Source organism: Manihot esculenta, chromosome 5, assembly GCF_001659605.2.
Source record: "Manihot esculenta cultivar AM560-2 chromosome 5, M.esculenta_v8, whole genome shotgun sequence".
NCBI lineage: Eukaryota > Viridiplantae > Streptophyta > Magnoliopsida > Malpighiales > Euphorbiaceae > Manihot > Manihot esculenta.
This window is the reverse complement of record NC_035165.2, coordinates 7,730,796-7,802,884: the sequence shown is the minus strand read 5'-3', so window position 1 is coordinate 7,802,884 and position 72,089 is coordinate 7,730,796. Positions and strand designations below refer to the sequence as shown.

The 72,089-nt window shown below is 30.3% G+C and overlaps 2 protein-coding genes and 1 long non-coding RNA gene across 4 annotated transcripts; 1 reads left to right on the top strand and 2 right to left on the bottom strand.

Annotated features, from left to right (window-relative positions):
- Positions 1-40,510: 40,510 nt before the first annotated feature.
- LOC110614438 (proteinase inhibitor-like) lies at positions 40,511-43,087 on the bottom strand. The gene is made up of 2 exons (XM_021755972.2): positions 43,026-43,087; positions 40,511-40,750 (listed from the first exon to the last, which is right to left on the bottom strand). Exons 1-2 carry the CDS (start codon positions 43,057-43,059, stop codon positions 40,560-40,562), a joined length of 225 nt encoding a protein of 74 aa, XP_021611664.1. The 5' UTR covers positions 43,060-43,087; the 3' UTR covers positions 40,511-40,559.
- A 3,535-nt stretch (positions 43,088-46,622) lies between these two features.
- LOC110615333 (zinc-finger homeodomain protein 5-like) lies at positions 46,623-47,869 on the top strand. Its single transcript, XM_021757178.1, has 2 exons — positions 46,623-46,662; positions 47,517-47,869. The coding sequence occupies exons 1-2, from the start codon at positions 46,623-46,625 to the stop codon at positions 47,867-47,869; spliced, it is 393 nt and encodes a 130-aa protein (XP_021612870.1).
- Positions 47,870-61,125: 13,256 nt separating this feature from the next.
- LOC110616195 lies at positions 61,126-62,013 on the bottom strand. 2 transcript variants are annotated; one of them, XR_002488161.2, is made up of 3 exons: positions 61,857-61,950; positions 61,690-61,783; positions 61,126-61,426 (listed from the first exon to the last, which is right to left on the bottom strand). It is a non-coding gene; the product is annotated as an uncharacterized LOC110616195 (long non-coding RNA). The 2 variants fall into 2 exon arrangements; XR_002488160.2 differs by having other exon boundaries at positions 61,690-62,013.
- Positions 62,014-72,089: the final 10,076 nt, after the last annotated feature.

The window sequence follows — 72,089 nt, the reverse complement described above, 5'->3', positions numbered from 1 at the left end:
TTTAAAAAATTTAAAAATTAACCCGTTAATTTTACCGTTAAGTATTATATTATTTAGTTTTTATGATTTTAAAAAATTTATTAATTAATTTATCAAATTTTTAAAAAATTTATTAATTAGTCACTTTATATTAGAACATTTTAATTTTTTTATAATATTTAACGGTTAAAATTAATTGAGAAACTAATTAGTAAATTTTTTTAAAATATTAAATATATTTTAATATTTTTTTAAATTCAAGAGATAACTAATAAATTTTTTTATATTGGTGGTACAAGATAATTATATTATATTACTGGGATATATATATATATATATATATATATATATATATATATTATAACGTAAATATTTGCATACTAGCTTTATTTAATTGGCGTTAACACGTTTTTTTTATATTCGTTAAAATATTTAATTTATTTTTAAAATTTTTTTATATATATTATAATATTATTATAAATTAATTAATTTTCAACAAAAAAATTTAAACTTTATTTTATTTTATTAAAAAAATTCAATTTTTAAAAAAACAATCTAACTTTATTTAAAATAAAAAATTAAATAATATATATATATATATATTAATAAAAAATTATTATAATTATATTATATATTATGATATAATAAATATATGAAAGATATAATAAATTCTATTCAAAGTAAAACTATAATATTTTTACATTATTTTTTATCAAATTAAAATAAAATAGAATATATTATTATGAAATTTAATATGTATAATATAGATAAATAAATATTGTAATATCACACACAAATTAATTAATAAATACTGTATTAATAAAAATTTATAATTTTTTAATATATATATATATATATATATATGTTTATCTAAAAAAAAGAATCTATATGTTTTAAACTCAAAAATTATAATTCTTTTCAATTATGATTTATCGTGAATATTATATAAAATATTTAAAAATTAAATATAAATATAAATATAAATATAAATAACCTGATAATAAAAAATTATACCATTAAAGAGAAAATGATTTAAATTTTAAATTTTATTTAAATAAGTGCCTCAAATGCATAACAACTAATATATAAATCAAAACAATAATTTTTCTAAAATATAAAGGGGCTAATGTTTTAAAATATATACATAATTTTAAATTAATTGAGGATATATTTTGATAAAAAGAAAACTGAAAATACACATAATTTTTAAATATTATAAATATTAATCAATTTAAGATAACATTTAGTTTTGTTTTTAAAAATAGGTTAAGTTTGCAATTATTTAAATATTTTAATTTGTGAAGTTTTTTTAAATATTTTAATTTAGAAAATTAAAAAAAACATAAAAAATTTATTTTTAATCGAACATATCTAAAAATACTAATAATAATTTATAATTTAAAAAAAAAATAAAAATATTTCTTTTATGTTTTATACACTGTAATTTATTAATAAAATTTTTTATATTAATTAAAAATAATAATATAAATTTATTTAATATTTTATTTTTTTATTAAAAAAATCAATTCACGCACCACCCATTAATTTAAAATCTAATATTATAAAATATATTTATAATATACTTTTCAATTTATAATGTAAAAAATTTTATAATTTTATTTTTAAATATAATATATCATAAAATTTTGATTTTCAAAATAAAATACTAATTTTTATATTTTTATATACAATTTTTTAATTTATTATTATTTAAAAAAAATAATTTACAATAAAATCTCAATAAATAGAACTTAAATGTAAAAATAATCTTCTGTAATAAAATTTAATCAAGAACATCTTCAATCAATTTAAATTTAAATAAATTAATAATATAATTAAATAATTAAATTAATATTTAAATAATAACAAACTATAAATATTTTTTAAAAAATTTATAGTTTAACTTATGATAAAATTTAAATATAAATAATTTAAATATTAAGAGAATCCTTCCTGAATAAAATTTAATCAACTATAATTTAAATATTAAGAGATTTTTTTAATTAATTTAAATTTAAATAAAATATTAATATAATTAAATAATTAAATTAAAAATTTTTAAATAATAATGATATAAGATTCACTAGATTCTAATAAAAATTTTAACTAATAATATTTAATTAAAACGAAATAATAAAAATAAAAAGATTAAAATCCAAAAACTCTTATTGAGATTTTTAAAAAATTCAAGAGGAAAAATTATTTATAGTAGAAAAATCTTAATATAAAAAATTATAAAAAAATTTTAAAAAATAATCAAAATATAAAATTAATTTCTAAACGGTGAAATGTTTACTTTAAATTTCGTGAGACTTATGCCTGATTACACTTTTAAAAATCATATGTCTTAAAATTTTTTTTTAAAAAAATTATTATGGGCCTCCATAGAATGTCGGTTCGGTTTAAATTTATTATAAAGTTTAAAACTAATTATTTTTTATTAAATAATAAATTTATAATTAACAAAATATAATAGAGGTAGTTTAAAAAGTTATAATATTTCTTTTTTTTTATTTATATATATATATATAGTATAAATATATAAAAAGTCTAATACGATGAAAAATAATAATGTGCATAGTGGCAAAACATTATTGTTTCAAAAAATAATTTATTTATAATTATTGAGTTAAATTTTTAACTTAATAATATTTATACATAAAAAAATTCAGTAATATTAAATAGATCCTCAAATTTTAGAAAATATATTTTAAATTTTCTTTTATTAATATTTTTTACCGTCCTAGACGTCATAAAATGTAAAATACGAATTCATTAAATAGAAATGTGGAGGAAAGCAGAAAGATAACATTTAGATCAATGGAAGAATAACCGCTTGATAAGATCAGAGTTTTACTAATTACTTTAAATATTGTTTTGATTAATTATATCTCTTCTAAATTTTATTTAATTATATAATTTTTATATTAATATTTGTATTTTAATTAATTAACGTCATGAATGGATAATATTAAAAGTGCACACATGCTTGAACTGATACCTGAAATTACATAGTTTATAGATATTTTAATATATTTTTTAAAATTAAATAATAATTTTTTTCTTAATTAAATAGAAAAAGTGAAAGAGACAACAATCAATAGTAAAAGAAGAAAGGAAACTATATTAAAATACAAAAGAAGAAGCTGAAGTGAGATTTCCATGCACAACCATGCAAGGTATCTAACGTGAGGATTTATAATCCTTATTTAAATACGTGTTTTATTTATTTGGAGGAGCTCATGTAAATGATCCCACTAATTCTTGGGGCAGTGACCAGGATCTGTTACTGGAAGATTAGAGCAAGGGTTAGGGCTTGATGTTTTTGGGTCACCATTTCTCTCTGGATTAGCCACCTCCGCCTTCTTACCTACAAAGATTTCCCTCGTAGGATACAGAGGTCTTGCTTCAGCTACAAGAGAATTAGCTGCAACGAGGCTAAGGATGAAGATGATTGCCACTTTAAGGGCTTGGAGAAGAGAGTTTCTGTTTGAGTTCATCGTTAAGCGGAGAAAGAAGGAAAAATTTAAGGAGGGAAAAAAAAAAGTAGAAGAGAGAAAGAGAGTTATGGGTACAGAAGCGAGAATGATAGTGCCCTATATATAGAAATGTTTCCACAATAGTACATTGAATTCAAGCCAAGACTCCATAATTTTTCTTTTTTCAGTAATTTTTATAGTAATTTGAATATTGAGACTAGTTCATGGTATTCTTTTTTTTTTCTTCGTAAATACATATAAATAAATTATTTTCACATTTACGAATTTAATATGATGATAGACATATTTAAATAAATTTAAAATATCTTAAATTCTACTCTTTCAATTTTTTATTTTTATTTAAAAAAATAAAAATTACACTCTTTCTTGAATGGATTTTTTATATTATTATTAATTAAAGTTTTTTTTAAATTAATATAATTATGGTGTTCATTTTTTTTTAACAAATATATATAAACAAACCGTGTTTGGGATGCGGGTAAAACAGGAGAAGTGGACTAGTGGCAAAAGCGTGGGAAACATGCATGCATAACAAGACCAATGACTCCAAAGTTTTCGTCAAAGGTTGAATTTACTTTGGAAAAAAATTAATTGTATTTGCTCGTCGGAATTTATGTTCGTTTAATAGAAAAATAAATGCCGAAATTAATGCATGGCCAGTCTTCATTTATTTAACCATTAGAATTTTAGCCTTCGTTTGGGATAAAAATGTTTTTAAAATAATTTAAAGAAATTTTATATTATTTTTATTTTTCTAAATAAAAATTTTTAAAATTTAAAAAATATTCTCTTTCGACCATAATTTTTATCTATTTTAAAATATAGCTTTTGATTAACTTTCCAGTTCTATTCATATTAAAAATATTAAATTTTATTTTTTAAAAATAAAATAAAATAAAATAAGTTTATAATAATTCATTTATAAATTATTATAATGTAAAAAAGAAAAATGAATAATAATTTTAAGATAATTAAATTAACTTTTGTGTTTCAATATTTAATTGATTAATTTAACATTAATCGAAATTATCAAATTTGCAGCATTACAGAAAATCTTGACTTCATCTCAACTTTATAATCTTATATTTCACAAAATAGAACTTATTTTCTTTAATCACTACTCATAGATTATTAATTGATAAACTTTCATTGAACATTGGAAAAAGTTAAAACAATTTTGAAATAAATAATTTAAATAATAATTATATTTATTTTGAAATAAATTATTTTAAATTAAAAATTTATAGTGCTTCAAATTTAAATATGAAAATTAGCAAAAAAAATAATAAATTAATGGAGGAAAAAAATAATAAATTAATGGAGGAAAAAAGGATAAGTGGTCAAATTCGTTGCTTATAATAGGGTAAAATTTACATCCGATCAATGTCACCTTGACACCTAATTAAAAATTAGGAAAAATCTCATTTAAAATAGGGTAAAGTTTACATATTAATCTAAACAAATACAACCCACTTTGTAAAATAATAGTATGTGATTAATACCCTACCCTCAGTTCTAGCTGAGCTCAGGCCTCAACCAATCCACTAAATTTTCATTTGTCTGCATCACCATTAATCGGACCTGCGCACTGGTCCAATTTGGATCAGAACAAAAAATTCGGAGTTGAAATTGAAATAAGACCAGACGGAGATAGTTTTTATCCATTGAAATCAGGCCAGACCCAAGTTGATTCTCCTTGGTGATCTGGGCCCAAATACACTCGGCGAAAATTCATTTAAGTTCAGTTTTTTACATGTCAAGTTTTTTTTTTTTTTTTTAAAGCAAGAGATGAACAAAAAATTAATTTAATCAGATTTAATGAGTCATTCAGCAATAAAATTTTTAGACTGGTATGTGGTTGCTACAAAATTTCGAGTGAAATTCTAATGGAAGATACAAATATAGCTATGATATGGATATAATAGTTAGTCTCATATAAAATGCGAAAAAAAATTGATCTGAGTAAATTTAAAATAATGTAATTTTTTTAATTTAAACTATTAAAGATATACATATTATTCTATGATCACATTTTATAATAAGTTGTCACATTCTACAATAAGTTTACTGTATCTCAAAAATTTAGCAATTTTAAAGCTAATTAAAATTATTTCCATCTCAGTATTATATACGAAATTTCTGCTAAGAAAAATAAAGAAATCTTTCTATTAATATTCTGTTAAATTTTTGAATATTCATTTTTCAAGCTTCTAAATATAAAAATATTTTTATTCAGTTTAACATAATTTGTAAGGAATTGTTATCAAGTGATAGTGACTAAAACTTTCTTGTACTGTATCATATCTTAGTACACTATTCTTCGATGTAAAATTTACGATCTTTAACTTTCGTGGTAGTTGGAATTCTAAAAATGTGAAAGCTGTGCCGATGCCATAGTTTTTAAGCAGATATTTTAAAAAGCAGAGGTCAATAGCTGTTCTGTTAGAACTTGAAAATTTATTTTAGATTTCACTGGCAGGCTTTGCACCGACTTTTTATGCTCTATTTAATTATTTATAACTTTTATAATAATAAATGAAGGAACGTCAGAAGGAAATTAAATATGGAAAAAAAAAAAAAGGAAAAGTCATAACTTACTGTACAACATACATGTGGTTTATACTTGTGAAAATCTAATCTAATCCGTGAAAATTAAATTGTATATACAATGAAAAATTATTATGAAAATATTTTTTTTTATTATTTAAATGTAACGTTCAAAATAAATTAATGATAATTTTTTAATTTTTATAATATAGAAAAATTTATTAATTTTAAAAAATACATTAAAAAAGTCTTTAAAAATTTAAAAATTTAATAATTAAATTTTTTTATTAATTTTATGAGTAAAATATTTTATTATATAATCTTTTTAATATAAAAAAATTTATTAGTTGTTTTTTTAATTATATAAAAAATATTTATTAATTAGTATTTTTATATTCAAGATATTTTTAATTTTTTTTATAATATTTAATAATTAAAATTAATAGAATGAATAAAAGTAAAGCCTTTTAAAATCTTAGAGTATTTTAATATATTTTTTAAAATTAGTGAACTCATTAATAAATTTTTTTATATTAATCAATAATAAATAATATTTTAAAAAATATTAGTAAAATCACTCACAATAAATCTGTGATAATTGATAAAGCATTTGAATAAATTTGAGAAATATTAAATTTTACTTTTCTAATATCCAATGCAACATTTCATAAAAAAAAATATTAATAAGAGTTTTAGAATGTAAACATAAAATAAATGTGGCTTTGGATATGGAGATAAACATAGCAAGCATACTTACAACTTTCTATATATATAAAAGCGTACAACTTATATTAGCTAATTTAAGAAAGCAAGAGCAAGAAACGAGAAGAATAAATGAAAAAGGGAAACTATATAAAAGACAAAAGAAGCTGAAAGTGAGAGATTTCCATTTACAACCATGCCAGATATCTAACGTGGAGACTTCTTTTTGGCACTCCAACCAAACATATACGCAGGAATGCATGTGAACTCCCACTAATTCTTGGGGCAATGCCCAGGATCTGTTACGGGGAGATTAGTGCAAGGGTTAGGGCTTGATGTTTTAGGGTCGCCATTTTTCTCTGGAATGGCCACCTCCACCTTCTTAACTGCAAAGGATTCCTTTGCATGATGCAGAGTTCTTGCTTCAGCTGTCAAAGAATTAGCAGCAGTGAGGGTGAGGATCAATATGATTGCCACTTTAAGGGCTTGAAGAAGAAGGGAGTTGGTGTTGGAGTTCATGGTTAAGTGGAGAAAGAAAGGAAAATGGAAGGAGAGAAAATTAAAGAAGAAGAGAGGTGAAGAAGCAGAGTATCGCAGTGTTAAGAATATAAAGGAGAAGAGATATGTACGATTACGTTACAAGGAAAATCCGAGGAAAGTGTTGAGAATTTGAAGGAAAAAATCTTTTAGCTTGTTTATCAAGAAATAAATATATTCAGCATGTGTGATCTTCCTAGCTTTTTTTTTTTATTTTTTTTATTTACTCATAATAAAGAGGAATGGCCAGAGATGAAATTTCCTCTCTGGACAATTTTGAGGGTGTATTTTCCTTTACATAATGCAGATGTAATAAACTGGGATGATCCTCGAGAAAAGACAAACTTTTATTAATAAAAAAATCTTATTAATAGTAAGTTTGAATTCAAATAATTATAATCAGCATTAAGACAAGGCACATGCATAGGCCAAGCGCTGTAAAATACCAATAGATTATTTATCGATCCATGTCGATTTGAGCTTTTAAGCTACTACGCTGGAAAATACCAATCGATTAATCCCATAGCTAGTCAAATTTCAAGAAAACTTCATCCTTTCAACCTCTCCTCTTTTTAGATATTGTTATTTATAAAATAATATTATTAAAAATGTAGGGTTGATAGTTACTCGATGTTATGGCCATTGGCCATGACGGCTCGAACACGGTTTCAGCCTATCAATAATAGAATAATTAAAAGAAAAGACAAAAAAAAAAAAAAAAAACACTCAGCCGCCCCTTGATTTCTTGGAAAAGTTTAAATAAGAAGGGAGTTAATCTATCCTTCCTTATGTTAAGATTGCTTTCTTTTTTAGAAAAAAAATTATTTATTTTAAACATAGCACAATAATATAGTATTTATCACACGGAATAAATATTTATTTAATATATTTTTTTTAAAATTTAAAATATTAAAATTTAGTATATTAATTAACATGAAATAAAAAATATATAATAAATAATTTTTAAAATTATAAAAATAAAATTTTATTAGATGAAAACTTATTTAACCTTAAATATAAAATTTAGAGGTTTATTAAGTTATAGAGATTTAAGTTAACTTATTTCTATTATAAAATTAATAATATTTATTTTAATTATATAAAATTATTTTTTAAAAATAATAATAATAAATAATAAATTATAATTATTTGGTTCTGATTTAAGTCGCATGTTGGTGTTAGTTTCGATCTCTTTGGTTATTATAGAAGTAAATTTCTGAACAATATCTCTCTCCAAATCAAAGAAAACGCATACGCCGGCTGAATGGGAATGGTGGGATTAGGTAATTTCTCAAATTTTCCTTTCACACTTAAAAAAATAAAATTATATATTAGTTTAAATTGGCATAGGAAATAAGCTTATTAATTAAAATTAAATTTAATCAGACCAATTTTAAATTATATAAATTGATTTTTGACACTATATTCATAAATGTATAAAATTTCTCAAATAGTAGATTGATCGATAGAATATCATAATTGTAAAATTCACCAATAAAACTATAAATATGAAAATAATTGTAAAATTGAAATAAAATAAAATAATAAAATTAAATTATTAAAAAGGTAAAATTCACCAAAATAATTCATGTTAAAAATTAAGATAACTTAGCAAATAATTATAAAATAATTGAGAGTGAGATCAAATTAATTAAATAAAAATTATCACATCTTATATAATATAATAATTCTCTAATTAATTTTTTAAATAATATAATAATTAATTTTTAAACAATATAATAATTAATTTTTCAAATATTATGATTATTTTTTTTAAAAATTTTACAAGTTAAATCTTTATTTCTAATTCAATTAATATTTATATAATATTTAATTTATTATTTGATTGCGAAAATATACTATTAATTTCGAATAAAATCATTCAACGTTCATAAGAAATACTCAAAAATATTAATTTAAAAATTAAATAATAATTAGATAAAAAACTTAAGTTAGATAAATTAAAAAGAATTTATAATCCAATCTATAGATTTCGGATAATAGAAAAGAAATCAAGTGTAAATTCAATTAAAAAATTATCTTAAATCATATAGAGTAATCCTGAAAATATATATCAAAATAATAAAAAAAAAAAGAAAAACTTTAGATGTGATGATTTCTCTTTCTAAATTTTTCAAATTTTCTTCTTAAATCTTTTAAATCTTTCAAATTTTCTTTTTCGACTCTTTTCGATTTTCGGCAGGTGCGAAAAAATATATAAAAAATATTTCAATTTATATTTTTATTTCATAACTTTATATGTAAATTTAAAAAATAAAGATTTTTTTTATAGAAATACAGTGTAAAACATATTTAAAATAGTAAATTTCGGAATAAACTATGAAAATATGGGTGCTTTTTACTGTTTGCTTGATATTTTTTCTCTTCATATGCAAACATATAGATAATAGAGGACTACCCCATATTTTTATTTATTGTTAGTAGAGTTGTTCAAAAAATTTTAATTTTTTTTAGGTATGCTTCTTTTGTTTATTAACTTATTTTAATCTATAAAAAAGTAAAATAAGTAAAAGAATATCAAATAATAATATAAATTAAAAATTTTAAAATTTAACATAAATATTTAATAAAATTAATTTAATATGATTTTAAAATTATGTAAAATATAACAACTATCAACTTTAACTAATTTAATATGATATTTGGAGTCAAAACATGATTTTCTTTTCTTGGTAAGCTCCTGAATTTAAGGCTTAGCGTATGAATTAAGCTTGTATATAAAATAGAAGAAAGTTTCCAGGTAAACTACTGCGCTCCGATGCATTTGATCAGCGCTTTCTACTTGGACTTATATAGCCTTATGTGAAGGCATGCGTCACATCTAAAAGAAGGAATAATAATAATAATAATAAATAAATAAATACATCAAATGAATTTTTTTAATAAAAGAATAATTTAAGTATAAAAAAATTAAAATTTTAGGTTTAGAGCTGAAATAATTAAAAAATATTTTGGATAATAATTAATTGGTTCATTTTATTTTGGAGAATAAAAAAGAAAATCTTTTTGTAATATTACTCTTTCAAAAACTTACTATATTTGTGGTTCACAAAAACATATGCAGAAATAGAATTAGGGACTATTTTTATTATTTTATTAGATGAAGAGAGATTTTATTTTTATTTAATAAATCAGAAAAAAAAAAAGAAAAAGGAAAATCAGTAGTGTTGACTAATTGTATTTTCCTAGCACATGGGAGAAGTGTTAGAGAATAAAGGCATGTCAAATCTTACGGCTCTCCAGAGTTTTTGTTTTCTCTGCTTTTTGTTTTTAATACATCATGCTTCTATTTATTTATTTGTTTGTTTGTTTTGTTGTCTCATATTTAATTATTGAAAATACTGGCATCTCCTCATCTCTCTCAATGGTTATGGTATATCCTTTACTTCCACCCCAATTCAATGCGAGTACCCTTCTTTTTTTTTTTTCTTCACCCCCGCTCATGAAGAATTTTAATTTTGCATTAGATATTGATGACCTTGCTCAAATCTCATAATGTGTAATTAAGAGTAAATATTTATAAAATAGAGAAAATAAAGTTAAAAGATCCGTCGAAAATACTTTTAATAAATTTTTTAATCTTTAAATTAAAATTTAAAAATTTAGAATAAAATTTAAATGATAAGATATGTAAAAAAAATAATGGAGAAAATAAGAGAAATAAGAAGTTTAAGAGAAAAGAGAGAGCCAACACGAGTGCGATGAAAACTCGCCTGCCAGGCTACCACGCATAGCTCCTTCGAAGCCTTTAGGTATTTGTCAATTTCATCTCTTGATGTATCTGTACACAAGGCTGCAATAATATAGTTTATGGACCCAGGTTCATTAAAACATTAATTTCAAGCCTAGCTGGGCTCAGGCCTCAAGTAATTAACAACTCTTGGAATTTTAATTTTCATTAGTCTTCTTCCCCATCTCTTGGATTCGCCCACTGGGTCAGGTTGGATCATAATCGAAAATTCAGATTTGAAAAAGTAAAAGTGAATTGAAATCTGGATAAGTCCAACGAGTTGGAAAATTTTGAAAGCTCTTTCATTTGTTGGGCCAAAAGTTCTTTAGTAGCAACTTTTAAAATCTAACTTATTTATTAATGAGACTTATTTTGGCACATAAAGCAAACATATACATAGCTAGGAGGATCAATGCATGCATGCATGCATGCATGTGAACTCCCACTAATTATTGGGGCAATGTCCAGGATCTGTAATTATAGGAAGATAAGTGCAAGGGTTAGGGCTTGATGTTTTCGGGTCACCATCTCTCTCTGGAACAGCCACCTCCTTCGTGTGATGCAGAGTTCTTGCTTCAGCCGCCAAAGAATTAGCTGCAGTGAGGGTGAGTATCAATATGATTGCCAGTTTAAGGGCTTGAAGAAGGGATTCTCTGTTTGAGTTCATCGTTAAGTGGAGAAAGAAAGGAAAGTGTTTGGAGAGAAAAAGGAGAAGAGAGAAAGAACGGAGTATTAATTATGGGTGATGAGAAGCGAGTGTGATAGTGCACTAATATATAGAGATGTTTTACTGATAAGCTTTCAGATGATTGGTTTAACCCTTATAAAATAATACCTATACTCATACCAATAAATATATAGAAATATTTTAATATAGCCATCGAAAATTAACCAAAACAAAAATTCAAGAAAAAATTTAAGAATTATATAAAAGAGTCTTCCATCTTACAGAATAAGATATTAAGAGGGCGTATGCTCTCATGTTAGTTGAAAGAAGTTGAGAAGAGCCTATGATAAAAAAAGAAAACCTCAGTGGAGATGATGGCTCTGCTACTATGTAACTGTAGCTATTCAAGTTATATTGATTGATAATATGAGTACAACAACCAATACAAGAAAATCTGAAATACAAACTAAAGGATATGAACTTATAAGATTAGACATTAGACGATAGACAAAATCAAATTAGGCTATAGAGTTAAACTTATTAAGTTTTATCTAGATTTTTCTATTATTATTATTATTAATATTTTTATTTAATCAAGTTTCAGGAGAACTTTCATCTGTACTCCTTTCTTATATAGACCATCCAGCAGTTTTACCATTGCCCTTTGATCTTTATTTTTAGATACTGTTATTTGTAATATATAAAGCATATACATTTTGCACATACTTCTATTTTTATGTGTATTTTTTTAAAAAAATAAAAAGTTAAATTTGCCTCTAAATTATATAAATGGGTCTAAAATACTAAATTTTATTTTTTAATATAAATTTATTTATAAATTATCACTAATTAAAAGATTAAATAAACTCAAATAAGGCTAAATATATTACGTACTAATGAGTAATGATTTTATTTAATTTTTCAATAATAATTTAAAATAAATTAAAAATAAAATATAAAATTTAACATTTTTAAGTAAATTTAATCTTTTAACTTTTTTTAATATTAATTCAATAATTAATACTCCATTTTTCTCATAATTTTTATATTCAAAATTATTATCCACTGTCTTTTTTACATATATTTAATATATAAATTGAATATTATATTCATATTTTATTTTATTTTATTTTTTAAAAAATATCTCATTAATTATCAGAATATTTTTTAGTTTTTAATAACCAAATTTAATATTTTAAAGATAGATATAATTAAAAAATTAATTAAAAAAATTATTTTTTTATATATGTAAAAAAAGGATTAAAATTATAAACAGGAGACAGTAGTTATTGACTATAACCATTGCTATTGCCTTTAATTTTATTTTGATAAATTTTCAATTATAATCCATATTTTACTAATTGATTAACTTATCTTTCCAAATCCAAATAATTATAAATTATTATTGTCAGATTAATTCATGTGATCCCCTTTTTTTCTTAATTAATTTAATTTTAATAATTCTCTTTTTTTTCTTTCACACATAAAAATTTAAGCACAAAAAATGTGTACTAAAATTAGAAAAACCATTATTTCTAAATTTGAAAAGAATAGAAAACTTGAAAAGCATAAAATTTACAACAGAAAAATGTTTGATATAAATGAATTTTATTATACATTAACGAAATTAGTTTTATATTGAATTTTTTAGATATAAGGATAATTTAATATTTAATGGTCAAAATGATTTTCTAATAATATCTGTTTTTGAGGAATTTGAATATATGTTTTTAAACTTTAGCAAATAATCTTAAAAAATAAGGTTTTAATTTTGTTGCTTAATCTGATATCATTAAAAAAAATAGCAGTTTTAATTATTAAATTTCAATAACTATATCATAAATTACCTTAAATTAAAGAAAAAGTCACCTAAAAGGAAATCGCCCATCAATCTTTTTCTCATTGAATCACCTGTAAGCAAGCTCTGATTCTCCTCTCTTTCTATCCCTCTCTCCGGTATATCGTATTCGATTCAAATTCAAAAGATTGATTTTTTTATTAATTTTAATTCGGTTTGATTTTTATTTTTAAAATTTTTAATTATTTTAGTTCGGTTCAATTTTGATTTTAAAAAAATTAAAAAAATCAAACCGAACTGATTAGTAATAATAATATATTATTTTTAATAATTTAGAAAGATTAAATGATGTTAAAGTTAAAATATTTCAATTAAATTTTAAAATGTTAAAAATAAAATATAAAAAATAAAAAAATTATTAAAAATTTATATCAATCAAATTAAACTGAATTGAATTGACTCAAATCGATTCGATTTGATTTGATTTCTAATAAAATCAATTCAATTCAATTTTTATAAATATTAAAATTTTAATTTTTAATTTATTCAATTCAGTTTGATTTTAAATCGAACCGATCAAATGTTCATCCTATCTTACTGTTTTTTTTTTTTTTTTTAAACGAGTCTTACTTTAATTGAGTTTTTGTCTTTATTAATCATTAATGAAGGTGATTGAATTTAATATGTTCAAATTCCAGGTCGTAATAGCAAATCTGAGCTTAATGTAAAGCAAGGAGAATCTCTTGGGTATTTTTCCTTTACAAAGTGATGGTCCACGTTCATATTATTTACTTTTAAAAAAAAACTATTGAATTCTATAGGTCACCATGCTCAAAAATTTCATCATCTTTTAAAGGAATCTCCTAAAAGATTGCTCCTTATGTCGTGATGATCTATTGATTTTCAATTTTTTAATTACTGGTAATAAAGCTAATCCATCTCTATCTTATTAAAGATTTTCATGGAATCTCCCAAAGACCATGTCAACAAATCACATCTTCCTAATTTAATTTAGATTTGTCTTGCATAGTTAATAAAAAGCTGACACCTCTCAACTTCTTCCTAATGTTTGTTGTTTTTTTCTTATTAAATATTTATAATTCTAGGAATCATTGAAAAATACTTAATATAATTTGTACTATATATATTTAATTATATTAAAAAATTTAAAAATATTAAAGGGTATATTGATATAAATAATGTATTAAAATATATATTATGTATAAATATATATATTAAAATATTAAAGGCTATTTTATGATTTTTTTTCCCCAAATATTGCTACCGACCCACTAAGTGTAGATGTTCCAGAAATTGATTGAATGTGATTCTTCAATTAGGGTTATGAATTTATGAGAATGAGATTCACGTTCCTCATTTTTGTTTCTGCTAAAATTTAAAATTACTCCTTCTATCTAAAGATAATTTACCATTCATATGAGATAAAATGCCAAAATTTTGAAAAATTAATAATTTTAATATAAATAAAACTGAAAGACTATTTTCAAAATACGTGAATTAATTAATTATTATTATTAATAATAAAATTTGGAAACTAAATAATAATTTTTTTTAAAAAAATTCTTATAAAATTTATTGATAAAGAACTCACCATATGCATATGGGGTGGTTTTATAATAAAGACAACAAATCAAAGAAAAAAAAAGCAACAAACTATAAGTGAAAATTACTTTTGAGCTGCAGCCACCATACTCGAGCATGCATCGACAATTAAGCTTTTGAAACTCAAGCACTCGTTCATGCCGTCCCCTCCATTCTCTCTCTCTCTCTCTCTCTATATATATTTATATATGGGCATGCTTTTTCGATTAGTGTTCATAAAAAGGAGGGGCTGCGAGAAAGAAGAAGGTAAACGAAGATACCCTAGCAGCTGAAAAGCCTATTTATTTATTTTTATAATTAAGCAATGGGGTTTTTTTTTTCTATTTATTAAAAGACCAGGAAAACCTCGATCAGTGCAAAAGCTATATATATGATACATTTAATTACAGTCCTCCTGCTTCTTGCTTCATTCCTTTCCATTATTTTTATTTCCATTTTTAATAAGTTATTTGTCTTTTCCGTCAAAACAAGAAAGGGATAAGATGATCGTCTGTCTTTCTATTTCTTTTTTCCCTCAAAGTTTCCACCCAATGGATAAAATTTAAATAAGAAACCATCATCGTATCATGGGGTAAGCTATAAGATGCTACTTAGCTACCCTAATTTTTTATAGGCTACAATATATTTATAGTCATCATGAACTTTTCGTCATACCCCGAATCTTCTCCCTATGTAGGAATTTTTTTATTAATTGGTAAATTTTTAAGAAAAGTATTTAACTTTTATGATATTTCCCAGGATGAAGATGGTTGGGCATGCGTAAATTAACAAAGATAAAAGTTTCTTTCTATAATGGCAATGGCAACTAAAGATAAAAGTTTCTTTCTATAATGGCAATGGCAACTGATTTGATTAAGATATTTCCCAAATCATATATCGGCGCATAGTACACCAATTTGAAAGATAATCCACCGAAGTTTTAGTAAGTAGCTGCTTTTTTTGATTCTCTTGAAAGTGTCACTACTGAAAGCAATTCTCACAGGGAAAGTTTGGAAGCTACTATATGTTTGTTTTTAATTCAATGGAGCATGCCCCTGAATTTGCTAGTGGTGTGCTTATGACAGAAAAGCAAAATAGTTGGCCGTGGATTGTTTGAATTTGCTAGTTGTTTTTTTTTTTCTCCCCATCTTTTCTAATAAGTTATATAAAGAAAAATAGTTGGTTAGTTGTTACGACTTGTGCTCTTGTAATCTTGGTGTTTAATTTATATATTAATCGTACGTACATTGAAAAACAAGAGCTTGACCAGCGGCGCACAACTGCAGCGATGAGCACGATATTGATTTAATTAAGAAATAATAATCCTGCAGAGTTGCCAATGAATTCCAACTGTCATAAGAAAAGATTTCTTTAATTATTCTTGCTTATATATGATTAGTTGCATGTGCAGAATTCAGGATCACCAGTACCAAAACGATCCCTATTTCATGTGCTAAAGCTGTTCGATTACTTGCTAATTTGTAATATAGGACGTTTGAGTCTTGAAATTTCAAACGTTGTCATGTTTTTTTCTTTAAAATTATTTTCTTTGATTATTACTTAACGTGAAAAAAGATCAGTTGTCCTTGATTTAGACTTATATGGTAGGGTTAAAATTTTTCCCAGTTATTATCTTTCAATAAAATTTGCTTGCTTAAAGAAAGCTATAATTATATATATATATTTTTAATTTATTTAATTGTGCAATGCATGGGCTTGATCAAACATGAGTGTTTCCAATCTTCTCCAAAGTAAATCATATGTGAAGGCGCAGCAAAAGCAGCCCAGAGAAAATAAAAGCTGCAGGAAGTTGGATTGTGGTGATGGCCACATACAAAATAAGAAAGCTAACAGGAAGGTGATGGAATCACCTTCCATATACTGTAGCTCCTCTGAAGCCTTTAGGTATACACACACATGCACATATAGATGTAAGGCTTCAATAGACCTGAAACTACTGAAGGTTTCATTTTTGAACTTGAACCAACAAAATCACTAGTATATATGATTATCTAAATCTGATTGTGGTATCATATCCAAATGATCTTTGATGAGTCTATTTCAAAATATTTTATGATTGTTTCTTTCTTGAAGCGAATTACGGCTTTTTTTTTTATCAAATTTGTTGTTTTTTTTTTTCATTTTTCATCCATTTTTTAAATTGAGAATTTTTAAAAGATTGAGTTTTTATATGTTCTGTTGAGAGGTTCTCTAGAAATTTATAATATAAAAAGTCATTAAACAGTAGAATTACATACTTGCATGCCTTTAAACTATAGAAATCTTTTTTCTTTGGTATCTTGTATGTTGTCCCTGGACCCTGGTGAGTTTTGTTGGGTTGTTATCCAAGCTTGCTTTTGTCGGGGTCCCTTAAGTTTCTAGGTTAGTTGTCTTGAATTTTGTCTTTTGGGTTTGGATTTTATTGCCCTTTCTCATGTTTTTCTTCTTATTAATAAATTGGTTCAACCTGTGCAAACGAAAATATAGATATTTTTTCGAAAAAACCAGCATGTCTTTGAGTCTTCAATCCTTGCTAGACATGAAAAAACAAACTTTGACTTTGAATCTCGTTTTCTTGGCTGCTACTTGAAGCTATATTTATTTTTTGTCATTTAGAATTTTCACAATATTCAGAGTATAATTAATTCTTTTTTTTTCTTAAAAAAAAAATCAAATCAAATAAAGAAGAGATTGACCGAAAAATAGAAGAATGTTACGTTTTAATCTTAATTTTATGAGGGTATTGATTAATCTGAGTTTAGCTTCCTCTGCATGCATGCATTTTATTATAATTTCTGCAGCCACCTTTTCTTAATTTCTAACTCTATCTGTTATTGACTTGGACGGTTTCTATGGTCTCATTTTCACTTCCTATGATACATCATTAATATAAATTCTCTTGTTATTTTATTAATTGAGTTCATTAAGAGAAGAACGTTCATGTATAAAGTTAGGATATTAATTAATTCAAAATTATTCTCATTATGCTAGAAATTAGTATAGTAATTGGGGTTTTACCTTTTAACGTAAATATTGAAATTTTAAATTTGAATAATCCATTTCTGGTTCGTAATCTATTTTTTTTAATACATTTTCATCCAATAATGTAAAAAAGTACTCTCATTTTTCAAATTTAATAGGAGTATAATTTCATCAACTGTATATGGCCATGACGAATCAGATGGACAACTTAATTAGTCAGTAAAATTACTCAATAAATTTATCACAATTGTCTTAATTTTGCATGTAAAATTCTGTATACTTATAATCCAGAACTTGAGATGAATTAAAGAATGAAAAAAAAAAAAAAATTGAAAGTTAGCTCGCAGAAGTATAGTAAAACAGCTCCAATGACGGTGCAGTTATTCCTAGTTTAAAAAATTGAATCTTGGTTTGTATCGTTATTAGCAACGGAAGCAGCCACTGCAACATCTATGATAAGATCAGGAAATGCAGAAGGTGCACGTCCAGCTATTTTCCTGGTGCAAATGCCTGAGCCTTGTCCAGGGACATTGCTGCATGGATTGGGACCTGAGGTTTTCTGTAGAGATTCAAACAGCAGCCCTTCATTCATTTTCAGCCATTGCTGGTCTCTCAACGGCCTCGTTTCAGCAGCCAAGAAAAAGGATAGAAACAAAAGAATAACAAAGATGTTCTTGTTCTGGGAGACGACAGAGAAACCCATTTCTTAATTTAGTTACTGATGATCAACAGAGAATGTCTTTTTCACAAAAAAAAAAAAAAAAAATCTGCAGAAACTAATAAAGGGAAATGATTTATCAGATGAGATATAGTTTGTTAAATAATGGGTTATGAAAGATGAACCGAAAAGGTATTATATACAGGCCATGAGTTTGACTGAATGGTGAAGTACACAGTAAAATAATATATTGTTCTAAAATTTGACTAAGTCATGGGTTTGAAGATTGAATCTTCATTGATAGCTAGGAATTAATCAACACACGGTACGTCGCTTGGATTCTCCTGATATAGGTGGAGAACGTGATCTCCGATTTTAGTTCATCTAATTATAAATCACGCTGTAAACCCAGAGTTAAAATTCAAACGAATAATAAATTTTATAATATTATGCAAAAATTACAGACATTACGTTAAATCGTGACTTAATTTATAATTTTTTTTTTTAGATGAATCAGTGGATTTTAATTTAATATTAGAAATTATAAATAATATAAATTAAAACAATTCTGGGAGTTAGAATGAGAACTGGGTAAAAAGCTTGAGGACAGTTTTAGCGTGGGAAAGAGGCATGACTCGTTAAGACGAGAGACTCCAAAGTTTTCCTCACCATTGAATTTCAATTTGAATAAATTAATAAGTATTTAGGGGTCAAAATGAAAAAAAAAAAAAAAGTCAAAATTAATGGGCAGTCTTCATTTTTTTCTTGTTGGGTTCCTTTATTGAACGTGTTTTAATAATAATGGAAGAAATGAAGTTCTGTCTCAATTTATATTTTTATTAAATTTTTTTAAATTGTAATATTATTATAATATATTAATTTTCAATAACTAAACTATATAAATAAGACAAACTAAAGATTATGGCTTAAAAAACATATTTTAATTTTATTATGATTAATAAATTAAATATATAAAAATTAAAAAATATTATTACTATTGAAAGATATCATCATTTCATTATCTTATAATTTTTTTAAAAAAATACAATTAATTGTCTTAATTTTAATATATTTGATTAAAAATTTAATTATCATCCATGTTAAAGATATTAGAAGAAAATAAAGGTTTGAATAAAACGAAGAAGAAGAAAATAAAGGTTTGAATAAAATGAATGCTTATATTATTTTCTTAATGTTTTTCCTTTGATACAGAAATGAGCTCTAGCCTAAGTTTAAATAAACTAGGCTTGCAACAACTATTCAAAACGTAAGGCAATAATCACGGACTGCAACTGACTATATTTACGTAAGCTAGCTAATTACTCAAAGAACCCTTATCACTAAATCATCCAAATATATTTACATCAAAAAAATACTCTAGCCTCAACTAACCAACCTTATTACTCCAGGGGAATAAAACTAAACAACCTTATCACTCCACCTTATCACATCACTCCACCTTATCACTCCACAACATATTCGTTATTATCCCCCCTCAAACTATGGCGAGGTTGAAGACATAGTTTGGTACGAAATTGAGCGAGGCGAGCTTTAGTCATGATCTTTGTAAATATATCAGCAAGTTGATGAAATGTCGAAACATGTTTAGTCACAAGAGCTCCTTGAGCAACACGCTCCCTTACATAATGATAGTCGAGTTCTATGTGTTTACTACGAGCATGAAACACTGGTTTTACAGTCAAATACAAAGCACTAAGATTATCGCCATAGAGAACTGGAGTTCGAGAAATAGGAATATGAAGGTCTGCCAGAATATAACTTAACCAAGTAAGCTCAGCAGCGGTATGCGCCATAGCCCGATATTCAGCCTCAGTACTGGACCGGGCCACAGTTGATTGTTTTTTGGCACACCAAGAGATTATATTAGAACCAAGAAATGTGCAGTAGCCAGTGGTAGAACGCCTAGTAGTTGGACAACCTGCCCAATCTGCATCTGAAAAAGCACATAAATCAAGTGAAGTATTTGCGGTAAGTGATAAACCAAAATGAATAGTCCCTTTCAAATATCGTAAAATGCGACGAACACATTTAAAATGTGCCATAGTTGGAGAATGCATAAATTGAGAAACGAAATTAACACTGTAAGAAAGATCTGGTCGAGTTAAAGTTAGATATTGCAAGGCACCAACAAGCCCGCGAAAAAAACTCGGATCAGCTACGGGAGTGTCATCTGACGTCAAATCCAACTTTTGAGCCATAGGCGTCGGCATGGGCTGACAATCTGTCATGAGAGCACGTTCTAAAATTGTATAGGCATAGTGTGTTTGAGATAGATGCATGCCGTCAGCCATAGTTTGAACCTCAATGCCCAAAAAATGATGAAGAGGTCCAAGATCTTTCATGGAAAACTCAGAACCGAGAACCTGTATAAATGATTGAACAAGAGCTAGAGAGGAACCAGTGAGCAGCATATCATCAACATAAACTAATAACACTAAAATCCCAGCAGATGAATGCAAAACAAAAAGTGACGGATCAGCAAGACTACAAAAAAAACCATAATTAATAAGAAAGGTACTAAGCCTATCAAACCAAGCGCGAGGCGCTTGTTTCAATCCATACAGAGCCCGTTGCAATTTACAAACATATGAAGGCTTGTTAGAATCTAACATACCTGGAGGTTGCTCCATAAAAATATCTTCAGCAATATAACCGTGCAAGAACGCATTTTTAACATCTAACTGACGAACCGGCCAATGTTTAATCAAAGCAATAGACAATATTAACCGAATAGTACCAGGCTTAATCACAGGAGAAAAAGTTTCAGTATAGTCAATTCCATCAAGTTGATGAAAACCCTTTGCTACAAGTCGGGCTTTAAGACGATCTAAAGAACCATCAGGTTTTAATTTTGCCTTAAAGACCCATTTACATCCTATGACATGCAAAGCAGCTGTTCTAGGAACTAAAACCCAAGTATTATTACGAAGCAAGGCATTATATTCTTCTAACATAGCATTTTTCCAACCAGAATGAGCTAACGCAGTTTTAACATTTTTTGGTTCCCTTGGAATTGTAGGAGAAATAGAAACAGCCAAGGCATATTTAGGATTTGGTTTCACAATACCTGACTTAGACCTTGTAGTCATTTGATGACCTAATGGATGAGCTGCAACTGGTTGCTCTATAGCCTGCACAGGTACTGCTGGCGCTTCCACTAAATGCACATCTACTGCTAATTGTTGTTCAGCGGAACCACTTGCTACTGATTGTTCAACAGCATGTTCATTTGTTTCTGGATGCTCATCAACATATAGAGGAGCCGTCTGAAGCGCATCTACCGTCAAACTTTCTGCTGGTTGCTCTACTGTATGTAACAGAGGTGCTGGGTGCTCATCAGAGTGTAAAAAATCATCTGGAAGGACATCAACAACCTGAGCTGCTGCTGGTTGTTCTGCTGTGTGTAACGAAGCTGCTGGCAGCTTATTTCTAGGCAAAAAAACAGCTGGTAATGATGTTTGTCCTTGCCCCAACACTGAATCTGCTGCCTCAGTGTCAACTACTACAGTTGGCTCAGTTAAATCTTCATGTGCAGGTCCTGCAGCTGTAAAAATAGAATCATGGACAGCCTCATCAATATCAACATTTCTGACGTGGCTTTGTGAAGAGTTTCCTGCAACAAAAGGACTAGACTGAGTAATGTGTGGCGCTACAACAATTGAATTTAGAGACTCCGAATTTTCAGCAGCTAATAAAGAAGATGAAGATATTAGTTCTTCACTCTCTACTGCTGCCGCTTGTAAAGGCAACACACCTCCTTGCTCAGGCTGTAACAGAGCAGAATCAGAAGATAAAACATTATTAATGGAAGTACTCATAACACCAGTAATAACATCCGCATTTAAACTATCTAACCATGGATTCATAACTTCAAAAGCATGTGCAACATTAGAAGACAATGATTTGAAGGGAAAAACAGCTTCATCAAAACTAACATGCCGGGAAATTATAAATTTTTTGGTTCGTGGATTAAAACATTTATAGCCCTTGTGTTTTTCACTATAGCCAACAAACACACAAAGACACGACTTAGGATCAAATTTATTACGTTTGCTATCCCAAATATATGGAAAACACTTAGAACCAAACACACGCAAAGAGGTATAATCAAAATTAATACCATTCAGCATAAAAAATGGAGTTTCATCATGTAAAACAGAAGTAGGTAACCTGTTAAGAAGAAAAACTGCAGTTTGAAAAGCCTCAACCCACATACACAGAGGCATATGACTATGGTACATCATGGTCATACCTAATTCGCGTATTACACGGTGACGTCGTTCAACAGCGCCCATCTGTTCTGGTGTGTGAGGACAAGAAACCTGATGTTTAATGCCAGTTGCAAGAAAATGAGATGACAATTTTGTATTAACAAATTCTCCACCTCCGTCAGAATGAAAGACTTTAATTTGTTTCCCAAACTGTCTAAGAACAAAATTCTCAAAAGCTACATAAGCAATAAAGAAATCAGATTTTTTCTTTAAAGGAATAAGCCATGAATATTTCGAAAAATCATCTACCAAACAAGCATAATATTTAAACCTTGCAAAAGACACAACTGGTGCAGGCCCCCACAAGTCACAATGAATTTTATCAAAAATGGCAGAACTAGTATGATCTGAAGTACAAAAAGGAAGCTTACTTAGTTTGCCTAACTGACAACTATCACAAAGAAACTTTGAACGCAAAGAACCAGTTACATCAATTAACTTTTTATTAAACAAAATAGAAACAGCAGAAGCTTGAGGATGCCCAAGACGTTGATGCCAAACAGCTGCTGTACCAGTCCTAAAACGATTTGAAAAATGTGCCATTGGCATCCCAGACAAGGTATACAAGTTATGCTTCCTTGGTCCGGACAGAAGAACCTGCCCCGTTTTCCGATCCTTTACATGAACAGAGACATTAGAAAATTCACAATTTATTGGATAATCATCTGTTAATTGACCAATAGACAATAAATTTTGTTTCAATTCTGGAACTAACAGAACATTAGAGACAGGTAATTGATTTTTTTGATTTATAAATGTTTCACCAACACCATCTATGGGTAAAAAAGTTCCATTACCAATTGCAATTGCATCAGAACCATAATATTTACTAACAGAATTTAATATTTGTTTGTTACCTGTCATATGATGTGAAGCACCTGAATCTGCCACCCAATCAGAATCCATGACGCCATTGTCAAGGGTAAGAGCAGCTGGAGCTTGAGGAACCTTTTCATCGGCAACTTTTGGAATCCACCAGCAGATTTTCGCAATATGCCCATCTTTTCCACAGTACTGACAAACCTCATTTTTGTAGAGTTCTCGTTCTGCAGGGGTCATGCGCCTCAGCTTACCAAAAGGGAATCGGTACTGAGAAGAGGACATCCCCTTGTCTTGATTCGGATTACGATTCTGTTGTGCCTGAAACCCTCGTCCTTGAGAATTGAACCCTGATTGACGATTTGAATTAGATCCCGACTGCCTTTGCTGGTTGCCATAAAAGGCAACGTGAGGCGCGATTTGATCGAAGGTGGAATCAGTTTGGCTTGAGAACCAACTGCGACGCTGATCATGATTTTTTAGTTGCGATACCAATTCGTTGTAGGTAGGGCGCGGTGGTTTCAACATCGTTGTTGTAAATGTTTCATACTGGGGCCCTAAACTAGTCAAAAGACAGAAAACCTTTTCTTCGTCTGGAACCGTTTTCCCAATTGCAGCAAGACTGTCGCAGACTTCCTTGAATAGCCGAAGATGCTCTGTAATTGTTTTACTCTCATCTTTCCGAAAGTAAGTCAATTGTTGGCGTAATGTGAATTCCCTCTCCTGTGAGTCCTGTGCATAGGCGTCTTTTAAAGCGCTCCATACCGCATGAACAGTATCCAGGCCGATGACAAGTCCAAGAGATTCCTCACTTAGTGTTCCACAAATCCACCCTCGAAGCAATCTGTCAGACTTTTGCCATGCCTTAAACTCATCAGAGAGCTGTGGTTGGTAATTTTCAGGAGTAGGTGTTGGAGGAGTAGCGAATTTCTGAGATGCAGGATACCCTGTCACAAGATGATCGGATAATTCCTGGCTCTCAGCTAAACTCAATACTTGTTCTCTCCATAATGGATAATTTGATTGTTTGAGTTTTAATGTAACGAAATTAGCTACATTTAATGAGATAGAAGCCATGATAACGGATTGAACCTGCTCTGATACCAAGAAGAAAATAAAGGTTTGAATAAAACGAAGAAGAAGAAAATAAAGGTTTGAATAAAATGAATGCTTATATTATTTTCTTAATGTTTTTCCTTTGATACAGAAATGAGCTCTAGCCTAAGTTTAAATAAACTAGGCTTGCAACAACTATTCAAAACGTAAGGCAATAATCACGGACTGCAACTGACTATATTTACGTAAGCTAGCTAATTACTCAAAGAACCCTTATCACTAAATCATCCAAATATATTTACATCAAAAAAATACTCTAGCCTCAACTAACCAACCTTATTACTCCAGGGGAATAAAACTAAACAACCTTATCACTCCACCTTATCACATCACTCCACCTTATCACTCCACAACATATTCGTTATTAATATTATCATAATTATTTTCAGAATTATCTAATATTAATTTAGATGTATTAATTTGTTAATTATTTATTCTCTCAAAAGTTTTAATATTTTTGTGTGTATATATATATATATATATTCACTATTTTAGTTAAATAGCCATTTTAATAATATTTATTAAAATGTATAATATTTCATTATCATCTATAATTAAATTTAAATTTAAAATTTATCATTTTATTTTATAGTAGATATTAATATATTAATAATTTCTACTAAAATACCTACTATTTTAATATAATCCATAATTAAATTTAAACTTTTTATTAGCTAATATATGTCATTATAATCATTTTTTTTAAAATTATGTAACGGTTGAATGTGTTATTTTAGCCTGTCCTATCTTGGTCTAGGGATGAAAATATATTACTCAGGAAATTTTTCATACCCTCAATTTCCTACTAAAAAAATATATTATTTAAAATATTAGATAAAATATTATAAATTAATTATTAAAATAAATTTGAACTAAGTTAATGATTAATAAAGGTAATATTTAATTAAATAATATATATTATTTTAAATTTGATAAATAACAAAAAATTGTAATTCTTACTATATTAAATAGTGTTAAATTTTTACTAGAATTATAATTTTTTTACTTTTTAATTATTTTTTTTCATAAAATGAATCACGGAAAAAGTATATATTTTTTATTTCTATATTTTAATTTTTTTTGCTAAAAATGATTGAATTTTTTTTTTAATCGTGAGACAATGTTTAATTTGAATTATAATAAAAAATGATCTAAAAGGTATTTAAGTAAAATAAAAATCAAAATTTTTTTTGGATATAAATATTTAGTTTGACTAATATGGATTCGCGCTGCTCATTAAGGGATAAAATACTCTCTCCCAAATTTTTAAAAGTGCTATGTATTTGGAGTTTAAATTCGAATTCAAAATCTCTATTTTGCTTCAGTTTAATACAAAAATTCTTTTGATTTTTAAAGTTTGCAGCCTAATTGTCTTGAGATAAAATCTGTTGATCCTTCTTTTCCCTACTCTGCTTTAGATCTTATGACATTTTCTATCACTATTCGTGTTTGGTCCGACCAGAAAAAATCACACCCTGCTATCCTTTCTGATCAATTAAATAGAATGTGGATGGCTGATCATTAGGCAAACCTAGTTCTAGTATAATTGGCGGTGTTCTACGCAATTTGCAAGGCAATTTCTTGCATATCTTCTCTTGCATTAATGCTGGTTGCAATGATTCAAACCTTACATAGCTGAAAGCTATACCTAAAGCTTTGTAAATTTCCAAAGATTTCCCTTTTGCCACTTCTTGCGATAGTATTTTTATCAAAGCGTATTCAAAGATTGCTTTATCATGGTCACTGATCTCAACTCTGCTCCTTAATTGGAGAACCTCTCCAATCACTAAAATCTTTTGGCATGGGTTAGGTTTTGGAGCTTCCCACCCTTCCTCTTTTATCTGCAATAAAATCTCTTGGTTTATATTCATACATAGAAATTTAAACAAAGTAGAATATACATATATTTTTACAGGTTAAGAGAATTTATTTAGTACTCTCATAGTATCAAGTGATATGAATGTTATTTTACTCTTAATTAATGAAATTAAAATATTTATTTATATAGAACAATTAAAAAAAAAACTACTAATCCATTAAATTATTTTTATTCACGTAAATAGTGAAAAATATCACCTCCTCGTGCCCCGCAATACTGCTATAACTTTCCAGTTTGAAATCTAAAATTACAATCGAAATCAAACAACAAAGCCAACAAAACTTCAATTGGAAAAAAGGCCAAAAGACAAGAACAGTCCCAAGACCAAAAGATTACAGTAAACCAATAAAATGCAAAGGACAGAACTGCATTCACATTTTTACTGAGAGAATTGAAAACCTGCAGGCTACCCGTTGTGAAACTTTGGTCGACATTTGGAGAGGGGAAACAATTGAATGTGAGCATTCAACAACATGATTGTAAATTCCAACTCCCAAAACATTAAAGGCGTTGTTTCCTTGTATCAATTTTCAGTCTCAAATAGATCACGCAGTTGAATCATTGTATATACAACAGTTGTATCGAATAATTTCTCCACCGAAGGCTCTTCTCCCGACAACCCAGATCTAACTCATGCCTCTGAGTTGGACCGTGGTGACTGAACAACTTTCTGGATTCCTCCCATAGTCTGCCGGAAAACTCTTTCCATGTTTTTTTTTTTTTTTTTTTTGATAAATAGAAAGATTTTATTAACCAGAGATTAAGGCAGTAGCTTCAGAGCCAACTGCAAAACATGAACCAAAGCTAAAGCAAAACAGGAACAAAATACACTGCAAACACATGGATTAAAAAAAAAAAAAAAACCATAACAAATTACACAGCTAAAGTATTGTAAAACAGCAACCAACAGCCCAACTACACCGAAAAACAAAACCAACTCCATGCCAAAGCATGAAACTACAGCAGAGAAACGACAAAGGGCCAAAAGCAGGAAAGATAAAAACCGAAACAAATATTCAAATATTTGTAGGAGCTTGGAGCCGCAACTGAACTTTCAATTGCATGACGTACATGAACCCAGATAATTCAAATATTTATTCTCCAAGTCTCAAAGTACAAAGACAGTTTATTTGAGATCATAGATGATATTTATTGTTTAGCCAATGGTCGGAGCTTGAGTGACCACGTTATTTTCATCCACCCAAACCCTAACCCTGTTGGTCCTAAAGTCCTTTGTCACAGGCGTTCCCTCTTTGAGCACAGTTGCTTTTACATTTTTATTCTCTTCCTCTATGGTAGCCGCTGCAGAATCTCCATTCGCTCCAACGAGCTCCGGCCATGTGGTCTTGCCTGCAAAAGTTTAAAATTTAGAATTAGGCCCATGACCAGTAATAGTGATTCATTAATGTAGAAAAAAAGATGATTAAAGGGGACTTGCATATAATTATAAACAAGGCTTATATACCTGACTCGCTTGCCATTCTCTCCTCGATCTTTAATTCTCAAAGGTTGAAGCCTTAAAGGTTATCAAGTTTCTTGGTGATTTTGGTTTTAAGTGCAGGTTTATATAAGACTGAAACAGAGTGCTCTATCAATCTGTAGTGGTTTAAATTAATTGCTGCAGCCGACTTCTTTGAATTCTGGCTTCATATCACCTTTCGCATTTTGGCTCTATTCTCTTTTTATTAATTGAATAGCTTTATTCCCTCATGGCTTCTTGCTTATGAAAAGCTTATCCCTTCGTATTTTTTTAGGGAATTAATTGCTTAACCCCACGTGATTTCTATATGATCTAATATATCTACGAGTTCCTAAATTTATTATTTTAAAATGTTTAATTTTCATGACAATATTTTAAATTTAATAATATTTACTATAAAAGAATCAAAATTTTTCTCTGAGCGAAATAATTTTTGAACGTGATCTTTATGTTCGAAATTGAATAAAATACTATGATTTAGATCATTATTTATTATCACTATTCATGAAAAGTATTGTTATTATTGTATTTATAAAAAAATAATAAAAAAATAAAACTATGGTTGCTTATATATGGATGCTAATTTATGTCCATATATAATATTTTAAAATCATCATCTATCTAATATAATCACATAATATTTAATATGAATTACATTCACATGATTTAGAGAATAATATAGCTAAACTTTTATTAAAAAATAAGAAAAAATCTTAGCCATGGATTTGTACCTTATAATTCTAGTGGAATCTATTTGCTAATTAGAATGAAAGATTTGTTTTGCTAATTAGAGTGAAAGATTTATTTCTAAACGAGAATTATAAAGTGTAGATCTCTTTATGTATTATTATTAAGTTAGAGGTATTTTTAATTAGATTAGATCTAAAAAATTTATGATTATAAATATGATTAATAGATAAATTTTATTATTAATTTTTATGGATTATTTTTTTTTCAAATTATGAATAATAAAATTTATCTATTAACCATATTTATAATAATAAATCTTTTAGATCTAATCTAATTATAAATACCTCTAATTTAATAATTTACATTTTATAATTTAGAAATAAATCTTCCACTCTAATTAGTAAAGTGCATTCCACTAAAATTATAAGTTAATAAGTTAATATATAAAGAAAAATAGTTGTTTAATTATGAATAAAATAAATTAATATATATTAATTTTATTATTGATTATAATAAGTTAATATATAAAGAAAAATAGTTGGTTAATTATGAATAAAATAAGTTAATATATATTAATTTTATTATTGATTATTTAATTTCTTTTTTTAAATTATGAATAAAAAAAATCATGCATAATCGAAATATATTTTTAAAAATATATTTTTAAATTCAGAATGTGACATATTTATTCGATATTCATACTATCGAATAAATTTTGAGTATCCAACAACCAGTTCGCTGACTAGAATTAATTTGTTCCATACTTTATAGTGTCAAACAAATCTGCTATATCAATAAACTAGCTATTTTAATAATGACGTCACATTTTTTAATATTAAATTTATATTATTTATTTTTATATTAAGCTTAATTATTAAAAAATAAATATTTAATATTAAATTTTGTTATTCTTCGAAATTACAAGGTTTCAATTCTTATTTGACACTTATACCGAAACGTTTTGTGCTTAACATAGCATATTTATCCGACATAAGTGTTAGAAAAAATTATTCAGTGATTTATATAATAAAAATATATTTTTTAATTTTTGAGAATAAAAAAATTAATTTTAAATATTTATTTTTTAAAAATTAAACTTAATATAATAAAAATATATTATAAATTTAATATTAAAAAAATATAAAGTCACTGTTAAAATTGCCCCTTGTTGACATAGTAAACTTGTTCGACATTTATTATGATGTTGAATACTTAAAGGATCAAATATGAATGATTTTTATTTTTATTTTTATTTTTCTATATGATTTAAAAAAAAAAAAAGGATCATGCTTATTTTCTGACCATGTTAGTTAGCTAAAATTTGAAAAAGAGAATTGGAAAATATAAAGGATATATAAATGTATATACTGGGAATAATTAAAATATATCCAGGAAAAATTTAGTATGGAAACATTCATTCTAAATCTCTGATCATCAGATCCACCCAAACACATCTATCCTAAGACATGATATTCTAGGTGAAAAAACCTGGAGAGAGGCATCAAAACACCAAAAACCAAAATAGCTATACAATAGCTCTCCTAAAGTCTTGCTATGCAAGAAAATCTTTTGAGCGGCTTATACCCTGTTTTGCTAAACAATCTGCTACGAAATTAGATTCTCTCAATGTATGCTTGGAACTTATTGAAGCATAGATGATGAAAGATTTATTATGGAATTCATAATCCCCGCAAATTTCCAAGGAGTATTTTTAGAATCTGATTCAATTTAATTGATGGGCAGAGATATTTAATTTAACTAGACAATTGTCCCATATCAGTTGGGAAAATTCCTATAAACTGGATCTGTGAAAGAGCTAAATGACAAACCTTCACCTAAATCTTTACGAACTTTGCAGATAATGCCAGATTTTTGGCTTCTGCTTGTGAGAGTAGTGAGTGAATGAGCAAAGAAAGAAGAAGAAGAAAGAGAATGATGATGAAATCCTCTAAAAGAAGTTGGTAAATGAAGCTTCTCTACAGGAGCAAATACTGCTCCAGCTCTAGCACTAGTGCACAAAGAATATTGGCCTTGCTCTCTTGGATATAAGAAGGGTCATCAAGATTTTAATATTTTTACTTTTGTTATTATTTTCTTCTTATCTCCTTAATTTTTCACCACATTTACTTCTTTTTTGGATTTTCTGATCTCCATAAATCCTAGAAGTGGCTTAAGTTTTTGTAGCCCTGTGTTTCTTGCGGATGATAATCTCTCAACTCACAAGCATCCAATTCAACCAATCCAAAAGATCCAAGAGGAATTACAAACGTGGGAGTGGAACCCATATAAATGTGAGAAATCTCTGAACACATATAGTTCTAGTCTGATGGTAAGTGCATCTGAATAAATGTGAGAAATCTAAGAAATCTATGTTCTATTTCTCCATCCTCAATTCCCATTTCAAAAAAAAAAAAAAGCCCTCTAAAACATGTATTTATTTTTATAATTCACACATGAATATATATTCTTTGCCTTAATACATTAAAAAAATCTGAAAAACCTTAGTATATCATGAGAAAATACAAACAAGTTAAGAACATAAAGACGCTAATGCCTTAGACACCATTTCAAAAAAGAAAACTCAAATATGGCCTCAAAATTCAAAACCTAACCATTATCTCTTATTTAAAATGTATTTCTTGCAAGAAAAAATTTAAATTTTATTAATAGAATTTAATTTATTTTAATTCATAAAAATAAAATTTTAAAGTAATAGAATTCAATTGAATTCATTTATTTTAAATAAATTAATTTACATCCTTCATTATTCTTTTTATTTTAAAACTAAATATTAATAATAACTTTTATCACATTGAATTTATTTCTTAAACACCATTATTAATATTTTCGCAATATTAATTTAAAATCTAAACTTTACATAAGTTTTTTACTATTTAAAAAGATATAAATTAGAATGGACCCTAATTTTTTAAAAATTAATAAAATAATATAAATTTTTTAATATTAATTATAAATACATTAAATATTAATATTTGATGACCGCTGGATTTCTCCACCCTGGTCTAGGACCAAGCCTATGATATCAGCCCATTACTTAGAGGCCCTCAAGTCTCCATTATGATCAAGAACCAGCCCGCCAGCCCGCTCAGCTTTGAGACCGGGCTCTATTCCGACTCCGCAATTAGGCCGGCCCAGCCTTTATGGCCCGGCGATCAGATCCTCTCTAGACCCATCTCTAATCCCATCTTTCAGCCTAGCCCAGAAGAAGGAAGGTGACCAGCCCACTTGCCTGGTGGGCCCATCCGTACGCGCGTCTGAGAGAATCGGAGGCCGTTACGCATGGAACAGGGATCTGACTTCCTTGTACGTCCATATTAGCGTGGCAGGGACATGTGACCTAATGATAGACAATTTGTTATACGTCACTAGCGGACAAAAGGAAACAGATAAAGAGGAAAAATACTCTCCTCTAGAAATAGGCTTTTTCCAGTTTTACAGAACCCTGGTAAAACCCTATTTATCTGAATCTCAGATCATCAATTGGCGTCGTCTGTGGGGACGAAGGAGATCTTTTCATCACCGGAGTTCCACTCTTATAATACCTACTGAGATCTACAATGGCTGACCACAATGAAAACAACGTCACTCCACTGAGATCTGATTTAAAATGTTAATAATAAATTAGAATACAGAATATAAAGTTTTATTTTATTAATAAAATTATCCTTAAAATACATATTTTATTTTAATAATGTTATTCTCATTATTTACTTCTCATTTCTACTTCTATATATATATATATATATATATATAATAAATTAATGAAAATAAAAAATATGAGAAAATATAACTTTATAGTCTATGGCATATAATATTTTATGTTATTTTGTGATGACCGCTGGATTTCTCCACCCTGATTTGGGGCCAGACCCTATAACGACAGCCCATCACTTGGAAGTCCTCGGCCTCTAGAATGAACTAGGACCAGTCCGCTCAGCCTTAAGACTAAGATCCATCCAGACCCCCAGTCAGACCGGCCCAGTCCAGTGGGCCCTAAGACTGGATCTCCACCTGAATCAGTCCACTTCTCTCCAACCCTGTCATGAGAAGAAAGGACAATAGGCCTGGTCACTTCTGTAACATCCTCAAACCCATAGGTAGAGTAGTGCCATCGTTAGGCTATTTCATTCCTAGAGTAAGTGGCATTAGGGGAGGTGCTAGCTTAACTCTAATCTGCTAATAACTGAATCATAGAAAACTTAAATAAAGAAACGGACATATCCAGAAATAAAGCAGACAGTGTGATTAGCGAGTCGGGAACGAGTCACTTTCGGGAGGTGCTTAGGATTTTCCGACGTGCTTGCTTGAGGTGCTTGTTTATATCCGTCATGCTTGCTTAAGTGAAAAGGGCTTCTAAAGGCTATATATATAGTTTAGTAGGTCAATCTATGAATATTGAAAGTTTAAAAACTAAATGGAAACATTGGAAAGAGTTTAGTAGGTTAAAGTAGAAATATGGAAAGTTAAAACATAAAATTCAGATTTACTTTCCATGTGTCACCTACCTAAGGAGAGAAGAAATGACAATGCAAAAGAAAGAAAAGGGATTGTCTTCTTCCTTTGTCCATGTTGCCGTAGGTCATCCAACTTCAAAGAAGAAAAAAATTTGCTTTTCTTTCTCCCACCAAAGCCAAGCCAAAACCTTACCAAAACAACTTCTTCCTTTAACCAAAATTCATCCTAAGATCAAGAGCTAAAGGAACAGCCATATAGTGAAAGAATTGAAGAAGAAAAGTTTAGGGTTCCATATGCACCAAGCTTGAAAATCAAAGGTGAGCTTAGAAATGAGTAGGAAATAGCATCATCTCATTTCTTCATGCATGAATTTGAATTATAAAGTTTTAATTTACAATTTATTCAATCCTTCCCTAAGATATAAATTGGCATAGGTGAAGGAACATCAAAGGGAAAGGAGATAGCTAGAGATTAGAAGAGGAAAAGAAAAGAAGAATTCAAGAAAGGTTTGGTGTTTTAATGATTTCCTGTTTTCCTTTGATTCTGCCATGAATAAGTGAAATTAGGGGTTGATTTTACTTGCTGGAAATGTTGCTTTGATTGTATAAATATGTTATATGAATGTTAAAATGATGTTTGAAAGGCTTAAGAGTAAAGAAATTTAACATGGGAGCTAAAAGTGTAAATCTGGCAGAATAGGTTGTAACAGGATAGCTTGTGTTACTAACTTCATAACTTATTGTGTATATATTAAAATTAGGCCTAAGATATATCAAATGAAAGCTAAGACAAATATCTAAAACTTTCATGAATTGACAAAATTCTGAATCTGTAGTTAAAATGATGAAAATTGCAAGTGAATCTAAACTGGACACAGTGGGAGTGCATCCGGAACAGAGTCTATTGATTATACCATAACTAATTACATACTCAGTGAAATTTGTTCAAACCAGTGCCAAATGAATCTTACGAAATATACCTAAAACTTTTTAGAAGACACTTAAGCTTGAATTTGTATGGAAATACATGAATCTGATAAGTTTTGTGATACTATAAACAAGTACCAATACTGGACTGATTAAGACCTTATTGAGCAGCTTGTAAAGAAAAATTCATAACTTAAGCTAGGATGATCAGATTTGCATGAACCATACCTTGTTGGAAAGATAAGACATAAATGTACATTTCTTATGAAGAAACTGAAGTCAAATTGTAACTCTAAACTGCTTGAAAAGTTTATGCAATATATGGCAGAATGTAGTTTTCTATATTAAAATGCTAAGTCAATAGAGTTTTGCACTATTTGCCATGAGTTTTCCATATTGTAAACCTTGGCATATGATATATGTACTTTGGAAAAAGAAATCAAATAGCTTCAAATGACATGCATTTACATTGATACATTGAGTTAATGATACTTGGCCCTGGTACACGTAATAGGAGTCGAGGTTAGCTTAAGGGTATGGCATGCCATATAAATATACAGAGTTCGCAGTACTGCTACCGATACATGATCTATATTAGAGGTTACATATCTGGTACCTCATAAGCATGGCCACAGAGCCCTGCTATCACAGTTTTGGCCTCTGAGCCTACTGTTCGGCACCCTGTGCCTACCGTTATAACTCCTTATCTACCTAGTCGATCCTAATATGTGGTTATAAGGGCTAAGATCTTAATTAAGATTGATACTTGATTTTGTGAACTTATTGGTGAATGTTAACATGTTTACATCTACTAGCTTGTAATTGATTACTTGATTATCTATGTATGCGAGCTTGTTTGTTTGATTATATTATTTGTTGTTATCACCCACTGAGCATTAGCTCAGCGTGTTGGTTTTTACCTCACGCAGGTTGTAGATAACATAGGCACGTGAAGTTCATCAGAGGTCTACATCAGATACCAAGGCCATTATCATAGCTGGTTGTTTTGAGTCTCTGAGTCGTCGTGTAGTTATATTTTGGCATGTACATATTTAGTAGTGTGAGTTGTAAAGGTTATGTAATCAAAGACTAGTAAGATGTCAAATATTAGTTGATAATTTTTCATGTGTTTTTCATGTGCTATAGTTTGAAATATTAATGAAGCAGATGAGACTCTGTTAACTTTTTGGTTTAAAATCTCACATTTATTTGATAAAATTTACATGCATTACCTTAAAACTTGGTATTTACAGATAAAGGTAATTGTTTAGTTGTGATATATCTAAAAAGGTATAGTTTGTGACATTCCTTGCACTGTCTACTCTTTGATAGGGTAAGGGGTGTTACAATTAGTGGTATCAGAGCATAGGTTTAGGCGGTTCTAGGTCATAGTATATATGTGTATATGCATAGTATATGTACATGCCAAAATGAGTTACAGCTATGATATGGTTCTGATGTAAATCTCTTCTTTTTGTGTTTAGGTCGTATATAAGATGTCATCTGACTCACAGAGAGCAATAGATGAGGAGGTAGAGAGTCATGCTCCCTCTGAGGCAGCTGCACCTGCTGCTACTCCTCCACCTGCTGCTGCTGGCGGACTAGGGCAGGATGCATTATTTCAGCAAATAGCTGAGTTGCTTAGGAGGGTTACACAACTAAAACTGAAAGTTCCCTGATATGCATAGCTGTGAGGTACATCCTGATATCAGCATGTAATCCATGCTCAAAGCGTTTACATCTTTCTTCCTCTGTAGGAACTATCTCTGTGGCATACTTACTAAGTCTGACAAATTCTCGCTCGTACTCAGTTACTGTAAGCCTGCCCTGTCTGAGGTATAAGAACTCCCTCCTTCTCTCCTCTATATATAAGGCCCCAACATACTTCTTCTTAAACTCTGACAAAAAGAATTCCCAAGTCTGGCGCTCTGGTCGAACCATCTGTGTTAAAGTTGTCCACCATCGATACGCTTCATCTTTTAGCAATGATACTGCACACATCAAGCTCTCTACTGGTGAACACTGTAGCTGCTGTAAAACCCTTTCTGTACTTTCTAACCAGAATTCTGCAGCTGAAGGATCATCTTCCTTTTTACCTCTAAAATCTGTTGCACCATACTTGTTATCACCCACTGAGCATTAGCTCAGCATGTTGGTTTTTACCTCACGCAGGTTGTAGATAACATAGGCACGTGAAGTTCATCAGAGGTCTACATCAGATACCAAGGCCATTATCATAGCTGATTGTTTTGAGTCTCTGAGTCGTCGTGTAGTTATATTTTGGCATGTACATATTTAGTAGTGTGAGTTGTAAAGGTTATGTAATCAAAGACTAGTAAGATGTCAAATATTAGTTGATAATTTTTCATGTGTTTTTCATGTGCTATAGTTTGAAATATTAATGAAGCAGATGAGACTCTGTTAACTTTTTGGTTTAAAATCTCACATTTATTTGATAAAATTTACATGCATTACCTTAAAACTTGGTATTTACAGATAAAGGTAATTGTTTAGTTGTGATATATCTAAAAAGGTATAGTTTGTGACATTCCTTGCACTGTCTACTCTTTGATAGGGTAAGGGGTGTTACAACTTCGCAACCCTGTCCACTCACGCGAGTCGCCACATTATCTGTACGTACGGACCCATACGACAGCAAGTGTGGTCCTGTGGCAGAAAGGTCGTAACACGCCAGGGGAAGGGGGATAAAAAAAGGGAGACACCCTCCTTACAGGGAGAGTTTTTTTTTAAGTTTAGAGAACGCTCTGTAAACCTTATCTTCAGGATCTCATACCATCATTTTGTATCATTGATATGAAATAAAAGTATTCATATATGAAAAATATGGACTGTATAAATATTCAACAAAATACTTAATATTTATATTTGATATTTTATGTACTATGGATTTATTTATAATAAATATTTATTCAAATATAATATGTTTGATAATATAATAAATATAAAATATACAACTCAATTATTTATTCTCCAAATCTCAAAGTACTGAGAATGTTTATTTAAGATAATATATGATATTTATGGGTTAACCAATATTAGGAATTACAATGACTTTTCCATTTTCATCCACAATAACCCTGACTCTGTAGCAGCTAAACGATGCATCTATAATCGGACCCTTGGTCACAATTGCATACACATTTTTGTTCTCCTTCTCTATGATAGCGGCTGCAACGTTTCCGTCTTTCCCAACAAGCTCTGGCCATGCCCACTTACCTAAGAAAGTCAAAAAATTTAATGATCGACAGTAATAATTCATGAATTAAAGAAAGTTTTAATTTAAAAGGACTTGCATATGCTTATATATATATAAAAGGGAAGGACTTGCATATAACTATAGTTTAATTACCTGGTGGACATTCCATTCTCCTCTCAATCTTTCTTCCCTACTGAAATCTATATGGATTGAATGTTAAGTATATTGATGGTTTTGCCAAAACTGCAAGTTTATATAGATACTAACACCTTTAGCCGTTAAATTCATTTGAGTCTCCTCTAATTTGGCTGTTAGCTCGGCTTAGGCTCCTGGCTTAGGCTCCAAAAATAGAATCTGAGCATCACCTATAACTAACCAACCTTAAGCAGCCGTTGTCCACCACAAGCCTCTCCTCTTAGCTCAGCTTGATTTTTTCAAAAAAATATAAATTCAAATATTCTTTGTAATTTTAATTTTATTTATGTCATGATTTAAATTTATAATTAAAATAAACGTTTAGCACACTAAAATAATAAATCATGATTATTTATGCTTATATAGATTTAAATTGTTTATTTCTACTTATACAATCTTAAAAAACTTAACATAGAATTAAAGAGAATTTTGCTTTTCACCACATATTTATAATGATTTTCTCTTTATCATTGTTCAGCTTCTTTTTATTTCATTCTATAATTAAATTAATAATTTCATTTAGATTGTTTTCATTAGATTACTAGAGGAAAAGTATGATAATTTTTTTTGTTAATTTTAAAGTTATTACATGCATGTGTATTTGTAAATTTATAAATCTTTACATGAAACTTGAAGTAATTTTTTTTATATAATATATGAACTTTAAATTTGTAGATTAATAAAATAAAGTTAATATTGTACGCAAAAGGTAAAAATAAAATTATTAGTGTGAACCATAAAAGAATTAAATAACAGGAAAAATTAATAAAATATTCGTTCCTAATAAAATGAGCATAGGCAAAGCTTAACGCCCCACACATAAATTAATAAAATTTAATCCTCTAATTTAATAAAGTTAACTATTTTAGTTGTTTTTTTTTTTAAAACACATTAAATATTTTTTTTGCTTTTAATAAGATATGATATATAAGACCCTCCGGTTAATATACATGTTCACAATTTAATAGATTTTTAGCAATCTAAGAACATCGATCCTGATAAAGGTTAGGTAAGTCGAGTACGACCTTATTCGATCATGAGATAAATATAAATTTGTAATGGTCGGCTTCACTAATTTTTATCGAAACTATAAATATACAAATTATAAGATAGACTGATATGATATGGACAAAAGAATGGAACATATGTTAATCGGTTCCGTATTTATTAACCGACTGTCCACTGTTGACACATCTATCAAAAGATGTCCCATCAAATTTGATAGGATATAAAATAGAGAAGGGCAGAACTATGAGATAATATATATCAAAATGATTAGAATATATATACCCTGTGCAAAAACTAATTCCATATTATTTAGACTTTGAGATAACTTTAATACAATTTTAATTAATGCTTTTTAAATCGTATTAAAATTATCTCAAATTAAACTCATAATTTAAAAAAAAAAAAAGAATCATAAAAAGTAGTTTTTCAAATAATATGAAAGGAGATTAACTTATATATAATTTTAAAGAATGTAATATCTAGTAAACCATCATTTTTTTTTTTACCGATTCTACTAAACCATCATTTTTTTTAATAATTTTTATTAAACTATTATTAATAATTTTAAAATTTTATCTTTATCGATTAAATTTATTTTTTAATATATATTTATTTAATTAATAATTTTAAAATCTTATCTTTTATTGCTTTAAACATTTGATTTTTGTGTTTTGCAGCTATATTAGCTACTACTAGAACCAAGTTTGACTTTAGAGCGAATAAATGTATCTTCTTGGGATACAAACTTGGAATTAAGGAATTTCTTATCTTTGACCTATCATCTAGAGAAATTTCTATTTCCAAAAGTGTCATTTTCTATGAGTTTGTTTTTTCTTACAAGCATCAATCTAATTCAAATCTTTCCCATCTATTTATAAAATCTATTGTTCTTCCTCAAGACTGTACTATTTTTAGTGATTTCTCTATTTATCTCATTATTCTTAGTTATAATGCAGACTCTCAGTCTTTTGAATTGCTTGCCCTTCCTCAAGAATCACATGTTCCTAAGACTTCTAGTAGAACCAAAAGAAAACCTTCTTATCTCCAAGACTAACATTGCAACTCACTTAGTTTTGTTCCTTTCAACTCACAATCTAGTGTTCTTTATCCCCTTTCACAAGTTCTCACATATAATCATGTATCTTCCTTCTATAAGCACTTCATTATATCTACTTCAACTGTAACTGAACAAAGAACATATACACAGGCAATCAAAATCGATTATTAGAGAGAATCTATGTGAACTGAAATTGTTGTTTTAGTTGATTTTTAATAGCAGCTTTTATCTGTTACGAAAAAATAAATAAATTATTATTCCATAGAATCAAGAAAATTCAATTAATACATTACTTCTTTTCAATTGATTTTTCTTTTCAATAGCCATCTCAATTTTACGGTTGTTTTTATTTCTTGATAATTGAATTTTATTATTTATAAGAATTAGTTGATTTGTTGAAGCGCATCTTAGAAGCTGCGGTGTAAATATATGAGTTACATACAAAAATAAATACTAGACGTGCATTTCTTTTAGTTAATGAAAATTGAAAATCAAGTCCTCTACTTTATAGAATAAAAAGGAAAATAATAAGAAAAGGTAATATGTCAAATTAATATTTTAATCAAATTTTTATAATTGAATTGCATAAATTAAGTACGTCAATCTATATAACTCAAATATTTATTTTGAAAGTCTCAAAGTACAAAGACTTTTTATTTCATATTATATGACGTTTATTGTTTAAGCCACCATAGGAGTTCGAATGACCACATTATTTTCATCCACCCAAACCCAGACCCTGTAGCACACGAAATCTTTTGGCACATATGTTCCAACCTTGACCACGATTGCTTTCACATTGTTCTCTTTTTCTATAATAGCTGCTGCATATTTCCCATCTTTTCCAACAAGCTCTGGCCAGGCATGCTTACCTTAAAAAATTAAAATTTAATGATCAATAACAGTGATGCGTGAAGGAAGAAAAAAAAATTATAGAGGACTTGCATATAATTGAAGGCATAATTACCTGGACAATAGAGTTCCATTCTTTTCTCGATCTTTAGTTCTCTAATGATTTTGCTCCAAATTCATGGTTATATAATTTGCAAACTTCTGTATATTTATTTATTAAAAGTTAAATTTATCAGCTCAATTATAATTTTATTAATAAAATAATTTATCTTTTATGGATTTTCACTTAATCCCCAATAATAAAATTAATCTCTATCTAATCAAACTTAATATTTTTATTAATATAAATTCAATTATTATTTGTAATTTTACTTTTTATTTATCTCAAGATTTGAACTTAAATAAATAAATGTTTTAGGTCATTAAATAATAAATCATGATTATTTATACTTATGAATAATCTTTTAAAGATTTAAATTATTTATACTTTAAAAAACTCGTATAACATAAAATTAAAGAGAATTTTGCCATTTTCACAAATTTATCGCAATTTTTCTCTTTATTATTTTTAAATTTCTTTAATTTTATATAACAAATTAAATACTTAATAATTAAGAAATAACTAAAAATACTTTAAAATTTTAATTATATATATATATAGTTAATAACTAAAAATACTCAAAGTTTTCTACTTTTAACAGTTTTATCCATATATTCTTTTAACAAATCTAATATATATTTTAGTAATTAATTTATTTATACTCAACCATTATTAATTTCAATGAATAACACCATTAACGGTGTGGAAAAATTTCAAATTGTATAGAAATATTTAAGTAGTTTTGTATCTAATAAAAAAGTTATTATTAAATTTCTATATATTTAAAAAATTTATTAATTAATTTTTATTTTAAAATTATTCAATTAAAATATTTTATATTTTATAAAATTAAATTTTTTAATCTTTTTAGTAAATAAATTTTTATCCTTCTTCAATACTATTTAATTCATTTAATTTTAATTATTTATTTTATTTTATCTCTATCATTCCCTATTTTTTACTATTCAAAAAATTTTATTTTATATTTTCAAAATTTCAATTTCAATACGTAAATATTTTTTAAATTATTCATTTACTGTATAATTTAATTTTATACACTATTTTTATTATTAAAAAGTAATTATCTTACTTAGTTTCTAATCTATTTATATAATTAAAATTATTTGTTAAACTATCTAAATTTAGAGAAATAAATTTTAAATGTTTATAAATAAAAATATTTTATGAGTAATGTTTTATTAATTAATGAGTTTCATGGACTATTTAAATTTAAAAAATAATTTAATTTTAAAAATATAAATTTAATGGATAATAAGCTAAATAATTTAAATTTAAAAATATTTAAATATAAATTATGTATTATTTATATAGATAATAGGTTAGATTATTTAAATTTTAAAAAAATAAATGAAATATTATTTTTATAGCTAATAAATAAAATATTTTGATTTGATAAAACTATTTTTTCATTCATTCTGTTTAAAAGATACTTTAGTTAGATTATTTTTTACTTTTAAATTTCTATGTTATTCAGTATTTTAATTTTAACTATTTTACATACTATTTTTTGAACAAAAACTTATTCAGGTTATGTCATACTAAATGAGATTTCCCTTTGTACAAATCACTCAATCTTTTTTCTAATTAAACACATTAATTTATAAGCAGAGACATTTAATTTAAAGAAAAATTGATTGTGCTGTTCAGACTCTATTTTACCAATAGACACTTTAAATAATTGATTGTATTGTTTATATACTGTTATGATTTGAATATTATTTATTATGGACATTGGTGCAAATGTTTTATGTATGAAGTATAATTTTTATTAAATATATTTTTTATTTGTGAATGATTTCAAATTATACAAAGAATATCCAATTAAACACAGTAAATTATTTCGATGATCTATTAATTATTTGGATAAAAATTTCAACAGATTTACAATCAATATCGTTGAAAATGGCCAAAATTTTCAAAGATTTGCGAAGGATATATGTCATTTCTAATATTTTTAACGGCGTTAGAAATCCGTCAGAAAAATTTGGCCTATCCAATATTATAATTTAACTTAAAAAATTAAATTAAAGCAAATGGCAAAGAATTAAAACAGCGCCAGGAAGATCATCCTAATAATTCATGAATTAAAAAAAAATTAATTTAAAAGGACTTTAATATGCTTATATATATAATAAAAAGAAGGACTTGCAGCTAAGTACTAAAGGTTTAATTACCTGCGGGACATATTCTCGCCATTCTCCTCTCCATCTTTCTTCCTTACTGAAATCTACAAATTGAATTTTAAGTATATTGATGGTTTTGCCCTGACTGCAAGTTTATATAGATACTAACACCTTTAGCAGTTAATTTTTTTGAAGTTAAATTCATTGAGTCACCTTTAATTTGGCTGTTAGCTGCATTCTATTGTGGCTCTGGCTTAGGCTCCAAAAATAGAATTTGAGTATCACCTATGACTATTGTGGACTCAGCCCCGAACCAACCTTAAGCAGCAGCCTTATTTTTTAAAAAAATATAATTCAATTACTCTTTGTAATTTTACTTTTTACTTATGTCATTATTTAAACTTATAATTAAAATAAACATTTAGCACACCAAAATAATAAATCATGATTATTTATGCTTATATATATGATTTTAAAGATTTATAATGATTTTCTCTTTATCATTGTTCAGCTTCTTCTTGGCAATCTAATTTTTTCTTTTCTTTTAATTTCATTCTATTATTAAATTAATAATTTTATTTATATTGTTTTCATTAGACTAATAGATGAAAAGAATGATTTTTTTGTTGATTTTAAAGTTATTATATGCTTGTGTATTTTTAAATTTATAAACCTTTACATGAAACTAATTATTTTTATAATATACGAATGTTGAAATGGTAATTAATAAAATAAATTTAATATTGTATGCAATAAGTAAAAATAAAAGAAGGAATGACAAATAAATTTCAGTGATTCTAATTTCAAAATAGTTAACAATTTTAAAAGACAAACAATTTATTGTGTTTTTTAAAATTTGAAATTAAATAGTTAATTTTATTAAAATCATAAGGACTGAATAGTAATTTTCTTAAATAACAATAGAATAAATAGTATTTTTGCTATAAAATTAAAAATAATAATTTTCTTTCATATCTAATGAATAGAATACATCTGTTCCTAAATTTATTATTTTAAAATATTTAAATTTCAATAATATCATATCAGACATTATAATAATATTGTATTAGAAATTAAAAGTAGAGAGATAAATAAAGTAAACTGCCATAAATTATTTAAATTTCAGATTAATAAAAATTCAGCCAAATTCAATTTATTTATTAAAAAAATCAAGTTTAACCTAAATATAAGACTTATTTAATAAATGAATTATATGCTTATAATTAATGAGTTGTCCGGTAAATATATTGATTAATTAAAATTATTTAATTTTAAATTTATTATTTTAAATTAAAACTCAATATAATCATAAATAAATAAATAGAGCAGTTCATAGGGTATTTTATATTAATTTTTTCCTAGAAAGAATGAAATTATAAAAAAAAATCTATATAATAAAATTACATAGTTATATTAACTGAATTCTAAATAAGAATAAAATATAAAAAAGAAATATTTTACAATTAAAAGAAAAAAAAACTCAGCCAATGAATCATAAAGATAAAATTAAGAAAATTAATTTTATTTTAGATTAATTGAACTGCTAATAAACATAAAATAACAAAAAAATTTATTTTACATAATTACATTGGTAATTTAATAACATAAAAATAATAATTTTATTTTACATCAATCGATTCCTAATAAATATTTATATACATAAAAGTCATAAGGACTAGAGAAAGTTTCTGCTGAGGAAATTGATTGATGCTTTGAGATTTAAATATTTTCTTATTTTTATTTACATTTATTTTTATTTTTTTTGAGCGTATTTTCACTATTTTACTCTTTAACTTGAGTGCCATTTTTATGCGGATAGAATGTACATGAGTATGAGATTTTGACTAGAGATATAATCGAATCGAGTCGAACCGAATTTTATAAAGTTGAAGTTTGTTTATTAAAAATTTTTATAAGTTCGAGTTCAAACTCGATTTGAATTGTAATATTTAGTTCGAACTCAACTCAAAAATTAAATACTATAATTAAGCTCGATTCGAGCTCGACTCGTAAAAAAATTCGTTTAAACTAATAACGAGTCTAATTGAAACTCGAACTTGAAAACTCGATTAAAAAACTTATTTAAACTAATAATGAGTTTTGATGATCGCTGGATTTCTTCACCCCGGTCTAAAAGGCCAGGCCCATGAAAACAGTCCATGATCCGAAGGCTTCAATGTTCCCTTCGAGAGTCAGGTCCAGCCCGCTCAGTCACAGGGCCGGACTCCGCCTAGACTCCTCAATCAAGCCGGCCCAAACCTCTCGGCCCAGTAATCAGGCCCTCACCAGGCTCAACTTCAGCCCTACCATTCAACCCAGCCCGGAAAGGGGAAAATGACCAAGATGCCCCGCTGGTAGGTCCTTCCGCATGCGTATCAGAGGAGAATTAATGGCCGTTACGCATGGAGCAAGCGCCTGACACATCCGTACATACGGAGCTAGGCGGCAGAAGACAGCTAGCATTGTGGCAGAGAGACAGATATATATATCACGGTAGAGGCCACGCAGAAGGGGGCTCTCTTCTTCTTCTTTCTCCTTCCTGGACACCATTTTTTATTCTTTCTGCAACTCTTGCCTAAATATACTACTCTGAGCCATAAAATCTGACTTGAGCGTCGGAGGGCCTCCACCGGGGCACCCCCGGTAGGCCCCTGACCATTCTTTCTTATTTTACAGATCCTTTCACCAGGTAGAACATGGAGAGACCCATCAGAAAGCCCAGCAAGAAGGGACCCAGAAGAAAACCAGATCTATTATGGACCAGGAAGAGGAAAAGATTTATCAAGTGGCGCCGTCTGTGGGAACGAAGGGGACCTTTTCGTCACCGGAGTTCCTAAATCCACCCATTGAGATCCACATGGAGGTATGAAAGCTTATACGAAAAAGAAAGCTGGAGATTTACAGTAACCCAGCTGAAAAAGAAAGACCCAGCTGGTTTAAGAATATCTTGACAGTCTCTTAATCTTCATTTCCCTACCCTCTGTAACAGCCCGGCCCTTTTCCACCGGCCCTGTGAGCAGCTCTTAACATCCTCTCACCCTCACGGGCTCTTGAGGCAGGATTTGTCCCTCGGGGGAGCCACTACGGCCCACCCTAGCCCAAGGGTTTTGGCTTATGGCACTTTTCTTTGAGATCTGATGAGGTGAAACTTCAGATCGAAATGCTTGTCTCTGAATGTAGATTTTAATCTTTTCTGTAAAAGGAAAAAAGAATGAGAAGTATATATATATATATTTGTTGAAATTGTGAGGTCGGCTGTAAAATTTCAGGTTACCAAGTTAGAGATAAAATTAATAAATGAAAAATAGACAAGGTCGGACTAACATTTCAGGTCGGATAGGACATGAGGTCAGAGGATACACGATTCATAGCCATCCAACTCTGTTGCAGAGCAACGCCCCTCAAGTATCAGAGCAACCTGGAGATAATAGGAAATAATCAAATATCCAGGCAAGGTGGATAAGCTCCGACGCGGTATGCCGTCCAGCTCAAAGACAAGGTGACGATCCAATGTCGCGTCCAGTCATGGGTGTCACCGGCAAAGTCTGAAGCCGTACGTTGTAACAGCAGAGAAGGCTCAATCATCTTAAGGATGGGGAAGACAACTGTGGGAGGTCGCGGGATCCCTTGCGATGCCTTCAACTTCGTATGCGCCGGCGGCGGAAAGGAACGCCGGCGAAGCACAAAGGTTTTATTACGGCCGATTTTTTCTTTGAAGCCTGTGAATATTTTCTGTAAAAGGAAAAAAAGGGTGAGTAATTTATGTATTTGTTGAAATTCTGAGGTCAGCCGTGTATATATATATATATATATATATATATATATATATATATATATATATATATATATATATATATAAAAGAAGGAAAAAGAAAAGAAGAAGGCGAGAGAAAGAGAAGAGGAGCCCGTAAGAAAAAAGGAGGTCGGAGCCGTGTTTGAAATCGGGCTCACATTCCAGGTCGGATGGCTGGACTGTCCTGAAGATTCGAATTAACAAGTTAGCCGAATTGAGTGAATTTGGAGAAATAGATTGGTCGGTCGGTTGGAGTAGCAGGACTGAAAGGAGCTCGACAAATACGTTGAGGTCGGAGCCAGGCTTCGGACCCGTGCTCGAAATTAGATTTGTGTTCGAGGTCGGAGCCAGGCTTTGGACCCGTGCTCGAGATTAGATTTGTGATCGAGGTCGGAACTCGGTGTGTCGTCTAACGTGAAGACGAGGTCGGTAGGGTTAAGAGGTCGGCAATCCTTCTACCTCTGATTAAACAGATCTGATTCAGTACCAGAACGCTTGATCAAGGCATCAAGCTCTCTCTTCTCCTCTTCCCCCGTTGCCGCCGCCGGCACAGACTAAACCTCCAGCTGAATTGTTATCCGGCCACTCCCAAGATGAGAGTCACAATGGCAATTCATCTCTTGCTTACAATCAAACCCTAGATCAAAACGGATAATCATCACTTTCCCAAGCAAGATCTCCCAACCCAGATCGACTTTCAACCATTTCAAAAGGATCCGGCTCCAAGACATCCAATGTCAAGTATTGAGAATGTCTAAGGAACCCCGCGGCCAGCATCGGCGGCAATGCTTTTGACGGCTGTGGTGAGTTCGTGCCTGGGGGAGAAGAAGGCACAATCGAAGCGTTAAAAGATGCGGCTCCTGACTGCCACCGTAACTTCCACCGGAACGAGGTGGATGGGGAGACTCAATTTGGTCCGAGTTCGCGAAGAAATCCGCTCGTCCTTCAAATGCCACCACCACCACCATGTGTTTTATCCAAGAAAAGGTTTAGGACCAAACTCACTCAAGAGCAGAAGGATAAAATGATGGAGTTCGCAGAGAGGATCGGGTGGAGGAAGAGGAGGTGGAGCAGCATTAATGAGAAAATGAACCTGCAATAAGCATGCCGATTGATGATTGAAATAAGGAGGAAGCAACACGAGTTGAAAACTCTCAGACTGCATTTACTTTGATGCCCTGACAAGCGGCAACTCGACAATGGCTTGAGTGATGTAATAACCATCAAGAAAAGAAATTGGTAAGGTGCTGTGGAACCCACACGCACAGATGGAGGCACGTTACGAGATTTTGTTTGTGTTGAAAATGCCAAATTGCACAGCAATGCTGTACCGCATGCAATAAATTTCTTTCATTTGAGGATGGGACCCATCCCCTGCCAAAAATCCATGAATGGCCCCCTCGAAGTTTGGACACTCCATATTCATTCATATGCCTTCTTGCTTCAGCTGCTTCATTCCATTCCCCAACAGCAACATGAACGTTTGCTAAGTGGATGTGCCGGCCACCATGATCGGGGTCCAATTCAATTAGGAATTTCCCTATCTGCTTACCTAATTCTGTATTTCCATGAATCTGACAGGCATTTAGTAGTGCTCCCTATATGATAGCATTTGGTTTTACTAGCATTCGCTCAATCAGATCTGTTGCTCTCTTCAGCCAACCTGCTCGATCGAGTAAATCAACCATGCATCCATAGTGCTCTACCGTCGGGTCCAAGCTATGAAACTTCTCCATGCTGTCAAATAGGGATTTTTCCTATGCAGAATTGGTTGATGATTGAAATAAGGTACATATAACTTGCCATGTGTCATTAGCATAATTGCTGTCGGAGAAATTTACAAGCCCTTAATTACTTATCTTAAATACAAATGATCTCATAGATTATTCGAAGGCATGCTTCACATGTAAATAGTAAGACTAAATTTAATCAAAATATACCTCTATGAGTTTAGATATCCTGATAATTGCTTATATTTCATATATATTGAAAAATCCTGGAGAAATTTACACATGCAAAAATATTGTTCATTGCATCTCTAAAATTGCATGAGTTAATACTTGCATGTATCTGAAAAATGAAACTAAGTGACATGTGCGACATATTATTGATTGATGAATATCATTGAATTAACAACGAGCATCCTCGTTATATGTGCTCTGTGTAAGTTCTTATTTTGCAAAAAAATCCTGAATCTCTCAGAAGACCTTGAGACATAGAGACCACAGAGGTACAAGGCTGGCGGATCTCAAAAGATCTCCCAAAACAAAAAACAACCGGCGGGACCCCGAGGTCACCCCGGAACAAAAACAGCTAGGATCCCGTAAGATCTCCTGGAGCAAAAACAGCCGGCGAGGCCCTGAGGTCATCCCGGAAAAAAGCAAAGAAGACCGGGATCTCCTAGAACTCCCGGGAAAACAAAATAAAAAACAGCCGGCGGGGCCCCGAGGTCACCCCGGAACAAAAACAGCCAGGATCCTGTAAGATCTCCTGGGGCAAAAACAACCGGCGGGGCCCCGAGGTCACCCCGGAACAAAAACAGCCAGGATCCTGTAAGATCTCCTGGAGCAAAAACAACCGGCGAGGCCCTGAGGTCATCCCGGAAAAAAGTAAAGAAGACCGGGATCCCCTAGAACTCCCGGGAAAACAAAACAAAAAACAACCGGCGGGGCCCCGAGGTCACCCCGGAACAAAAATAGCCAGGATCCCGTAAGATCTCCTGGAGCAAAAACAGCCGGCGAGGCCCCGAGGTCATCCCGGAAAAAAGCAAAGAAGACCGGAATCCCCTAGAACTCCCGGGAAAACAAAACAAAAAACAACCGGCGGGGCCCCGAGGTCATCCCGGGAAAACAAAGAAGGCCGGGATCCCCTAGAACTCCCGAGAAAACAAAGAAGACTGGGATCCCCTAGAACTCCCAGAAAAACAAAACAAAAACGATTGATGAAGATCTCAAAGATCTCCCGGAGCAAAAACGGCCGGGATCCCCAAGATCGTCCGGTGCCACAAGCAAAAACAACTCATAAGAACATAGTTCCGATCTCACATAAAAGATTGGGGCACGGGATCATAAATGAAAAGCTAAACTCCGACCTCCCAAAGGACCTCGAGTCATCAGGTAGAGAGACTTTGATCTCACACAACAGCCAAAAGTACCAAAACACCATGCCGATCTCAAGAAAACGAGCGTAGTACTGGTAAACCCAATAGGTAGACCGAATTAAGGCAAGGCGATTCCTAAGCAAACTGCATACCAAAATACAAAGCCAAACAGAGAATCAGGGGCAATTATAAGAGGCACCGACCTCGAGAATTGACCACTCACACCAAACCAACTCAGCTGACCTAGAGAAAGGTCTAGGCAACAAAGAGCCCGCAAAACGCTCGAGAGAAGATAACCCATAAATACTCAAGGATAAAAAACATACACGAGAGTCCAACGCTCAGACAAAAATAATAAAAAGGCAAGAAAGGGATACTTTCGACAAGAGCAGTTCTCAGACCACACGGTCATGAATAGAGTTTAAAGATTTATCCCCTCACCAGTCATGGAATAACTGCTGAGGAGATAAAGGGGCAATTGATGATCGCTGGATTTCTTCACCCCGGTTTAAAAGGCCAGGCCCATGAAAACAGTCCATGATCCGAAGGCTTCAATATTCCCTTCGAGAGTCAGGTCCAGCCCACTCAGTCACAGGGCCGGACTCCGCCTAGACTCCTCAATCAAGCCGGCCCAAACCTCTCGGCCCAGTAATCAGGCCCTCACCAGGCTCAACTTCAGCCCTACCATTCAACCCAGCCCGGAAAGGGGAAAATGACCAAGATGCCCCGCTGGTAGGTCCTTCCGCATGCGTATCAGAGGAGAATTAATGGCCGTTACGCATGGAGCAGGCGCTTGACACATCCGTACATACGGAGCTAGGCGGCAGAAGACAGCTAGGATTGTGGCAGAGAGACATATATATATATCACGGTAGAGGCCACGCAGAAGGGGGCTCTCTTCTTCTTCTTTCTCCTTCCTGGACACCATTTTTTATTCTTTCTGCAACTCTTGCCTAAATATACTACTCTGAGCCATAAAATCTGACTTGAGCGTCGGAGGGCCTCCACCGGGGCACCCCCGGTAGGCCCCTGACCATTCTTTCTTATTTTACAGGTCCTTTCACCAGGTAGAACATGGAGAGACCCATCAGAAAGCCCAGCAAGAAGGGACCCAGAAGAAAACCAGATCTATCATGGACCAGGAAGAGGAAAATATTTATCAGGTTTAATTCAAGCTTGAACTCGAAAGTTCGACTAAAAAGTTCGTTAACCAAATTTAATTAATTTAAATTTTTAAATATTTAAATTTTAAATTAAAAAGTAAAAAAATTTCATAAAATTAAATATAATTTAATTAAAATCTACTAGAATTAAAATTTTAATTTAAAATATAATAGAAAGTAAAATCTAATAAATAAATAGAATTGGTCATGGGCTATTTTCTATTATTTTTTTCCTAGAAAGAATGAAATTATAAAAAAAAATCTATATAATAAAATTACATAGTTATATTAACTGAATTCTAAATAAGAATAAAATATAAAAAAAATATGTTACAATTAAAAGAAAAAAAAAACTCAGCCAATGAATCATAAGGATAAAATTAAGAAAATTAATTTTATTTTAGATTAATTGGACTCCTAGTAAACATAAAATAACAAAATCTTTATTTTACATAATTACATTCGTCATTTAATAACATATATAGTTACAAAAATATTTGTAAAAAATTTATAAAAATAATAGTTTTATTTTACATTAATTGGATTCTTAATAAGTATTTATATACATAAAAGTCGTCATTAGAGTATATTTCTATTGAGAAGATTAATTGATACTCTGGGATTTAATATGATTTTGGATTTCAGGATTTTTTTAAGCTAGTTTAATTATTTTTTATTTTTTCTATTTTTTTAGCATGTTTCACCATTTTATTTCTTGACTTGACTGTCTGTGTATGAGATTTTAATTCCTATGAGACGACTATTTAATTTTCTTTGACCCTTTTAGAATATGATTCCTATTATTACAGGCTTTACTCATATAAGTACGTTGGTGATCAATCAGACTTGACTGCTCCAAGCCCTATCCTACCTATGAAACTAGATCTTGATTAGTTTGCATTTCATTTTATGCGATATGTTGTAGATTTATATTATGTTAATTTAAATCTCTTTGATGTGAGTTTCTGAATGGTTGACAATCCGGAACTCATTGTCATCAATAATGATCTTAATTAAATCACCGGCAACATAAGAAGAACAACTTTTTCTAGGGCCTTTATATTGAGAACATGGGGGACCAAGTGAGCTTGCCTATGACAGAGGCAGAGACGCAATCACCACTTGATTATCAAGAAGTTACTCAAAACAAATACTATATGTTTTTTTTATGATTTTTCAACGTTAAATTATATTTAATAACTTTTAAATTTGAAAAACTCATAGGCTCAATAACAAATAGAAAAATAAAGAGCTACATACAAAAAAATTCAAAAAAACATAATTTAAATTTGAGTTTGCTATTTACTTTTAAAATAATAATAAAGTTATGTCCAATTAAACTTTTGTTAAAAAAATTACAATTTTAAAAAAGTAGTTTTTCAAATAATTAATATGAAAGGACATTAACTTCTATACAGGAAATTTCTTGTACACATCAGCTTGGACACAAGAAAGTAGAAAAAATTAATACACAAGACTTTGGTGAAGATATATGCTAACTGGGACTGAGAAGTAACTTTGACCGCGGCGATGAATCCTTTGAGAATCTCATCCCCAGTTGATTTCCAAGTGTTTTATTTTTTGAAATACAGATTTTGCAGCTATGTAAATGGCAGCTTGGTTATCATAATAAAATGCAATGGGAAGAGATAATTTGATTTGAAAATCTGTTAATAAATAAGAGATCTACTTCAACTCACAAACAGTAGCTACCATACTTTTGTATTCAGTCTCTACAGATGACTTGCTTACTGTGTTCTGCTTCTTTGTTTTTCAAGATATTAAGGACTGGCTAAAGAATACATAATAACCACTGACTGGACTTTTTGTGTCTGTGCAAGCAACCCAATCAGCATCACAAAAGTCAGATAACTGAAAATTGAAATCTACAGGAAAGAAAACTCCTTTTGAGGGGCAACCCTTTAAGTACTTGAGGACATATAATGCTGCTGTCCAATGGGGTTTTCTGGGACTTCGAAGGAACTGACTTAATTGTTGGATAGAGAAAGCAATATCTAGTCTTGTGAGGCTCAAATACAGGATTCTTTCCACAAGTCTTCTGTATTTGTCTGGTTCTTATAGAAAGTCACCTTTATCTTTAAACAGATATCCATTTTGCATCGAAAAGGAGACAAACTTGGCATCTTATAACCCCACATCTGCTAAAATGTCTAGGACATACTTCCTTTGATGCAAGTACAATCCATAGGAAGATTTGGCCAGTTCTATGCCCGAGAAATACTTGGCATAACCCAAGTCCTTGATGGTGAATTGGTTGTGTAAGTAGGTCTTTATTTCTTGAATCAAATCCTCATCAGTTCTTAAGATCAATATATCATCTATAAATACAAGCAACACTAAAAAATAAGAATTAGTGGACTTTGTGAACAAGCAATGATCTTATTTGGATTGTGTGAATCCAAAGTTCTTGAACTTTTCAGTGAACTCTTTGTTCCATTGTCTTCCTGCTTGTTTAAGTCCATAAAAGGATTTAACGAGTTTATTCACGAATATCTTAACGAGTCCGTTCATGAGCTTCTTAACGAGTCAGCTCACGAATCTTAACGAGTCGAATATTACAGAGTTCAAGTTTGTCTCGTTTAATAAACGAGTCTAAAAATTAATCTTGAACTTGATTCGTTTAGAAATCGAATGAGTCCGATCAAATTTTTATCGAGTTGAGTTTCGAATAACTCACGAATAATTTGATTTAAGAATATATCGGTGACTTTTGGATTTTGCCTGCGGCGTGCATTTTGAATTTGACAAAACTTAAAAAAAAAAACAAAACAAAACAAAAATTTTAAAAACTATGTCAATACTCTATGGTTTCTAGTCATAAACATATGAATAAATTAAGAAATTTGAAATCATAAAGTAGACTGGATAAATTTAAAAATTAAAATTAAATCAAATATAATAATTAGTTAATTCAATTTATCATATTTATTTAATTGTATAACTAGAAAATCACCTTTAACTAAATTGTTTGGAGTTGAACATTGTTGTTCTGTCTGATTCTTCCTGTCCATCTGAGGTTGCTGCTATTGTTCATAATATTCTTTTTAATTTTATTCATAGATCTGTAAATTTAGCATCAAATTGAGTAGCTAAGCAAGATAGAATGAGTGTGCTTTGTAAGGATGGATCTCCAATCCTCTGATTCAGTTATATACTTTGCTTTATAGAGACATTAATTTGTTAGTAATAATATCATTCTTTACTTTTAAAAAAACAAAAAAATTACTTTCGATCTCTTCTTTTTCTTTTTGATACATAAAAATACACAAAAAAAAATTGCATAACGATAAATATAAAAGGATGTAAAAAAACTAAAAGCCCAACCTACATTGAATCAAACCACTCAACTTTCAAAATTAAACCATTAATCCAGCCTTAAATCACCGATAGTCCTAACTAAGCAATAAACAATTTGTTAGAGTCGTCAAATGTAAAAATGAATCCAATTGTCACTGAAATCCAAAAACAACAATCAACAATGCTACCAAATATGCAACAATGGCAATTGCAAGGGCCAGCAGACGACCAACAAAACCACATATTGAGAAGAGCCTTGGCATGACATAATCAAAACAAACTTTGTGCAAGATGAACATACTCCACTCATTTATCTCTCATCAGAAGCATTGGTATGGTCTCAAGATGTTAGTTTCGGAAATGAGATAATTTTCTCTAAAAGTCTAATTAAAACGAAGCCAAAACCTCAATGAAACTCTCAACTTTGACAAGAAATTTTATTTTTTTATTAATTTAATAATAATTAAAAATTACTACAAAATAAATTTAATTTTTTATTATATATAATAATATATTTTAATAAATAGTTTATTTATATTTAACTTTTAAACCACTCTTTTTATTTAATCTAAAATAGTTAATATAATTATTTAATAATTTTTTATTTTATATATTATCATTTACACTGCTAATTACTCGACGCAAAATTCTCATATATTCTAAGCTGTGCAGTATTTTTTCTCTATTAAATTTTACAATGAATTTATCACAACTATGTTGTGTTAAATTAAATATAAATATTACTAATTAAGATGCTCTATATAATTATAATTCCATACTACAAAAAATTTAATTATTACATTACTTTCTTTCGATTGATTTTTTTTAAGCATTCATTTCAGTTGTACAGTTGTTCTTATTTCTTAATAATTGAATTTTATTATTTATAAAAATTTGTTGATTTGTTGAAACACATCTTAGAAACTGCGGTATAAATATGTGAGTTATATACAAAAATAGATACTAAATGATTAAGTCCTCAGCTTTCTAAATAAAAAGAAAATAATAAAAAAAAGTAATCAGCCAAATTAATATTTTAATCGGTTCTTATAATTGAGTTGCAATACAACTTTCAATTGCATAATTAGGTATATCAACCCATATAACTCAAATATTTATTTTGAAAGTCTCAAAGTATAAAAACTTTTTATTTGATATTATTCACCCAAACTACGACTCTCTCGCACCTTATTTATTTCAGATTTGAATTTATAAACAAATAAATGTTTTAGCTCATTAAATAATAAATCATGATTATTTATACTTATAAATAGGCTTTTAAAGATTTAAATTGATTTTATTTATGCTTAAAAAAAACTCAAAAAGAATTTTGCCACCTTCACATGTTTATTGCGATTTTTTTCTTTATTATTCTTTTAACTTGTTTATTGCAATTTTTCTTTTTATTATTCTTAAACCTTTTTAATTTTATATAATAAATTAAATACATAATAATTAAGATATTATTTATCGATAAATTAAATACTTAATAGTTAAGATATTATTTATAAAAAAAAGCATAACACTTTCAATATATTATATATAATAATATTATAATAAATATGAAAAATTAATAAAAAATTAGTATATTATTATATATATATTTATTAATTCAGTCTATAATAATAATAATATTATTATATTATTGAAAAAATAAGTTTTATATTGAAAGTAATAATAATGTTATCTGTATAATAAAAAATTAAACTATTTATATTTGACAGATCTCACATGTAAAAATAAATTAGAGAAAAAAATAATAAAAGAATCTTTAAAATAAAATAAACTGGATTGAAAGATTTAAACATAATTAAATAATACTAAAAGAAAAAAATTAATTAACATTCTTCTACATCTTTCCACTTTTAAGGGTATTTATGTTTATATATATATATTATTTTCAATGAATAATGTTATCTCCAATCAATAATCTTGCCATAAATAATTCAATATCTTTAGTTAATTTGTGGTGTTTAAAATCCTTAGGTACTTTCCATTTGTTGTTATGTTTGTATATATTATAACAACTCAGACTCTAATTTATTTAAATAACTTTTATATCATTACTTTCATTTAATTTAACATGATTAATACAACTATTTAATAATTTTTAATTTTATTTGTTACCATTTGAACGGTTAATTTCATGATATGAAATTATTGTTAGAGTAAGTAATTGATCGTTCAGTTTCAAATTAAATTAAAATTGAAAAATCGAATTATTTATTTTAAAAATCAAACCAAATTAAAAATGATAATTAATCAAATTGAATCGAATTGAAATAAATCAATTTGGTTTGATCACTCGAAATCGATTTGATGAATAGAGCGAAAGAATCAAAGAAATGACATCCTCTACCAATATCTCAATTCAATCAATCTTCAAGAAAATCTTAAAATGCACATCTCAATAATTTAATCCTCAACTAAACATTATATTATAATTAAAACAACCTATGAACGAGAAGAAGAAACATCAAAGAACAAAACCATAAATCAAAAATTAAAAAACTCACAAATATAAGTCATAAATAAAAAACCAGAAAAACCTAAATCTGAACGATGCCACTGCAAAATATGGAAGATAGATATGCAATGAACATATGTGCATTCACATGTGATGAGCCGATGACCAGACGTGCGACAACCAGGACATCTACGGCGTTCCTCCCCAATCAGCAGTGACAAATCATCTATTTAGGGCCTTGTTAGTCACGTTCCTCGCTGTGAGTAAGAGAAGGGTCTTGCCTTCATCATCTTGGGTGAGAGAGAGGAGTTCCCTTCCTTGCCGTGAGTGAGAGACAAGGCTAGGGGACTAAAGGGTCATGATAAATCATCAACAACACTGTTAATGATAAATAAAAGTCGGACAACCATTTCAGAAGTTGGACGACCATCCAAGGTCAGACAAAAATCGAAAAGGTTGGACGACCACTCCAATAGACTAGGTCGGACTACCACTCTAAGATGACCAGGTCAAAATACCAGGTTGGACGACTGCTCCAATAGACCAGGTTGAACTACCACTCCAAGATAACTAGGTCAGACAACTATTCAAGATGACCAGGTTGGATAATCACTCCAATAGACCAAGTCGAACTACACTCTAAGATGACCAAGTCGAACAACTATTCTAAAATGACCGAATTGAAATTAATGAACGATAAGACGATCACTCCAAGATGACCAAATCAGACAACTATTCTAAAATGATTGGATTGAAATCAATCGAATATTCCAGAATTTTCTCCCTTCTGCTCTCTTAAATGTTTTCTGTTATAGCAATAGTTGTATATTATGACGCATACTTTATTTCAGAATGCTCGATAGATCTGTATATAAATACATTCTACTCAAATAAAATAATCAAGCTTATTTTGCCATAATCTCTCTATTTTGGTCCAGTTTTCTTTTACAACATGGTACCAAAGCAATAACTTTTTTTTTTCTTCTTGCTTCCAACTGCATTCATGGAAGGCTAAAATATGAGATTCTTGAATTAGTCTCAAAACCAAACAACCGATTATCAAACCAAACAATGGATTATCTCACCAATCCTTCAAATCCATATTTTTTACATCCAAATAAAAATTCTGCATTGATTCTTGTGTCATCTGCTCTCTCAGGACCAAATTACCATTCTTGATGCAGAGCCATGAAATTGGCCTTACAATCTAAGAACAAGATCAAGTTCATTGATGGATCTTTGAAGATGCCAAAAGCCATGGATCAAATTTTTGCAACATGGGAAAGGTGTAATAACATGGTTCTATCTTGGATCACAAAATCTTTATTATAGAGTATTATTTGGATTGATGTTGCAGCAGATGCTTGGAAAGACTTTCAAGATCTATTCTCATAGAGAGATATGTTCCGCATCTCTGATTTACAAGAAGAGGTTTATAGTCTCAAATAGGTAGATTCATCTGTTACAAACTATTTCACTCATCTAAAAACCTTGTGAGATGAATTAATCAATTTTAGGCTTATACCTCGGTGCACATATAATTTTGCCATTTTCTCATCTCATGTTTCTCATGTTTATCGCGATTTTTTTCTTTATTATTTTTAAATTTCTTTAATTTTATATGACAAATTAAATACTTAATAATTAAGAAGTATTAAAAATACTTAAAAATTTTAATTATATATATATATATATATATATATATATATATAATTAATAACTAAAAATACTCAAAATTTTCTACTTTTAACAGTTTTATTCATATATTCTTTACTCAACCATTATTAATTTAAGTGGATAACACCATTAATCGGTATGGTAAAACCAGCCACGGAGTCAAGTGGGCCAAGGGACTATGGCCTAAAAATTTTAAATTGTATTGAGATATTTAAATAGTTTTATATATAATAAAAAAATTATTATTAAATTTTTATATATTTAAAAAATTTATTAATTAATTTTTATTTTAAAATTACTCGATTAAAATATTTTATATTTATAAATTAAATTTTTTAATCTTTTTATTAAATAAATTTTTATCCGTCTTCAATACTATTTAGTTCATTTAATTTTAATTATTTGTTTTATTCTATTTTTATCATTCCCTATTTTTTATGATTCAAAAAATTTTATTTTTTATTTTTTATTTTTAAAATTTCAACTCCAATACGTAAATATTTTTTAAATTATTTATTTATTATATAATTTAATTTTATATACTATTTTTATTATTAAAAAGTAATTATCTTACTTAGTTTCTAATCTATTTATATAATTGAAATTATTTATTAAACTATCTAAATTTAGAGAAATAAATTTTAAATGTTTATAAATAAAAATATTTTATGAGTAATGTTTTATTAATTGATGAGTTCCATGGAATATTTAAATTCAAAAAAAAAATAATTTAGTTTTAAAATTATAAATTTAATGGATAATAGGTTAAATAATTTAAATTTAAAAATATTTAAATATAAATTATGTATTATTTGTATAGATAATAAGTTAGATTATTTAAATTTTAAAAAAATAAATGAAATATTATTTTTATAGCTAATAGATTAAATAATTTAATAAATTTTATAATAAATATTATATTAAATTATTATATTTCTTTAATAATATAATTTTTTTATAAATTTGTACATAAAAATCATAATAAAAAGTGGTTTTCAATGATAAATATTATTAAAAGTGGATTCCATAATAAAATAAGATGTGAGTTATTAATTAATTGGTTGGTTGTTGATTGAAAAATATATTTATAAATATTAAAAATAAAGTTATTATTAATATATTTTAATGATATATTATATATTTTTTAACTATTTATTTTATATTTTTTATTTTAAAAATTCAATTAAAAAATTTTGTTTTGATAGAACTATTTTTTATTCATTCTGTTTAAAAAAATATTTTAGTTAGATTATTTTTTACATTTAAATTTCTATGTTATTCAGTATTTTAATATTGAGTGTACATTTTTTAAAAATGAGAAAAATATTATTAACTCAAAGCGATAAAAAAAACTATATGAGGAGGAGGGACATGAACCCAAACTCTTTAATCTGACTCAGAATGAGCCGATGTTGCTAGAAAAAAACTATATAAGGAGGAGGGACATGAACCCAAACTCCTTAATCTGACTCAGAATGAGCCGATATTGTTAGAACATGAGCGACATCATTCGCAGACCTGTGAATAAAAACATATCTTACTTCCTCATAACTGGATAGATGAGAGAAATATTGAGTGTACATACTCTAACTAAATACGATTTTCCCTTTGTACAAATCACTCAAGCTTTTTTCCAATTAAGAAAAATTACTATATATTTAATTTCTATAATATAGAAAAACTTACTAATTGATTTTATAATTTTAAAAAATACATTAAAACGTTTTTAACGTTTGAAAAAGTCTACTAGTTTGTCGCTTAATTAGTTTCAACTGTTAAATATTGTAAAAAAATTTAAAACACTCTTCATACGAAGAGATTAATTAGTAAATTTTTTAAAAATTTGAAAAACCAATTAATAAGTTTTTTAAAATTATAGAGACTAAATAGTAAAATATTTAATGGTAAAATTAATAGAGAGACTAATTAGTAGACTTTTTAAAACATTAAAAACTTTTTAATGTATTTTTAAAAATTGAAAGAGTAACTAATGAGTTTTTATATATCATAAAAATTAATTAAGTAGTAATTCTTCTTTAATTTAACTTGAAATGCATGTGAAAAACAATTGCAAAAATGATAAGGAAAATGGGATAAACAAAAAGACCAAGGCAAAAGATCAAAGCATAGTTTCAAGACCAAAAAAAAATTGCAGAAAACTGATAAATGCATATTTTATAAAAACTTTTTTTTTTCTATTGAACTGGAATTGTATTACAAACTATGTCATTTAGCAAGAAGCTTCTAGGAATTTAGAATTTCAGGCTGTTTGGAACTGCTAATTTTTTGGAGGACTGAAATTGTAGTGCATAAACTTTCATCTCATAACCTATTGCCCATTTATTATTTTGATTCCACCTACATCATGAATTCTAATTCATTATAATTAGATATCTAACCCTTTTAGACTCTGCTTCATCATTAGACACTTTAGAAAATTAATTATGCTGTTTATGTACCGTTATGTTTTATGAATTTCTTTGCAACTTTGAATTTTATACATTATTAATTATTTTTTTTTATTTTTGTTGATGTATAATGGACATTGATGCGAATGTTAATTTTTATTAAATATATTTCTTATTTGTGAATGATTTCGAATTATACAAAAAAATATCCAATTAAACATTCAATTGCATAAGCAACATGAACTCATAGAATTCAATTATTTATTCTGCAAGTCTGAGAGTACTGAGACTGTTTATTTAAGATAATAGATGATATTTATGGTTTAACCAATAGTAGGAGGACTAATGACTTTTCCATTTTCATCCACAAAAACCCTGACTCTGCCGCAATAAAATATCGGACGCACCGGATGCACAGACTCACTTTGCTTAATCACAATTGCATTCACATTTTCGTTCTCCTTCTCTATGATAGCTGCTGCAACATTTCCGTCTTTCCCGACAAGCTCTGGCCATGTCCACTTACCTTAAAAAATTAAAAGATTTAATGATCGATAATAATAATTCATGAATTAAAAATATTAATTTAAAAAGGACTTTCATATGCTCAAGGGCGGAGGGAGGGTACGGTAAGGGGCACGTGCCGTACCGGCTACCGGAAAATGCTTTCATCCGCAGCAGTGCGCAGCGGTGCCCTACTAAAGGGAAGCTCCTCCCTCCGCCCCTGCATATGCTTATATATATATATATATAAAAGGACTTGCAGAAAAGTACTAAAGGTTTAATTACCTCGTGGGCATATGACTCCCATTCTGCTCTCGATCTTTCTTCCTTATTGAAATCTACGAATTGAATGTTAAGTATATCGATGGTTTTGCCCTAACTGCAAGTTTATATAGATACTAACACCTTTAGCAGTTAAATTTTTTTTGTTGAAGTTAAATTCATTGAGTCACCTTTAATTCGGCTGTTAGCTGCATTCTATTTTGGCTTCTGGCTTAAGCTCCAAAAATAGAATTTGATTATCACCTATGACTATTGTGGACTCAGCCCCCGAACCAACCTTAAGCAGCCGTAGTCCACCACAAGCCTCTCCTCTTAGCTCAGCCTGATTTTTTTAAAAAATATAATTCAATTACTCTTTGTAATTTTACTTTTTACTTATGTCATGATTTAAACTAATAATTAAAATAAACATTTAGCACACCAAAATAATAAATCATGATTATTTATGCTTATGTATATGGTTTTAAAGATTTAAATTGCTTATTGTATTTATACAATCTTAAAAAACTTAACATAGAATTAAAGAGAATTTTGCTTTTGCCACATATTTATAATGATTTTCTCTTTATCATTGTTCAGCTTCTTTTTATTTCATTCTATAATTAAATTAATAATTTCATTTAGATTGTTTTCATTAGATTACTAGAGGAAAAGTATGATAATTTTTTTTGTTAATTTTAAAGTTATTACATGCATGTGTATTTGTAAATTTATAAATCTTTACATGAAACTTGAAGTAATTTTTTTTATATAATATATGAACGTTCAATTTGTAGATCAATAAAATAAAGTTAATATTGTACCCAAAAGGTAAAAATAAAATTATTAGTGTGAACCATTAAAGAATTAAATAACAGGAAAAATTAATAAAATATTCATTCCTAATAAAATGAGCATAGGCAAAACTTAAGGCCCCACACATAAATTAATAAAATTTAATCCTCTAATTTAATAAAGTTAATTATTTTAGTTGTTATATTTTTTAAAACACATTGAATATTTTTTTTGCTTTTAATAAGATATGATATATAAGACCCTCCTGTTGATATATATATTCACAATTTAATCGATTTTTAGCAACTTAAAAAAATCGATTCTAATAAAAATTAGATAAGTTGAGTACGACCTAATTCGATAATGAGATAAATATAAATTTGTAATGGTCGACTCCACTAACCCTTATCGAGACTATAAATACACAAGTTATAAGATAGACGGATATAATACAGATAAAAAAATGGAACATATATTAATTGACTTCGTATTTTTTAGCCGACTATCCCTTATTAATAACCCGATTGACACACTTATCAAAAGATATCCCATGATATTTGATGGATATAAAATAAAGAAGGGCAGAACTATTAAAAAATATATACTAAAATGATTAGAATATATATACCTGTCCAAAAACTAATTCCATATTACTTAGACTTTGAGATAACTTTAATACAATTTTAATTAATACTTTTAAAATCGTATTAAAATTATCTGAAATTAAACTCATAATTTAAAAAAAAATAAAAGAATCATAAAAAGTAGTTTTTCAAATAATATGAAAGGAGATAAACTTATATATAATTTTCTAATATATATTTATTTAATTAATAATTTTAAAATCTTATCTTTTATTTCTTAAAACATTTAATTTTTTTGTGTTTTGTAGTTATATTAACTACTGTTAGAACCAAATTTGACTCTAGAGCGAATAAATACATCTTCTTGGGATATAAATTTGGAATTAAGGAATTTGTTATCTTTATCTATCATTTAGAGAAATTTCTATTTCCAAAAATGTCATTTTATATGAGTTTGTTTTTCCTTACAAGTATCAATCTAATTCAAATTTTTCTCATCTATCTGCAGAACCTATTGCTTTCTTTGTTTATCCCATTATTCCTAGTTATAATGGAGACTCTCAGTCTCTTGAATTGCTTGCCCTTCCTCAAGAATCACATGTTCCTAAGACTTCTACTAGAACCAAAAGAAAACGTTCTTATCTCCAAGACTAACATGGCAACTCACTTAGTTATATTCTTTTCCACTCACAATTTAGTGTTCTTTATCCCCTTTAACAAATTCTCACATATAATCATGTCTCTTCCTTCTATAAGCACTTCATTATATCTACTTCAACTGTAACTGAACCAAGAATATATACACAGGCAATCAAAATCGATTGTTAGGGAGAAGCTATGTAAACTAAGATTGTTGCTTTAGCTGATTTTTAGTAGCAGCTTTTATCTGTTGCAAAAAAATAAATAAATTTAATTTTTTATTATATATAATAATATATTATAATAAATAGTTTATTTATATTAACTTTTAAATCACTCTTTTTATTTAATCCAAAATAATTAATATAATTATTTAATAATTTTTTATTTTATATATTATCATCTACACTGCTAACAATTATAATTTCATACTACAAAAAAATTTAATTATTACATTACTTTCTTTCGATTGATTTTTTTTTCAGCAGTCATTTCAATTTTACCGTTGTTTTTATTTCTTAATAATTGAATTTTATTATTTATAAAACTTTATTGATTTGTTGGAGCACATTTTAGAAACTGCGGTATAAATATGTGAATTATATACAAAAATAGATACTAAATGATTAAGTCTTCAGCTTCTAAAAAAAAAAAGAAAATAATAAAAAAAGTAATCAGCCAAATTAATATTTTAATCAGTTCTTATAATTGAGTTGCAATACAACTTTCAATTGCATAATTAGGTACATCAACCTATATAACTCAAATATTTATTCTGAAAGTCTCAAAGTATAAAAACTTTTTATTTGATATTATTCACCTTTATTGTTCAACCCACTATAGAAATTAAAATAACCACCTTATTTTTATTCACCCAAACCACGACTCTCTCACACTTTATTTATTTCAGAATTTGAATTTATAAACAAATAAATGTTTCAGCTCATTAAATAATAAATCATGATTATTTATACTTATAAATAGACTTTTAAAAGATTTAAATTGCTTTTATTTATGCTTAAAAAAACTCAAAAAGAATTTTGCCATCTACACATGTTTATTGTGATTTTTCTCTTTATTATTCTTTAACTTGTTTATTGCAATTTTCCTTTTTATTATTCTTAAACCTTTTTAATTTTTATATAATAAATTGAATAATAATTAAGTTATTATTTATCGATAAATTAAATACTTAATAGTTAAGATATTATTTATAAAAAAAACATAACACGCTATCAATATATTATATATAATAATATTATAATAAATATGAAAAATTAGTAAAAAATTTTTCAATCAATCAATCTTCAAGAAAATCTTAAAATGGCATCCTCTACCAATATCTCAATTCAATCAATCTTCAAGAAAATCTTAAAATGTACGTTTTAATAATTTAATCCTCAACTAAATATTATATTATAATTGTAACGACCCGAAAACCGGACCGCTACCGGCGCTAGGATCCAGATCGGCTTAAGGCCGCCGGGACCCGTAGCAAGCCAAACATATATCCTGTATACCTGTTAATACCCATACATGATCATACATAACATAGGACTGTAAAATTTCTTTCTTTCTTTTACCCAGCTTAACCTGCACATACTCATAACATAAACATAAACCACACATTGGAGCCCTCATCAAATGCTCCAATGGGGTATCATAACATATATTAAGCTGGGTCTAATATAAACATCATAAAACATGGATCATGTATATAAGAGGGGTTAACCATACATATAGGGTCAAGCACAATCTCTAATCCTCAATAACATAATATTGCATTACATGGCTGTACTATACTTTACATTACATCATATTCATGTCCACTCTAACTATTACATAATACATGACTTCTTTACTCTTGACAATCTCCTAGTCTATCCCGTACCTGCAAGCCTGGGGGTTAAGGGAGAGGGGTGAGCTACTAGAGCTCAGTGAGTAGAATAGTAAAAAAAACATTATATTAAATTTTCATGCTTTCATGGAATGCATCACATCACAACAAATCACATCACAACAAATCACATCAAGGATGGTATTGTCACTAATAGTCCTCTACATAGTCCAATCGTGCCAGGGGCGTAGAGTGGGCCTCGACCTGGACTTTCTCTTAACATAGCATAACATAACATGACATTCCAATAGTGCCAGGGGCGTAGAATGGGTCTCGACCTGGACTTCCATACATACCATAACATCATCGTATCATATCATATGAGGACTAAAAGATCATCCAATATCCATCCACATTATCATCATAAAATGCAATGCAACATATTCGTGAATTCTAATGCACACAACCTACAATATCCCATGGCAATCGTGATGCATGAATCATGCTAAAATTTCATATTTCGTTAATTTAAAACATAAGAGTTTATTCTACTCACCTCTGGCTGACTCTGGAAAGGCTCTATGGCAGCTGACTCACTGCTGGGGTCCTCGGTTCCTCAGGTCCGAACCTACACAGGTGGACTCCAATGAGGGACCAAACATACATAAACATGGCTCTAAAATACTCCCCAAAAACCCCCCTAAAACACCTCAAAACAATCATGGAAAGCATGCAAAGGAGGGCTGAACAGGGCACTTTCGGCGGTAGGTTCGGCGGCCGAAAGTCCCTCCAGAGCCGAAAGTCATGCACCTTCGGCGGCACTTTCGGCGGCCGAAAGTTCCCTCCAGAGACGAAACTCATGCATGTTCGGGGGCACCTTCAGCGGCCGAAACTCCCTTCCAGAGCCGAAAGTCCAACTTTCGAGGGCAGGGTTCGGCAGCCGAAAGCTTGCCTCCACAGGCAGGTTCGGCGGCCGAAAGTCCTTTCGGCTGCCGAACCTGGTTTCTCGCAAAGGGCAGAAACTCGATTCAAACATGCTCCAAAGCCTCCCAAACTTCCAAACATGCATCCAAACCTCTCAAAACATGCATACACACATACATCAACACCTAGGGGTCTCAAACTATCCTACACCACAACTAAAACACATCAAACATGCATATACAACACACATTGTCCACAAGAGCACCTAAGCCCTATCAACATGCATAAACTCTAACACATGCATTCTACCCCATGATACAACTTAAAACTTGTTTAAAACATAAGATAAGCTAGAGATCGACTCTTACCTCTTGAAGCTCGAGAGTAGAGGCGATATAACTTGGAGTTGGGAGAGATCTAACCCCTTGGACCTCCAAGCTCTAAAAACTTGCTCTTTTGTTCAAATATCTTCAAATCAACAAAAAGCTTGATAAAACATGAAAGATCGGAGGAAAATCATCAAAAATGAACCATGGGAGAGTATGGACTCACCGTTTGCCGAAAATGGAGGAAAACTCGCCTGTTTCGGCCATGGGGTCCTTATATAGGGGCTGGCCAGATCACCTTCGGAGGCCTAAAGTGCCTCCTAAACTCATGTAAGTTCGGCGGCCGAACCTGAGCCATCTTTCGGGGGCCTAACTTTCCCCCCTAAACTCTCAAATGTTCGGCGGCCGAACTTGAGGTTCGGCGGCCGAACCTGGAAATGCCTCCATGGTCCTTTTCATTCAAAAACTCAATTTAATTCTTACTTAAAATCATAAAATACATGAAAACATTTTATGAAAACATGATTTTACCCTTCTAGGGTTTCCGATATCCGAGATTCCACCGGACAGTAGGAATTCCGATACCGAAGTCTAGCCGGGTATTACATTCTCTCCCCCTTAAGAACATTCGTCCCCGAATGTTCCTCAACTAGCACATGTATAGCATACATCATAACATACATAAAAACACATAGAACACATAGAGACTAACCTTAAAAGAGATGATGATATTGCTGGAGCATAGACTCCCGTGTCTCCCAGGTGCACTCCTCTATGTTGTGGTGATTCCAAAGGACCTTCACCATCGGGATTTCCTTGTTCCTTAGCTTTCTGATCTGAGTGTCTAGGATCCGTACTGGCTGCTCTACATAAGTGAGATCTCCTAGGATCTCTACATCAGGCTCACTAAGAATCTTGCCCGGATCTGACACGAACTTCCGTAACATAGAAACATGGAAAACCAGATGGATTCTCTCCATGGAAGCAGGCAAGTCCAACTTATACGATACATTCCCAATCTTCTGTAAGATCTCGAAGGGTCTAATGTACCGTGGAGCTAGCTTACCTTTCTTTCCAAACCGCATCACCCCTTTCATAGGAGACACCTTTAGTAATACCAAATCCCCCTTCTGAAACTCTACCTGCCTTCTGCGGATGTCTGCATAGCTCTTCTGTCGACTCACAGCCGTCTTGATTCTTTCTTTGATCATGGGTACTACTCTGCTGGTGATTTCTACTAACTCTGGCCCTACCAAGGCCCTTTCCCCAACTTCCTCCCAACAGATAGGTGACCTGCACTTCCTTCCATACAAAGCTTCATAGGGAGCCATCCCGATGCTAGCGTGATAGCTGTTGTTGTAGGCAAACTCCACCAAGGGTAGATGCTGCCTCCAAGAACCGCCAAAATCTAGCACACACATTCTGAGCATATCTTCTATAGTCTGGATGGTCCTCTCTGACTGTCCATCAGTCTGAGGATGGAAAGCAGTGCTAAAATCCAACCTGGTACCCATAGCATCCTGCAGACTCCGCCAAAACCTGGAGGTGAACTGGGGCCCTCTATCAGACACTATAGAAACAGGGACCCCATGCAGCCTGACAACCTCATCAACATACACCTGTGCCAATTTGTCCACAGAGTAGTTGCTCCTGACAGGGATGAAGTGAGCAGATTTGGTGAGTCTGTCCACAATCACCCATATGGAGTCTAGTCTATTGGACGCTGCCGGTAACCCCACTATGAAATCTATAGCTACATTCTCCCATTTGCACTCTGGAATCGGCAGTGGGTTGAGCATTCCAGCCGGCTTCTAATGTTCCAGTTCCACCCTCTGACATACTTCGCAGGCTGACACAAACTGTGCCACTTCTCTTTTCATAGCTGGCCACCAATAGACTCTTTTCAGATCCTGTTACATTTTGGTGGCTCCAGGGTGAACACTGTACCTAGCATTATGAGCCTCCCTCATAATGTCTCCCTTCAGGCTTATGTCATCTGGTACACATAATCTATTCCCATAGCGGAGGATCCCTTTGCTGTCAAACCTGAACTCACCATCCTTGCCTGACTGAACAGTCCTGGCAATCTTCACTAACTCTGGGTCCTCGTGCTGTTTCTGAGCCACCTGCTCCAGAAACACAGGTGTCACTCTCATCTGGGCTATTAAAGCACCTGTACCAGACAACTCTAACTGTAGACCTTCATTAATGAGCTTGTAAAACTCCTTCACCACCGGCCTCCTCTCTGCTGATATGTGGGACAAACTGCCAAGTGATTTCCAGCTTAGGGCGTCTGCCACAACATTCACCTTACCCGGATGGTACTGAATCTTGCAATCATAGTCACTGAGCAGTTCTACCCATCTCCTCTGTCTCAAGTTCAACTCTCTCTGACTCAGGATGTACTGCAGGCTTTTATGATCTGTAAAGATCTCATATTTAACCCCGTAAAGGTAGTGCCTCCACATCTTGAGTGCAAAGATCACGGCTGCCATCTCTAGGTCATGTGTGGGGTAATTCAACTCATGCTTCTTCAACTGCCTGGAAGCATAAGCAATCACCCTTTCATTCTGCATTAACACACAACCTAGTCCCACATGGGACGCATCACAGAACACTGTGAAATCCTCCTCACTGTTAGGCAGAGCTAACACCGGTGCTGAAGTCAACCTCTTCTTTAGTTCCTCAAAGCTTTCCTCACATTGGTCCGACCACACGAACCTCTGGTTCTTATTAGTTAACTTGGTCATAGGAGCAGCAATTTTTGAGAAGTCCTGGACGAACCTCCTGTAGTAACCTGCCAAACCCAAGAAGCTCTTGATCTCTATCACTGTGGTGGGTCTAGGCCAGTTAGCTACAGCCTCTACCTTCTTGGGGTCTACTTCAATACCTTGTTCTGACACAACGTGCCCCAAGAAAGAAATGCTCCTCAACCAGAACTCACACTTGGAGAACTTGGCATACAAGCCGTGTTCCCTCAAGGTCTGTAAAACTGTCCTCAGATGATGGGCATGCTCCTCTGCATTCCTGGAATACACTAAGATATCATCTATGAAGACAATAACAAAGTGATCCAGGTACTGGCTAAACACTCGGTTCATGAGATCCATGAATGCTGCAGGGGCATTGGTTAACCCGAACGGCATCACAAGGAACTCAAAATGCCCATATCTGGTCCTGAATGCTGTCTTCGGCACACCTTCATCTCTTATCCTCAACTGATGGTACCCCGATCTCAGATCTATTTTGGAGAAACAACCCGCTCCTGCTAGCTGGTCGAATAGATCGTCGATCCTAGGCAATGGGTACTTGTTCTTGGTAGTGACCTTGTTCAACTGTCTGTAGTTGATACAAAGTCTGAGGGATCCATCCTTCTTTCTTACAAAGAGCACTGGAGCACCCCAAGGTGAGGTACTCGGTCGGATGAAGCCCTTATCTACCAAATCTTGCAACTGTTCTTTCAACTCCTTCAACTCAGCTGGTGCCATCCTGTAGGGAGGGATAGAGATCGGTCTGGTTCCATGCATCAATTCTATCTCGAACTCTATCTCCCTAGCAGGTGGTAAACCTGGCAGCTCGTCTGGGAAAACATCTAAGAACTCTCTGACCACTGGCACTGAGGCGGGCTCTCTAACCTGACTGTTAAGCTCTCTCACATGAGCCAAAAATCCCTGACATCCCCTTCTAAGCAACCTACGAGCCTGAAGAGCTTATATCAGACCTCTAGGTGTACCCCTCTTGTCTCCTCTGAAGACGACCTCTAACCCGTTCTGATCTCTGAACCTAACTACCTTGTCCCTGCAGTCCAAGGTAGCACTATGGGTAGATAGCCAATCCATCCCTAGAATGACGTCAAAATCTGTCAAATCTAGAACAACAAGGTCGGCTGAAAGGCATCTTCCCTCTATAAAAACTGGACTACACTGACAGACTGACTCTGCCACTGACGGGTCACACTTGGGTCCACTGACCCATAGGGGACACTCTAACCCAGAGACCATCAAACCCAACCTCTCGACGGCTCTTGGAGCAATAAAAGAATGAGATGCACCCGAGTCCATTAATGCATACACATCAGAACACTCGATGATGAGATTACCTGACACCACGGTGTTGAAGGTGTTAGCCTCCTGCTGTGTCATAGTGAAGATCCGTGCTGGAGCTGATGGACCTTCACCTCTGAACCCTGCTGAAGAAGAGGCTGCCCCTCTCCCTCTGCCTCTGCCACTGGCCTGTGTCGCGGCTGGAGCTACTGGCTGTGCCACACTACCTGAAGCTGTCTGTTGGGGCTGTGTCACGAAAGCTGCTCTAGGACACTCCTGAGCCATGTGTCCCTCCTGTCCACATCTGAAACATACATTCGTCCCAGCCCGACACACTCCCTTGTGTGGCTTACCACACCTCGCTCAAACTGCATTATCTGCACCAGAGCTTGAGCCACTGCCTAATCCCAGCCCTGACTTGATCTTGCTCCAGAACTTGTTCTTCTTGGACTTGGCTTTACCCCACCTCTTACTGCCTGAACTCAAAGATGAAGGGTCTAGTCTTCCCCCAGTCGGAGTCTTGGAACCAGAAGGCTATGCTACAGACTATTTAACTTTTCCTTCAATGATTGCACTAGCCTCCATCCTCCGGGCCATATCCACTATGGCATGAAAACTCTCCCTTTCGGCTGACTGGATCAAGGAGGAATACCTGGAATGGAGCCTCATGATATACCTCCTTGACTTCTTCTGATCTGTGTCCAGATTTTGCCCTGCAAACGGCAACAGCTCCAAAAATCTGTCTGTGTACTCATCCACACTCATCTCATCGGTCTGCCTCAAATGTTCAAACTCTATCATCTTCAATTCCCTTGAGCTATCAGGGAAAGCCCATCCTGCAAACTCATTTGCAAACTCTTCCCAGGACATACTATCCACCCTCGGGTTCACGTAGTTTTTAAACCACTCACGGGCCTTCTTGCATTTCAGTGTGAACCCAGCCATCTGAATGGCTCTACTGTCATCAGCTCCTATCTCATCTGTAATCATCTTGACCCTCCCAAGGTACTCAAAAGGGTCATCACCTGTTTCATATTGGGGAGCACCCAGCTTCATGTAATCGGTCATCTTGACCTTGCTCCCTCCAGATGAGGTAGGTTTAGGTGTTTGGGTATCTGGGACTGTAGGTTCTGCTGGTGGTGGAGGAGGTGCAGCATTCCCTGGGGTAGGGTTTGCTGTACCTGGATAGTAAGGTGGAGGTGGGTACATGAGATACTGTGAGTATGGTGGGTAGAAAGGTGGGTATGGCATGTGTGTGGGATAAGGGTTAAAGCTA

Coding starts and splice junctions, on each gene's coding strand:
- LOC110614438 (XM_021755972.2), bottom strand. CDS start 43,059: ATGGAGAGGAGAATGGCGAGAATATGTCCCGCAG. Junction 40,751..43,025: donor GGCGAGAATATGTCCCGCAG/GTAATTAAACCT, acceptor TAATTTTTTAAG/GTAAGCATGCCTGGCCAGAG.
- LOC110615333 (XM_021757178.1), top strand. CDS start 46,623: ATGCGCCGGCGGCGGAAAGGAACGCCGGCGAAGCACAAAG. Junction 46,663..47,516: donor AACGCCGGCGAAGCACAAAG/GTTTTATTACGG, acceptor TCAAGTATTGAG/AATGTCTAAGGAACCCCGCG.